This window comes from Henckelia pumila, chromosome 3 (assembly GCF_033568475.1).
Source record: "Henckelia pumila isolate YLH828 chromosome 3, ASM3356847v2, whole genome shotgun sequence".
NCBI classification, from domain to species: domain Eukaryota; kingdom Viridiplantae; phylum Streptophyta; class Magnoliopsida; order Lamiales; family Gesneriaceae; genus Henckelia; species Henckelia pumila.
Window position 1 is genome coordinate 68,633,010 of NC_133122.1, and position 72,089 is coordinate 68,705,098.

Below are 72,089 nucleotides of genomic sequence, written 5' to 3' on the forward strand. Positions count from 1 at the left end.
GCACACACATCAATGCTAGCGTACTCCTGACCAAATCCCTCTACCCGTCCTCCTGCAAAGACATCCGGAGAAGTGATCCGTGCTCGCTAACCAGCTATGCTCTGCATCAGTGCCTGTCAGCCGTCCTCTTCTGCTCATGATCTACCATCAGCTTTCTTCTTATAACTATCTCATGTTTTTGGACATGAAGTTTCCCGTTTGCCTACCAAACGCATCGATACATGCATACCGGCAAAACCATGTTCTGCATGAGTTTAATGACCTTACGCTCAAAACCAGTCATGCCGTAGCCACTCGATGCATTTCTTGGCGAATGTCTATCTGAAAATCTCTCCAACTACGACTGGAGAATCTTCAGAGTAGTGTCATCATGGTAAATATGCAAACATAAAGTATGTCCCAACCAATCCTCTGGCACTACCTCTAGCATCCGGTACTCGATCCAAAGCTAGGATCCACATGAGTAGAAGTCTCAAAAGCTCGGACACGATCCATCGCTCCTGTCCGCACTTGCTGGAATCCCGTAAGCCAAATCTTCATAAATCCTGCCGATGATGATAGTCTTCGAGCAACCTAATTGCCACGTTATCATCTCTTCCATGGTCTCATCAATCCTACAAGGATAACCCAAAAGTCTTATTACTATTTCCCAAGTCTCTTGTATGCATGCTCTGATACCATAAATGTAGCGACCCGACCCGGATCCACTACCTAATCAGAGTTAAGAGCATAATTAAGCATGCATTAAATAAATCGCTGTGGAAGACTTAAATACAAGTAGACCGGCGGAATACAACCGGTTAAACAAATTCGATTATACAACCCAATTGAATAACTTAAATAAAACCTACACCTAATCTTGCTGTCTTCAAGGGTCACTGGCCTCTCCAAGCTCCTGGTGCTCAATCCTGCACCTATACCTGCCCCGTCAAATGGATTGTCCAGATACACAGAAAGGACTGGACGTGAGCTCTAAGCTCAATACGCAAATAAGGATAAACATACAAATATGATGCATGCAAATGACAGGGTATCCATATCAGGAATAACTGTATGCAAACTGCTCAGACTGGCGCCTGAGATATGAGCTCGTCACATCGGGGTAGCTTACCACTGTGTGCAACCACTCACTCCCAAATCTCGGACGCAGACCACAGAGTCCTCTAGGTACCAGTACCTAAGGGCACTCGATATCAAACCACCAAATAGGGCTGAACAACCCTAACTGGCTCATCTCAAAAGATGTACAAATGTATAGGCACAAGATGATATGTACATGCCATATATCAATAACAATAACATGCAAACACATAAATGCAACATATAAGCATGCATATCCGCTGGCAATCTCAGTCAGTACTTACGTACCTTACTACATGCAGTCCTAGTAGTCTCACTCTAAGTTCCAAGCCTATCATCAACTCTACAATGCAAATACCCATGCATCATCTATTAATCTTTAAAAGCCTTAACTAAGCTATTGCATACTCCTAAATAATTTAAGGAGACCATAGCTATACATGCGTCCGTCGTCAGCCCACTGATGGCGACTGTCTCAAAACTTAGGCACAGCTTCGCTTTGCCGTCGGGATCGCTCCGCTACTTCCGGATTCCCAATAGGACGCCTAGAACTCCCTAGATCTGACTAGAAAGGCTAAGAAACGAGAGAGAAGAGAGGAGAGGTGCGAGTTGGAATGAAGCCTCGGATCCCATATTTATAGACGCGGAACGGAACGTCCGTTCCTCCATCGTTGCGTCCATTTGCCATCGTTGCGTTCGTTCGACGAACGTTGCGTCCGATGTCCCATCATGTTCGTAAGCAATGACTTTATCTTGCTGACATCACGGATGACATCAGCTGGCACGAATGTTGCATCCGTTCCCCGGACGTTGCTTCCGTTCTAGGTCACCCTTCGGACCATTTCTGATCATTCTGAATCCATTTCTGATCATTCTGAATCCATTTCTGAAGTTCGTTAATCCAATAAAAATTTCCTTAATCATGTTTTACTAAATCTAAACATGCTCACACGATTAATTACATATTAATCGCTAAATACGGATACGGGTCACTATAATTACTATTATTATTTTATTATTATTATTCCATGACCTAAAATTTAACACCTCAAAATAGTTTTTGGGGTATTACAAGAACAATATGATCAAAGCCTTTTTGAAGTAATCCATTTCCGGCCTATGATTGTGGGTGGTTGCATGTATTTTTTATGTTGCAACATCTTTCACCGTCTACATATTTTTTTTTATTTTTCTATAATTTATACATAGCTTACAAGTGCATACATATGAACACATCTTGCAATCCAGTTATAACAAAAAAATTGGGAGTAGAAGGCATGATTTTTCAGTATTTTCTCTTATGTGAACTTTAACCAACAAATAAATATTTAGTTTTTTCAACTATAGAGAAAAAATCAGATCTAAAATCAGAACCTGCCATGCAAACCCTTCGAAAAAGACATACATCAGCTGATGAATATGTTGGGAGAAATAGGAGGGAGTATAATAATACTTGAATGTGGAAGAACTTGTATTAAAATTATAATAAATTGAACAATACAATAATAGATCTTGTAAAGATAACGAATTCGAAATCAAACCAAGACCTGTAATAAATTACAGTTTCCTTAAAACATATTTGTCTCCTCTTACGGTGCTTCGAGGTTCACTGTAGACGATATTTTCCTAGGATACAATGATTATACTTGCAAAAACTTAGCAAAAAGCCCGATACATGCAAATTGATTAGTACCTCACGACTTGGAGGGGAATAACATAGACAGAAACCAAGAAAGGAAAGTTGAGAGAAGAGAGAAGAAACTTTGATTTCAAAGTTATGAATTTTGAAATGAAATGACATCTATTGATAGGAAAAGAAATTATCCTTCAGTATGTCAAGGGTCAGTGTCCTTTCGATATATCAAAGGTTATTTAACCCTTCAGAAAGGTTATTCACCTTTCAGAAACCCAAAAGATATTTACCTTTAAAAAACCTAAAGGTTATTGACCTTTCAAAAATCTATAGATTATTTACCTTTCAGAAATCCAAAGGTTACTTGCCTTTCAGAATCCCAAGGGTTATTTGACCTTTTATTAATTTTCATTCATTAAAATATAACAATCCCTTACATGAATGAAAATTAAATCTATGAAAATTTCGTGATAAATTTCAATAGTTGAATCTTGCATAGGATAGGTAGGTGTTACCCTTTGAACCTTCCCTTGTGAAAGTACTTTTTATTTACTAGCTGACAGTAGACGTGATGTACTTGAAATGTTCTGCCTTTTGTGTAAATTAAGAAATACTTCACAGATGATTCTCCCTAATAAAGTTTAGTTCTCATGATTGTGTTCCTTTATGGCCTTGAACACTTGTCTGGTTCTGTGAGAGGGTCTAGAATTGAGCATTGCAATTTCTTTGAAGCGGCCCAAATTATCTCTCACATAGATAATTCCATATTATTCCAAGAGTCATTAAAAGCCGTATGCTCATCCTTCAATTTCAATGTTTCATCATAGGAATGGACAAGGGTAACCTCCACAGTGATTCACCTAATCAGTGAAATTAGGTTGTCCCTTTGTACCTAGTTCTTGGATCTCCACTCAGCATATGTTGGGTTTTCTTTCACACCAATTTATTCAATAGGCTTTAGTCCCATTCTCCTAGATGATTTCACAACCAACTCTCTTTTTAACCCTTTTTTTTAGTGGATCTGCAATATTATCATTGAACTTTACATAGTCAAGAGAGATAACTCCAGTCGAGAGTAGTTGTCTTATGGCATTGTATCTACGACGTATATATCTAGACTTACCATTATACATATTTCTTTGTGCCTTTCCAATCACAGATTGGCTATCAAAATGAATACATATATCTGGCACAGGTTTTTCCTATCCAGGAATATCTTCTAAGATTAGACGTAATCATTCAGCCTCTTCAGCACATTTATCAAGTGCTATGAATTCAGATTTCATAGTAGATCTGGATATTACAGTCTCCTTAGAAGATTTCCATGCAATTGCTGCATCTTCTATTGTGAAAACAAATCCACTAATAGATTTTGAGTCTCTCATATCAGATATCCATTTCACATCATTGTATCCTTCAATTAAAGCAGGATATCTGGTATAGTGCAATCCATAATCACGAGTATACCTCAAATATTTCATCAATCTCATGATATTTTTCTAGTGCAGTTCCTGGATTACTCGTGAATCTATTTAGTTTAATGATACATAGGCTATGTCTGGCTTTGTACAGCTCATTCAGTACATCAGACTTCCAATGATTTGAGAATATTCTAATTTAGATACACTCTCACCTCGATTCTTCAATAGATGTTGACTCGTATCTATCGGAGTTTTCGCCAATGCAGAATCATCCTTGTTGAATTTCTCAAGAATTTTGTTCACATAACGAGCTTGACTCAGAACAAGCCCTTTTGATGTTCTTTGGATCTTAATTCCAAGAATCACATCACCTAATCTCATGTCTTTCATATCAAATCTTGAGTTCAACATACTCTTAGTGGATTTAATCATCTTATCATTGCTCCCAATGATAATCATGTCATCTATGTAAAAACATAAAATAACATAACCATTTTCAGTATCTTTAACGTATACACATTTGTCACACTCATTGACCTTAAATCCACTTTCTATCATAGATTTATAGAATTTTTCGTATCATTGCTTTGGTGCTTGTTTTAAGCCATACAAAAACTTCACCAGTTTACAAACCTTGTTTTCTTGTCCAGGCACAGAAAAACCTTCAGGTTGTTCCATGTAAATTTCCTCTTTCAAATCTCCATTTAGAAAGGTTATCTTTACATCCATTTGGTGTACTTCAAGATTCCGCAAGGTGGCAATCACAAGTATCACTCTAATTGAGGTTATTCTCATTACTGGAGAATAAGTATCAAAGTAGTCATGTAGTGACCCGCATCATGATCACCTACTAATATGAAGCTTAAGCATGAATTTAACTTAATCAAATAAATCATCAGAAATAACAGCGGAAATCTTAAACAATAAATAAAATATTGTTATACAACCATATCGAAAAATCCAGTGTATTAACCCAAATACACTATAATCAAAAGACTAGACAAAACCTTATTGGACATCCATCGCCTAAGCCCTCTTGGAACCACCCGCCTCATCCAGCCGCAGACTTGCCCCATGGAATAGGTTATCCAAATACAACAAAGTACGGGACGTGAGCATGAAAAGCTCAGTACGAGAGTATGAGTATATGGTATTATACGTGCATGTATGCAAATGAACTGGGTACCAAGACTCTCAAGTCAAGAAATGCTCATAAACTGGGCCCAGGGTATATAGCACGCTGCACCGTCGCCTTAGGAGGTGGCTCATATACCCAGTGGATAATGGTGGCCTGATACTAGTACATGTGTCCAACCATCAAGGTGACCTGATACAAGAATTACGTATCCAACCATCCACAAACTCGTAGGGTGAGAGCCCTACTACAGGATACCTCTAAGGTAAAGGGTCAATATGCTCATGTATGCAACATACAGTCATGGCATGCTGTATAAAGGAATATAAAACATGCAATCACATAATACACGTAAAAAACATAATACATGCATACTCAATCTGAATATCTCGAATAATACTTCCGTACCTCATATACTAGGCAAGATAGACCAGCACTATGTCCAAGCCTATCGTCCGTACTACAATGAAAAGTACCCATGAATTATAAATTTAATCTAAAAATCTTAACTACGCTATAGCATACTCCCTATTTACTATAAGGATCCAGAGCTATACCCGCATCCATCATTAGCCCGATGATGACGACTACCCCAGAACTTGGGCACCCCTCCGCTGGAACCCCAGAGCACCTAGCCAACCTTTGGACCAAGCCTAGGAAGGCTGGAATCACTCCAAAACACCTAGAACACTCTAAGACAGAGAGAGAGATGTGAGAATTGGTGTGAGAAATCTGATTCTCGTAGGGCCTATTTATTGGTGGAGTTCGGACGGTCCGAACCTTGCATGCGAGACACATCACTGCATGCACACTTCAGACGGTTCGATCCTGCCTTCGGACGCTCCAAACTGTTGCGTGTCCGTTTCACCTTAACACCTCATCAGCTGCATGGTCTAAATGAGTTAGGACGGTTCGATCTGGGTTCGGATGGTCCGATCTCTCCGTAGCCTCCGAATCTTGGTTCAATCCTCCGAAGTAGTTCGGATCCTCCGATCCTGGTTCGGATGGTCCGAACTAACCTTGGTCAAATTTTTATAAATTGTCCAATTAAATCCAAATTAAACTCCTAATTCATGCTTAACTATTTTTACTTAATTAATCTTGTAAAATGGAACCGGGCTACTACATTCTCCCCCTACTTAAGATATTTCATCCTCGAACAATCTTTAGTACTGAATGCAGTAAAATACTGAGTAAAAAACTTTTATTCAAATTGGAAGATTTTAAAATTACAATTGAAATACAATACATCAAAATAACTCTGGATAATCTGTACGCATATGACTCTAAAGTTCCCAAGTGGCCTCCTCAGTGTCGCGGCGCTGCCACTGAACTAGAACAAGAGGAATGGCCTTGTTACGTAAGACTTTATCTTTATGACATATGATACGCAAATGTCTCTCCACATACGTCAAATCTGTTTCCAACTATATCTCAGATGGCTGTAAGATATGAGACTCGTCTGCCACATACCGTCGCAACAGTGAAACATGAAACATGTCGTGGATACTTGACCAATATGACAGTAACGCCAACCTGTAAGCCAGATCTCCAACACTTTCCAAATTCTCAAATGGACCATGTACCTCGGAGATAGCTTACCCTTGAGACCGAATCTCAAAAACCTGCAAATTGGTGAGACTTTAAAAAACACTTTTTCACCCACTTTGAACTGCAAAGGTCTGCGCTTAACATTCGCATAACTAGCTTGCCGATCCTGTGCAGTTTTAATTCTTTTCTGGATCTTTCCAACAATATCAACAGTCTGATGGACTAAATCTGGTCCCTCTACCTGTCGCTCCCTCACTTCTTCCCAGAACAATGGATTACGACACCGTCGCCCGTACAATGCCTTAAACGGAGCCATCCCTATATTGCGATGGTAACTGTTGTTGTACCCGAACTCAATAAATGGCAACTAATCTTGCCAACCTGGACCAAAATCCAAAGAACATGCTCGCAACATGTCTTAAAGAGTACAAATCGTGCGCTCTGACTGCCCATTAGTCTCTGGGTGATAAGCTGTCATGCCCCGCGCCCGGGGTCGGGTGACATCGCCATTGCTTTCAAATAAAATTCGAAAACAACCAGGCTCTTAGTACAGAATTTAACTAAAACCAGTCTATTTCATAGATAAAATCCATAATAAATATTCTGTACAACTCAAAAATCCCAAATTCGGAATAAACTTTGCGGAAATGTCTTACAACTTAAAAATCAGTATAATAACTAAAAAATCTCAAAACTATCTTCATCATCATCTCCAAGACATGACTTGTTCTTGCTCATCTAAGTCGTCATCTCCGTCATCTGGGAGGGAAAAGTAAGGGGTAAGTGTTTTGGAAAACACTCAGCAAGTGGGGGTCGATCGATCATACCAAAAATACATATATATAGATATATTCATTTGAGAAAACTCATACTTGGATTTCAAGCATGTCATATTTCAAAACATATCATCTCATAGCATGTCTCATCATAACATAGCATAAACATCATCATCATAACAAAATCAACATGATTTACATATTTTGGCTAGACACTGAAATTCCTCTCATTAATTGTGGCTAACTGATCAGTCCCCTATATGTAATCCCTCTAAGGGGTGAGATCATAGAACGATTATTATTACCCACCGCATCAGGGCCATAACATAACATGATTTGGAAATTTCCTTTTCACTCTTAATTTGAGTCATAACAGTGCCAAAACATACCTTTAACAAAGTTTCATCAAGAATAATCATTACATAACAAGATTCCAAATATTATCTTAAACGATCGAAATTTTAAAGTATATGTAATATTTTAAAATATAAGCCCACTTACCGATGACGAGCGTGAAAATCAACCGACAAAACTTTGATCAAAAATAAAATACAAGTCTCTCAAAAATTCAGAATTGAATTTTCAAAATTTCCTTGTTGGAATTTTTGAATTTGCATCCTTACACCCACCTTAAAAACTTAATTTCCCTAATCTAATCCTAACTCTCGAGTGGCTCTGACAAAGTGGTAGCTTCAATATTGAAAAGAGACAATAGAAGATGTCAACCTAATTCACGAAAACCAATGAAGAAAACTTGGTAGCTTCACTCAAAACATGGGCAAAATAATTGTGGTTTGCTGCTCTCGAAACTATGGAGAGGAAAAGAGAGAATGAGTGATTTTTCTTAAGCATTGCTCTTATACTTATAGGCACAACAAAATAAGTTTAAAAATATAACAAAATCTTGATATTCCAAGTTTGATTGAAATTTTTATTTCTCGAGATTTGATTCATTCTAAATCTAGATCACTTACCTCATTTGTATACTAATTATCTCAAATTAATAAAATCTAAATATATACTCTATCTCCAAAATTATCTCGGAATATATAATTATACCACGAATTAAAATATAAATTCTAAAAATCCGGGGTTTCACATCCCTCCCACCTTATTGGAACTTTCGTCCTCGAAACTTGATTAGTTTTAATGTCTAATAACATAAGACTAAACTATTTCACCAATAATTTTCAAACTTACATACCAAAAATCATAAAGTCCAAATGTCAAACTTAAATATCAAAATCATGACTTCAATGATTCTATATATCACGTACTCTAAGTATTAGTCCCAAAAATCAATCTAACTTAAACCAAAAATTCACCAACAAAATAAATCTTAAATTTTATATTGCATATGCAATATAAATACTACACCCAAGTGGTTCCTTCCCATCAAGATCATAAATTCTAAATTCTAATTCCCATCAAGACCATGAACCTGGTTTTGCTCTGATACCATTTCTGTCACGCCCGCGCCCGGGGTCGGGTGACATCACCGTTGCTTTCAAATAAAATTCAAAAACAACCAGGCTCTTAGTACAGAATTTAACTAAAACCAGTCTATTTCATAGATAAAATCCATAATAAATATTCTGTACAACTCAAAAATCCCAAATTTGGAATAAACTTTGCGGAAACGTCTTACAACTTAAAAATCAGTATAATAACTAAAAAATCTCAAAACTATCTTCATCATCATCTCCAAGACATGACTTGTTCTTGCTCATCTAAGTCGTCATCTTCGTCATCTGGGAGGGAAAAGTAAGGGGTGAGTGTTTTGGAAAACACTCAGCAAGTGGGGGCCGATCGATCATACCAAAAATACATATATATATATATATATATATAGATATATTCATTTGAGAAAACTCATACTTGGATTTCAAGCATGTCATATTTCAAAACATATCATCTCATAGCATGTATCATCATAACACAGCATAAACATCATCATCATAACAAAATCAACATGATTTACATATTTTGGCCAGACACTGAAATTTCTCTCATTAATCGTGGCTAACTGATTAGTCCCCTATATGTAATCCCTCTAAGGGGTGAGGTCATAGAACGGTTCTTATTACCCACCGCATTAGGGCCATAACATAACATGGTTTAGAAATTTCCTTTCCACTCTTAATTTGAGTCATAACAGTGCCAAAACATACCTTTAACAAAGTTTCATCAAGAATAATCATTACATAACAAGATTCCAAAGATTATCATGAACGATAGAAATTTTAAAGCATACGTAATATTTTAAAACATAAGCCCACTTACCGATGACGCGCGTGAAAATCAACCGACAAAACTTTGATCGGAAATAAAATACAAGTCTCTCAAAAATTCAAAATTGAATTTTCGAAATTTCCTTGTTGGAATTTTCGAATTTGCATCCTTACACCCACCTTAAAAACTTAATTTCCCTAATCTAATCCTAACTCTCGAGTGGCTCTGACAAAGTGGTAACTTTGATATTGAAAAGAGACAATAGAAGATGGAAACCTAATTCACGAAAACCAATGAAGAAAACTTGGTAGCTTCACTCAAAACATGGGCAAAATAATTGTGGTTTGCTGCTCTCGAAACTATGGAGAGGAAAAGAGAGAATGAGTGATTTTTCTTAAGCATTGCTCTTATACTTATAGGCACAACAAAATAAGTTTAAAAATAGAACAAAATCTTGATATTCCAAGTTTGATTGAAATTTCCATTTCTCGAGATTTGATTCCTTCTAAATCTAGATCACTTACCTTATTTGTATACTAATTATCTCAAATTAATAAAATCTGAATATATACTCTATCTCCAAAATTATCTCGGAATATATCTCGGAATATTGTTTATTTGAAGTGTTTTCAGACATATAATTAAAGACCAAGCGATAGTGAGACGCTTTCGAGGTCGTAGTGAAATAGTGCCTAAGTTTTGGGACCTTCGATATCAACAGACTGACGACAGATGTAGGTATCGTCCGAGATCCCTAGTAGTTATTGGAAGTAGATATTAAATTAGTTAAGGTTTTTAGACCAGTTATAGTGATATGATAATCATTTGAATGTAAGCTTGGATTATAGACCCTTGTACACTCGTCATGTCTAGTAGAGGTACGTAAGTAGTAACTAAAATATCTAACAAGTATGCAGGCTTATATGTTTCATTTATGTGTCATGATACATGTTTTACTGGTTTTACACATTTTGCATGTGCATATATCATGTTGAGTCTGTATTTTCTTCGAGATAGTCATTCTTGTAGGGTCATTCATCCCTACACCCTTGATATATGATTTGACACCGGGAGCTACTGTGATGACGGGGATCTATGCTATGGTAATCTAGACAAGTGTGTGAGATGCCCAAAGGATTAGACCCCAGATGATGCTACCCACTCATTCCATCTAGTATGAGCAGGATTGATCTAGTTGACCTAGTTACCTAGTCACATCACTTGCATGCATCATATGGTTTGTATACTCATACTTTACGTACTGAAAATTAGTCACTCATATGTGAGAACATCTCATTTTCTGAATAGATGATGCATGACTTACTTCCTAATGGCTTTCCTGAATTTTGCAATCACTGCAATATATTCGTAATATGGATTGTAGAATAAAAAAATCAATCCATCAAATCATATGACTAATATTAAACATATATGACTCATAACTAATGAGATTTGAACTAGAAATATCTCATATATATTTTTAATTTAATATTATAATCTTAAAATGAGCATCTATATTACTCATGTGTATGAAATGATCACGCACTACACGAATTATCAGTGAGCTTTAAAAATGAAAACTATATAATTAAAGTGTTTGAGATTATATTACATTATCATATTGTTCGATTGAACCACTTATCCAAGCAGAGTATTGTTCCTTATGAAACAATTTGAGACGACTAAATCATCTCCCACTTTTCATGAAGATCAACACTGGTAGCGCTTAGTCGTATCGCGCCCAAATTAACCCAACTCAGATTAACTAAACAAACATGTAGTAGCGAGAGTAGGGATCATTCCCACGTGGAAGGTGGAATTTATTTGTGTTCTTAAAAATACTGAAAATAAATAAAAAAGGGTTTGAGTTTTGAAATTAACTACTAAAAATTTAAAGCGATTTAAAATTAGCTTTTATCACTAGCATGCAAGATTAGGAATATGAGAAATCAATAAATTAACAAGCCTTGATATCGGTCGACTACACACTTGAAATTATTCATTCGATCATCGATTATCTAAAAATAATTAATTTTAATTGAATATTCATCATTGAAAATTTAATTCATGTTTCCCTTTAATCTTAGTTAACTAGATACAAGCGTTCTAAATTAACCCTTACCAATGAATCAACCAAATACAAGCGATTAGATTTAAATCCAAGGCAACATGCAAATTAGTAAAACTGATGAATCTAGACAACACAAGCACAAGCGGTTGTATTTAATCTAGTCAATTATTGTTCCTATAATTTAATAAACTCACAAGCGGACGATTATTCATTGCAGTTGCTACAAAAATTAGTTGATTCAAATAATTACGGATTTGAATTCTAATTTTGCAGTAGATTGTATAGCGAAATCCTAGGGTGATCAATCCGAAAATCTCACATACAAGCATGAAATAATCCAAAACAACTTTTGATACTCAATAATAATCAAACACTAAAAATTTGAATCTCACAAATAAATAAATTCAAGGGCTTGTCTTCCTCAACCATGTTCTAAAGTCTAGCCACAAATATTCATGAAAATTCGCAAGAAAAATTAAAAGAAGAGAAGAAATCTAAGAGAAAAATATAATAAAACCTAGCCGTCAAGGAATACTTGGTGTTCTACCCTTCAAGGTCTGATAATAATCTCAGAAAAACGAAATAAAGACCTAATAAAAGACTATAGTCCTTAAAAATAGAGTTTTCTAAATTAAAAATTCTTTTCCGAACTATGCGGCTCGCTCGATCGATTGAACTTAGCAGATCGAGCGAGCAAAACTCTGTCCCAAAATCTGCTTTTCTTTTTCTGACCGCTCGATCGGTGGAGTTTAGCAGATCGAGCGGCCAAACTTCTGTTTTCAATTCTTCCTGTCTTCATCCCTCTCGCTCGATCGGTTAAGTTCTGCAGATCGACCTAGAAAACTTTTGTCCAATTTTCCTACAAAATGTTATATCCTACACAATAAACCCGGTAGCATGTTATGAAGACACGATGCATGAAATATGAATAAAATACGTAATTAAAACACATAAATAAATACAAAACATCAACAAAATGATATTAAAATATGCAACACAAACATGACTATCAAACACATCAATAAGTGTCTTTTGCTAATGACGGATAGTTCATATTTCTTAATAGTATAATCAATGTTCTTATACCCTAATGATGTAAAATTTTATTCCTCCACACCTTATAATTAGAACATTGAATTTCAAAAATTTCATAATAAATATGAAATTAATTAATATGACAAAATTTTGCAAAATAAATAAATAAAATATACATGCTAAAGTTACCAAATGAAGCAATAAATCATATGTCATGTTTTACACACGTAAATCATTATATAAATAAGAATCACTGACATTAAAATAGCACGTGGGCTTAATTGTCAATTCAATTAGATTCATAGGACTTAATGATATAACTATTGAATTATATTTCATTATTAATCTCTGTCTAGTTCTATTGGTAAATTAAGAAAATAAATCATATCATAATCACTTATACTTAACATAATAAAATTTCCCGTCAGATAAATTTCATTATGCCAATATAATTAATCACAATTTATGTCCCTTGTGACCAAATGAGATCCAAATAATATATGTATAATTTTAAGTCAATCGAAAATATTGTGGCTACTCTTAAATTAATTAAAATATTACGATCAAAAGAACATTAAATTATTTATGCATAAATAATTATCCTTTATTATTATTATCAAATATTTTATCAAAATTAACCTAACACGATAACATTATGAATAACTTTATGTAATTTCTTCAAAACTAAATGTGACTCAACCAATTAATATATAATTTTAATCCAAGTAAAGATGTTGTGGCAACTATTTAACAAATTAAACTTATACGAATCATTAAGACGTTAAATTACTCATGTATAAATATTTATGTTTAAATAATTTATCGTATAATTGTCCTTTATGTGATCTCAATCTACTTAGCTTGTGTTTGATTTGGGTGATAGTGGTTGTTAAAGTTAAAATTCATGGGTTTAACCCATGTTTGGATCGGTTTTCGATAAACCTATTTACTCTTTCCGAGAAAGGACAGACTTTGTACTAAATCTGTATAATTAAACCTATCAAAAATCATTGACTAATAATCCACATTTTAATATCACCCTTTTATTCTCAAAATAACATTTTCCCTGCCCAAAACAAAAACTAAGTCTGCCACTTTCTTCTCCATTGTTCAGAAGCATGCACCTAAAGAAGGTTTTTTCTGAATTATCTCCTTCTCCTCGCAATTCTCCTAGCTATATACAGGATCACGAGTAGCTCGTATGTCGGAGAATCCCCGACACCACAATAGCTTCGAATCGGATTCAAAGCAGCTTCAGATCCGTCTGTTTCGTATTTCCAACCCATACTTAGCGATTCAACTGGTAACTACTCGTTCGGTTTCCTCATAACTAAAAAACCATCTCACTCTATCTGTAATCCACAATAGGGCTCCATATCAAACAAATATTTATTTGGATAAATAAAATTTGCAATTTCATCGTCTAATTGAAAAATAAAGTCATTGTTTCTTACCTTAATAAGCCTCGACTTAAGGTTTATCGGCTTGAGTAGAGTTGAAATCGGAGATTATATAGATTCTAATTTCACGCTAACCTTTCTTCAACCAACGAATCATGGTCTGGAATCTTCATCTATAGTCATGGCCTCTCTTAGAGACTTACGATTTGTGTCTTCCGCAAATTAAGGTTGAAACGATATTAGAGAGTATTTTTATTACCTTGTTTTTTAAAAAATAAATTTGTGGGGTATTTTGGTCATACTAACCCTATTCACTTAATCATAGACATAAAAATCAGTTCAAACATAATAATATTTTATCACACATATTACACATCCTCATCTATCATTATTTTAATCATATATTTTCTTATCATTCAATAATCTCATCATTCATATCAAACGCAATCTTACAATGTATTTATCTCTCAAATGTATCCTCAAATATTGGGATTGCTCTCATTCTAGCTAATTTCTTCAAGTAAACTGTCCATGCTTTTAATACCCATCAAAAGCTCTTGTTAGATATTCAAGATATTGTATTTATAGCCTCCAAGAGTGAAATAGTCGTTAGACATAAAAATATGGCCGTTGGGAAATTTATGTATTGTTGAGCGAGACTGAAATTGAAGCGAAACTGAAACTAATGCGAAATTGTACTTGGTGAGAAACTGGAACTGTAGCAGTTGGGCAAATCAGTTTAGCAAATCAGTTTAGCAAAACTAGGTTGCAAAACGGGATCTAGTTGGGCATGATTCGTTGATATTTGAGCAAAGAAATTATGCTCTGCAGAATTTCAATGCCGAACCAAAGAATTCAATGCAGTTTATCAGATCTTTATGCTCCGATTCAGACTTTGACTTGTAAATATGATTTGTAGAACATTGTCTTATCTTCTTGAAACATACTAAATCATTCCATTTGGATAACTGAGATGCAAGATATGGCCAAAATACCAGAACTTCCCAAGCTCAACTGATGTCCAGTCTTGATATTCGGTTGACGTAAATATGTTAGAAAAAAATAAAGGTTTTGTTATCATAAAAATCAAGATTGATTTGTTTCAAAACCCAACAGTTATCATCCAGATAAATCTGCACTAATAAAGTATGATCACCTTTCACAAATTTGAACAGAGTTTTGTCAATAGTCCCAATTATGAAGTCACGAGAAATGAGAAATTGTGATAGAGTATCATATCATACTCGATGAGCTTGTTTAAATCCATAGAGTACTGCTTTATCAAGCTTGAACACATAATCTAGATAGGTATGTCAATGAAAGCCAGGGGTTGTTCAACATAAATTTTCTTGTGTAATAAAACATTCAAGAAAGTACCTTTAGCATCCATATGAAATACTTTGAAACCTTTGTAAGCAGCATAAGAAAGAAATATTCTAATACTCTATAGTCTAGCTACTGGTACAAATGTTTCATCAAAGTCTATGCATTGTTCTAGTCTGTATCCCTAAGCAACTAATCTGACCTTATTTCTAACTATAGTTCCATATTAATTAAGTCTATTTCTAAAAGCCCATCTAGTGTGTAGTATCCTTAATCTTAATTAAGCTAATATACTGCCTAATCATGTTTAAAGGGTTCTCAATCAAGTTTAAGGAGTTGTAAATCGGATTCAAAACGATAAAAAATGGTTCTGAGAATTTCAAGTTGGGACAGTTCGTGAAGCTCCGAAGAGTAGTTCAGAAGCACCACACTAGTTTGGAAGCTATTGTTATTGATCGGAAGTACCAAGAAGTTCGAAAGAACCGAAATAGAGATCGGAAGCTCTGATCTTCAGTCCGTTAGACAGTATATGGGTTTTGATTGGTGATTGAACTTGAGAAATTTTGGAAGCTCCGAACTGCATTGACAGTAGTGTGTTGCCCAATCTGAGACACTCGTTTGGTATAAAGAGTTTGGAAGGACGATCGGAAGTTCCAAAGTGCGTTCGAAAGCTCTGAACGAGGGATCGAACGTTCCGATCGATGTCTATATATAGGGGTCAAGAGCCTTACTTTCTTCACACATTTCACACAATTCTCTCTCGTTCTTAGCTAGTTTTGAGGGTTTTCGGGAGTCGTATTCGAGGGCTAGGCGGTGACAAAGTGCTACCGGGATCGTAGCAGTATTGTTCCTTGATTTTATGGAATTTGTCATTAAATGGCTGACTACGGACGCATGTATATCACTAGACTCTGATTAGATTCAGTAAGTAGCTATTAGTCAAGTTAAGGCTTTTAGTAGACGTTTAGTGAGACGATGATTGTCTGTTTATAGGCTTGAACTAGAGAGCCAGTATCGATAGTCTTCTTATTCTGAGGTACAGACGTACTATCCAACATATCCTGGTTGAGTATGCAATTTCTATGTTTGCATGATTTATATGGCGACGGCCCAGTGTGCTACATATCATGGCACCATTTTTTGTGCAAGAGTTTCTGCCGTGATAGGTTTTCGGTACCCGTTCATTTGCATTTAGCATTCATAGCATGCGTATACTCATACTTTCGTACTGAGCATTGTTAGCTCACATCCTCGGTTTTGGTTCTGGACACCCCATTCTACGGATCAAGACTTAGTTTGGACGGACCGGGAGGTAGCGGTCATTGAACTGCAGCAGGGTGGATTGTATTGTACCAAGTTTTCATTTGTGGAATTTAGTATTACTTTTGATGGGGATGTATAACATGTATCGATATTTTTTTTGGGGCCGATTGTATTCTTGTCGGTAGTTTTAATTGAAGTATTTAAGTTTCCGCTAGTTTAATTGACTTTTGTGTTAAAGCTATTTTGCATGCTTAAGCATTGTTTAGTTTGTGATTCCGGGATGGGTCACTACATAGTTCCTATAACAGACTTATCTGAAGGTCTAGGTACTCAGTGCAGACTTTATTACGTTCAAACTAGTTTAATTCTTCCTACATAACATACATACAATTAATATCAGCCAAAGCCTCATCTAGTTTCTAAGGTTCTAACTGAGAAATAAATGCAGCATGCAAGTTCCTTAATCATCCGAAATCTGGTTCTCAAAGGTGCAGATGGATTACCTATCACCAGATTTGGAGTATGATTCCTGGCCCACTTGTAATTAGGGCCAAGATGATCTGCAATGTCATGCTGAGCAAGATTTTTGGTCTGATCAAAATTAGGATCTTTCTCTTCATTTTGTGAAAGTGAAACTTCAATTTCTTGTTCCTGATCATTCTCAAACTGGACTGGTTCAACTGGATTTTTTGGTTCACATGGTACTTATGTGTTTATTCTGATCTGGATATCCTCGTCATCATCTATGTCTAGTTTTGAATCTTCCAAGTTGTTGCTTAAATCATTGATACTTGAGGATTCATTAGAAATAGTTGTTTAATCAAATACACATGAATAGATCTTCAACCGTGAGAGTTTTAGTATTAAACACACAATAAGCTTTACTTCTAGATGAGTATCCAAGGAACAAACCATAATATGATCTTGCATCGAGTGAAGTTGGATGGTTCTTACCATTATTGTGAATGAAACATATGCATCCAATAATTTGAAGTATGAAACTACTGGGACTTTTCCATACCAGATATCATAAGGATTCTTGTCATGATTCTTATTAATCATCGATCTGTTCTGAGTATAACGTTTACTGCTTCAGCCCAAAATCTTTTAGAAATTCTAGAATCGGCAAGCATTTTTCTAACAACCTCTTTAAGAGTTATATTCCTTCTCTTAGCTACACCATTATACTGAGGTGTTCTGGCTGTAGAGAACTCATATCTGATTCCATGTATTTCTAAATATGAAGACAAATTTTGATATGAAAACTCAGTGCCTCTGTCACTCATTGTCTTTTCAATCTTTTGAGATTTTTCATTTTGAAAACGAGAAAAGTTTTGATCAATTGAGTGGCAGTTTGATCTTTGGATTTGATAAAAAAATCACCCAAGTGAATCTTGAAAGTCATCAACAATGACTAAGATGTACTTAATTTTCCCTAATCTCATTACAATTATCGGACCAAAAAGATCTATATGAGGAACTCGATTCTAATCATCTAATCTCGAATAATAAAATCTTAAACATCAACTAAACCGAAGTTGAAATAGAAATTAATAAAAAAAATTTAAAAAAAAAATTTGCGGGCGCACCAAAAGGACAGCGCGGCCGCGTGATGGGTTCACATAAATGCCAACCTCTACGCCCAAGGGTGGCGCGGGCGCGCTCCTCCAGTAGAGCGGGCGTTCTGCCCCTTCAACCTGCACATGAAAAAAATCCCAAAAACCGAATCTAAAGCTCGGGAATGTGCAAAAACCATAGCCCAAATTAACATTAACATGCATTGATACACCAATCTATCAAAATACAATACATGAAGTTCTAGAGTTGTCAACTGCTCAAAAGGGTAGAACATGCATCAGTTCTAGCTATTACAATTTAAAATACAAAACAAGTTCGAACAATACAAACAACTCTAAAACCAAGTTCTCACTTCTATCATCGCAATCCTAATCTAGTCATGCTGCCTCTGACTCGAACCTAATCCACATGTTACCAAGCACACATACAAAGACAAGACAACAGTCGGATAAATCTGGTGAAAATATTATTCAAAGTAAAAGAAATATAACAAGAAATATCATCTAATATATCAAAACATGATATATCAACAACCAGACATGCAATTCCACGTAGTATATGAAGGATATACATGTTAGGACACTCCCAACAAGTCCTTGTATGCTCAAGATCAAGCAAAGGCAGCGGAAGAAACAAAAACTTTCAGAAATGTTTTCTGTATTCATAGTTGAAGCTTACTTGAACATGTGTATGGTTTGTGCAACTCATAAACTTAAAAGAGAAGAGATTAAGCTTATACCTACAAGTGACAATCACTTGTGATGGACACCAACTTACTCTCAAAATAATAAGCTCTTGAAGTGGCTCCTAATCCTCAAGAAAAACAGCAACACAATCTGAAATTTTCTGCACTAGAATTTCCAGCAGCTATGCTGAGTTGTTTGGTTTTGTTCTTTGCTTGATTCACTAGGGTTATGCTTCAAATCAAGTCCACTACTAGATGAGAGGCTCCTCTATTGATTTGCACTAGAAAATCAATAGATTTTAGCAAGGAGAAATGAGAACAAGTTGAACCAAGCAAGAACAAAATTCTGCACTTTCAAATTTAAAAGGTTCAAGAAGGTTATAGCTTGGAATCCTATGTATTTCGTGAATGACATTGTATATGCATCACATGCACTCAATCAATCACTCAAATACACTTCAATACACCACCTACTATCATTCATGAGTTGTTAATGGAATGGGGCAAGTTTGTCTCCAAATTGTCCAAAAACAATGACACATGCATGTGTTGTATAGTTACCTTAGGTGAAAGAATCTTTTGATTTTTAACATCACATGTTAAATGGTAATTCTTATATGTGTATTGGGTTGTCATTCCAAAAATTTTTTTGGGCCAATGTCATACAAGGTCCAAGAACAAAAAATAAATGGATTGAACATTTCAAATCCATTAACCTTTTAATTGGGCTTGAACCATTTATGTCCAATGGTAGCATGGTTCGTTAAATAAATCGAACGATTCAATTAATATAAATGTTCTCAAATTTTCAATACTTGAAAATATTGAACGTTTGATCCAATCAAACTTTGATTCGTTAAATCCAACCATTGAATTTAACTATCTCAACGGGATCCTCAGATCTTAGTAATTGTGTGACCCTCAATGGTTCAGGGATACAACTAGCCGTGGACTCACAACCTTTGTGATTTGGAATAACATTTATTCTTTATATGGGAATACTCTATTTCCCTATTCAATGCATCAACCATTGATCATTGAATATCGGAACCATTTCGATTAATCCCATCGAATCATGGTAAGAGCGTCTAGCAACATCGCCCTATGATCCCCTAGGTATCACTGATAGTGTCTGCAAGAACCTTTGATTATAATTAGCGTACAGTACGATCCCTTCATCTCATATATCCCAATCGAATCGACAACCATTGGTATATCGAGAGTTGCCTATGATTCAATAGTTATATGATATCATTTTGATAATGCACAATGATATCGTATATGCAACTAGAGAAACAATTTCCCTAAAGCATATATCATGCTCTGGCCAGAGACTAAATACTTTATCATTTCCTTAGATCATATAGGATATCCACATTTCGCAAATGTGTGGTGAATCTCCGACTACAACCACTGACTCTCATGTATGTTATAGCTACATCCAACCATGCCACTGTGGTGCTCTCTCGGAGCCAGTAAGCTGATCAAAGCGTATTATTAGTACATAGAGCCTAGTGTTGTCCCGGGTCATAAGGACTAATGGTGTACAACCATAATCAGGACTTCATCCAGTCGAAAACTGATAACCACTTGGAAAGTCCTAAAAGGGTAGTTCTATGAACACATCCTATGTGTCACCATCTGTATGCTTCGGACATCCTATGTCCATTAACAATGAAACGTGGTACTCCACATCACAGATGATAGTCTCAATCTCAAGCGACCCTTATCCTTCTTTTGGGCGGCTTAATCGACTATGAACTATGTTTAGAATATACAGTGGAATAAAGATGTGTTTCATGACTACCATCCAATGATGTCTCATCTTTCATGCACTGTAGTATATTCAAGGTCTTTATCAATGCAGCTTGCATGGGTATAGAAATAAATATTGCCATATAAATAGAAAATAAATTGAATTAAATAAAGATTTTTTTTTTTTTACATAGAGTTAATAATGTCCTGCCAACAGTTGGCCTTATGGGCACCCTATCTAACAATCTCTCACTTGCCCTAATGCCAACTACTCATTAGTTTTAAACCCATTGCTTCGCGATGCTTTTCAAACAATGGTCCTGGCAGGGGCTTAGTAAGCGGATCGGCAACGTTATCTGTAGAGGCTACCCTCTCGACATTGATGTCTCCTCTTCCCACAATTTCCCATATTATGTGGAACTTCCTCAGAATATGTTTGGATTTGTGATGAGATCTGGGTTCCTTTGCTTGTGCAACGGCACCAGTGTTGTCGCAGTAAACCGGGACTGGATCAACAACACAAGGAATGACGCCCAACTCTTGAACAAAATTCCTCATCCAAACTGCCTCCTTTGCTGCATCCGATGCTGCTATGTATTCTGCCTCAGTAGTGGAATCCGCCACGGTGTCTTGCTTGGAACTCTTCCAAGAGACAGCGCCACCATTGAGAATAAATACAAAACCAGAGGTTGATTTCGAATCATCCACATCTGTTTGGAAGCTAGAGTCAGTATAACCTTCCAATTTTAATTCTCCTCCCCCGTATACCATGAACATATTCTTAGTCCTTCTTAAGTATTTAAGAATATCTTTCACAGCTTTCCAATGCATTGGACCAGGGTTTGCCTGATATCTACTCGTGACACTCAGAGCAAATGCAACATCAGGCCTTGTTGAAATCATACCATACATAATACTACTAATGGCTGATGCGTACGGTACGCATGTCATCATCTCTATCTCCTCGTCATTTTTAGGGCACATCGACTTAGATAGAGAAACTCCATGGCACATTGGTAGATTGCCTCTCTTGGATTCCTCCATAGAGAACCTACTTAGTATGGTATCAATATAGGTGGCTTGGGTCATACCCAATATCCTCTTTGATCTATCCCTATAGATCTGTATGCCCAATATATAGGATGCTTCACCCATATCTTTCATCAAGAATTTACTGGATAACCACACTTTAGTTGATTGCAACATTCCTACATCATTCCTAATGAGTAGAATGTCATCAACATAAAGTACTAAAAATGTCACTGCATTCCCGTTAACCTTTTTATACACACATGGTTCTTCAGGATTTTTAACAAAACCAAACTCTTTGATTGTGTCATCAAATCTTAAGTTCCAACTTCTAGATGCCTGTTTGAGACCATAAATAGATCTTTGAAGTTTGCATACCTTATGATCACTTCCTATAGTTGTGAAGCCTTCAGGTTGAGACATGTAAATCTCTTCCTTAATGTTGCCATTAAGAAATTCCGTCTTCACATCCATCTGCCATATTTCATAGTCATACCATGCTGCTATGGCAAGTAGTATCCTAATGGACTTGAACATTGCTACTGGTGAAAAAGTTTCCTCATAGTCAATGCCTGGTCTTTGAGTAAACCCTTTTGCCACCAAGCGAGCTTTGAAGGTTTGCACCTTCCTATCCGCTCCAAGTTTCCTTTTGTAAATCCATTTGCAACCTATAGGAACGATTCCATCAGGAGGATCTACTAAAGTCCAAACTTGGTTGGAATGCATCGAGTCAAACTCTGATTTCATAGCTTCAAGCCATTGGGATGCATCGACATCAGAAATAGCTTCCTTGAAAGTTCTTGGATCACATCCAACTTCAGGTCCAACCTGATCATCTTCAAGAAGAAGACCATATCTATTAGGTAGTCTTGAAGTCCTTTCGGATCTTCTAGGTATGTTTATCTCAGGTATTGGCTGCTGGGGTGTAAGATTTTCAGTGGGTTGTGCTTGAACCTCTTCAAGCTCTACTATATTGCCCTTTCTATCTAATAGAAATTCCTTCTCCAGGAAGGTGGCATTCCTAGAAACAAACACCTTTGTTTCTTTAGGATAATAGAAATAATATCCAATAGAATTCTTTGGATACCCAATGAAGTAGCATAAAATGGATCGACTATCCAATTTATTCCCCACTTCCTGCTTTACATAAGCAGGATACCCCCATACCTTTAGGTATGAATATTTAGGAACCTTTCCTTTCCATATTTCATATGGTGTCTTATTCACTGCTTTAGTATGTACATTGTTCAATAACATCACAGCTGTTTCAAGTGCATAGCCCCAAAATAAAGAAGGTAACTCAGTGAAACTCATCATTGATCGGACCATGTCCATCAATGTTCTATTTCGCCGTTCTGCAACACCATTAAGTTGTGGTGTCCCAGGAGTAGTCAACTGAGAAATAATCCCATTATCTTTTAGATAGTCTAGAAACTCAGTACTCAAATATTGTGAGACCTCGTTTCTAAACAACTAATATCAGACAACAAGCGATATGTAATCAAGAACCCAATATATAATTTTTTTTTTAAAGGAGGCTCGCGCGCCCGCGCTGACATCAGCGCGCCCGCGCCTACGCCCCGCAAATCCCAGCGCGCCCGCGCTCATACCTCGCAAAGAGGCCGCGCGCCCGCGCCGTCCCCTCGCCCAGAAAAGTTAAGGCACTGTAATAAACTCATTCAAAACCTAAACACTTGCATTAAGAGTATTTGACATTCCAATAACAATACAAGAAAGGTTTAGGGAAGAGCAACATTCAATTCGATAGCACCTACATCGTTTCTTGCTTACAAAACATATACGATAAGTTCGAATGACTAAACATGATCGCAAAACATAACTAGGTTGACATGCTGATTCGACTTCTAAACGAGTCTCACTTCTATCTCTTGCTCTGGACGCTAACCAGGTCTATGCTGACTTGATCCTGCCCTTCCTGTTTCCAAGTACACATACAAAACAAAGCAACAGCCGGATAACCGGTGAGAATGATAATCCCAGTAAAAGCAACATATCAAGTAATGAATATACAACATGCTATCAAACCACATATTCAAGTCGAAGTTAATGATATGCATGTCTTTAAAACCAGGATATCGATTCTGATAAACACGGGAGTATTGCTCTGCTTTTGGGATCCCGAGGATGAGATCACGTAACGACTCACCGACTCTCCCAATCGAGGTGGTGCCACGTATCCCACTCCTCTAGACATTGAGCAACCATAATGAGTATGCTAGCACTAGGCGAAATACTACAACCTAGGCCACTCAATCATAGTTCCCAAACATCTAACAAAAAGGGCGGTTCTGCCCGCTGAAATCAAAGTAGGCTCAAGATGAATGCATAACAGAAACATAAACATAAGCCACATAACAAAAACTCAATCAATCAACAAATACAAGTTCCACATGCTAGAACAAGTATCAATGCAATATGTGATTTAAAAAGGGGAAACTCGAGAACCAACAGTCCCGAGTATGCTATCCCGCTACGATGACTGCTTTTACCTTTCAATGCAGTAGTTCCAACTCTGGATAAGCTACAACAAAAGGTTTAATCAACAACTAAACAATCCAACAACAAAGGCAACGGTTCAAGGTAATCTCTTTACCGTTCTTTGTCCAATTCTCAACGACCAAATGCTGCTAACACAGGGCTTGAAAACTCCAAACGAATCTGTTCAGATACAATCAAAGATCAATTACCATGATCGACTTACAAGCCAAGTTCAACAACTTCAAAAACGGTTCAAATCTCCAAAACTCAAACCGACGGCATAACGGCTATAACTAAACAAATCGACAACGCAGACAGCGGTTCAATAGCTATATAACCTCATAAAAATTCTAAGACAACCAAAACAAAGCAAACCCATCAATCTCAAAATCCACATTTTCGCAAATGGCTTCCAAAAATCATAACAAATCCGAACGTCGCTCTAATTCAAAACCGACAGATAATAAACGATCAGAACTCTGTAGAGAACAACATACTCGAATCTCAAACAATTCTAACAACATCCAAAAACTAGAATGTATCCGATCGTAGAAAAACTTACGATATAACGGAGCTCTCGCTGCAGTGATCGCTAAACTGCCTTCAGAAATAAATTCCAACGGCCGGATCGTGCTCGGACTGGAATCCCAAAGCTTGGAAAAGCTTGGAGGCGTGAGAATGGAGGGAGACGGCTTGGAGGGGATGAAGAAGACTTTGTCAACCAATTTCTAAGAGTAGATAATATATAAAATCCACAATTTTCATTTTAGTCCCTGAAAAATCCAATTTTTGCAAAAAGGACCCTGATCAAAATCAAGTCGGCTCGGGAACTCTGTAATCTCTGATTAACTCAAATAAATTCAATTAAGATAAAAACGGGGCTTTACAATTCTCCCCCACTAAGAAGAGATTTCGTCCTCGAAATCAACGAGAACCACAACTCATAAGCTAGAATAAAGAACTAAAGACAGTAAGAAGAACTCACGTCAACTGAATAACTCTGGAAAACGCTGTCTCATGTCAGATTCTGTCTCCCAAGTCGCTTCCTCGACTCCGTGACGGCTCCACTGAACTTTCACTAACGGGATCGACTTGGTTCTGAGTTGTTTCTCCTTCCGATCAAGGATCTGAATCGGTCGCTCAAAGTAGCTCAGAGTCTCGTCTAACTCGGCTTCGTCAGGCTGAAGGATATGAGAAATATATGGTTGATACTTTCGCAGCATAGAGACGTGAAAAACGTCGTGAATACCAGATAAAGACGGAGGAAGTGCAAGTCTGTAGGCAAGATCGCCTATCTTCTCGAGAATCTCGTACGGCCCGATGAATCTCGGAGATAACTTCCCTCTCTTACCGAATCTGACAGTGCCTCTGAAAGGTGAAATCTTCAGAAAGACTCGGTCTCCCTGATCAAAACTCAGAGGTCTACGCCTGACATTCGCATACTTTGCCTGTCTATCTTGAGCTGTCTTCATTCTGGTCTGAAAGATCTTAACCTGCTCTGCCATATCTTTAAGCATATCCGGTCCCAAATCTGGTGACTCGGATAAATCATCCCAAAACAGTGGAGATCGGCACTTCTTGCCGTACAAAGCCTCAAAAGGCGCCTTACCGATACTCGCTTGGAAGCTGTTGTTGTAAGAAAACTCGACAAGAGGCAAAGAATCCTGCCAACTAGTGCCAAATTCTAGCACTACCGCTCGCAGCATATCCTCTAACGTCTGGATAGTCCGCTTTGACTGTCCATCGGTCTGAGGATGATAAGCTGTACTCAGATGCAATCGAGTACCAAGTGCCCCCTGAAGACTGTGCCAGAAGTGAGAAGTGAATCTAGGATCTCTGTCTGAAACGATCGACTTCGGCACACCATGCAGTCTCACAACATTGCTAACATACAACTCAGCCATCTGATCATGACTATACGTCATCCTGTACGGAATAAAACACGCAGACTTCGTCAATCGGTCGATCACTACCCAAATGGCATCGCATCCTCGAACGGATCGTGGTAGCTTCGTGATGAAATCCATGGAAATGTGATCCCACTTCCATTCAGGAACAGATAAATTGTGCAACAGACCTCCTGGTCGCTTCCGTTCTGCTTTCACCTGTTGACAATTCAAACACCGAGATACAAACCTCGCTACGTCGCTCTTCATTCTCTTCCACCAAAACTGGTTCTTCAGATCGTTGTACATATTACGACCTCCTGGATGAATACTGAACCGACTGCAATGAGCCTCTCGGAGAATACGCTGTCTCAACTCCGGAACATCAGGCACAACAAGACGGTTATTCACAAACAAGACTTCATCTCTAACCTGGAATTCAGACTGATGCCCAGATCTGACTTTCTCTACTGAAACCTGAATGCTCGGCTCAGACTTCTGTGCTTCTCTGATTGTAATAAACAACTCCGGTTCGGCTTGAATAGCAAACATTCTGATAGTCTCCCTATCTGTTTCAAACTCTAAACCAGAAGTGCAACAATCATCGATCAACTGAGAAACACCAATAGTAGAAAGAGATAAAGAACAAAGCTTTCGGCTCAACGCATCTGCAACTGCATTCGACTTCCCCGGATAATACTTGATCTCACAGTCGAAATCTTTCAACAGATCTAACCAACTTCTCTGTCTCATATTCAGCTCTGCCTGAGAAAATAAGTACTTAAGACTCTTATGATCAGAAAAGATCTCGAAGGACTCACCATAAAGATAGTGACACCAGATCTTCAAAGCAAAGACGATCGCAGCTAGTTCAAGATCATGAACCGGATAACGAGTCTCGTGCGGTTTCAGCTGCCTCGATGCATACGCCACCACATGCTTATGCTGCATAAGAACACAATCCAAACCTCGGTTAGAAGCATCACAATAGACTGTGAAACCTCCAGTACCCTTCGGAATAGAAAGAATTGGAGCACTGGTCAGTCTCCTCTTCAGATCAACAAAGCTAGCCTCACAATCTGGAGTCCAAACAAAAGGCGCATTCTTCTGAGTCAGCTGGGTAATTGGCTTGGCAATAGACGAGAAACCCTTGATAAAACGACGGTAATAACCAGCTAAACCCATGAAGCTTCGAATCTCCGGCACTGAAGTAGGTCTAGGCCAATTCATAACCGCTTCAATCTTGCTGGGATCAACAGAAATCCCATCTTCAGAAATAATATGACCGAGAAAGACAACTCGATCTAACAAGAATTCACACTTGGACAACTTGGCAAACAACTGCTCAACTCGCAAAATCTGCAAGACGATTCTCAAGTGCTCTGCATGGTCAGTACGGTTCTTCGAGTATATAAGAATATCATCGATAAAGATAATGACGAACTCATCTAAATAACGCTGAAAGATACGGTTCATCAAACCCATAAAAACCGCTGAGGCGTTAGTCAAACCAAACGGCATGACTATAAACTCGAAATGACCATACCTCGTCCTGAATGCGGTCTTAGGAACGTCTTGCTCTCACACTCTCAACTGGTGATAACCTGACCTCAGATCAATCTTAGAGTAGACAGAAGAACCCTGCAGCTGGTCAAACAAGTCATCTATTCGGGGTAAAGGATACCTGTTCTTAACTGTAGCCTGATTCAATTGGCGGTAGTCAATACAGAGCCGCATAGAACCATCCTTCTTCCGAACAAAAAGCACCGGAGCACCCCAAGGCGATACACTAGGCCTGATGTATCCCTTGGCAATCAAATCCTCAAGCTTCTCCTTCAACTCTCTCAATTCAATAAGTGTCATACGATAAGGAGATTTTGAAATAGGTTGAGTACCTGGCACTAAGTCAATGCTGAATTCAACCCCTCGAATGGGTGGCAATCCAGGAACATCTTTCGGAAACACATCAGCAAAATCTCTAACCACTGGTAAATCTACCAAAGCTGGGCTAGATTTCAGTACATCAACTGCATACACCAAAAATCCTTCTGCACCTTTCTGTAACAAACGAGTCATAGATAATACTGAAATCAAAGGAATTCTAGATCGAGAACCCTTACCAAAGAATTTCCACTCGTCTGCCATTTCAGGTCTGAACCTGACAACTTTCAGAAAACAATCAACTGTTGCCCTGTACTTGGTCAAAGCATCTATACCGACAATACAAATAAAATCTGACAACCCAAGCACAATACAGTCGAATTCTAACAAATTTCCCTCAAAACAAAGTTCACAGTTCCTGACTAGTCTGACAGAAACAATTCCTCCACCCAAAGGTGAAGTAACAGCTACTACTGTAGGCAACAATTCAGTTGGCAAAGCATGCAATAACACAAATTTCTCAGAGATAAAGAAATGGGAAGCACCTGTATCTATCAAGACATGAGCAGAATGACCGAAAATCGAACAGTTACCTGCTATGACTTCGTCAGGTGCTGCCTGAGCCTGATCCTCTGTCAATGCAAAGACTCGTGCTTGCTGTCTCGGAGGCTGATTTGCACTAGAGCTACATCCCTGTCTGTTCTGCTGTTGCTGAGGTTGGAAAGAGTGCACTGCAGACGACTGCCTCTCCGGCTGAGCTGCAGGTCTAGACGAACTCCCACTCTGAGCTCTATCTCTATTACGTTGAGGGCACACCTTAGAGAAGTGTCCCGGTTGCTGACATGTGTTACAATTGCCGAAGACTCCCACACACTGATCCGGTGAGTGTCTTCCTCCACACTTGCTGCAGTACAAGGATGATGACCCAGAACTCAGTCCTAAACAGAATTGCTTCGAACCACTGGAACTGGACGAACTGTTTCCTTGCCTCTTGAACTGTTTACCTCTTGCTTTGTACTGATCCTTTCTGTTTCCCCCACTGCTACCACCTTCATACCTCTGCTGCTGGTTCTGATGTTGAGGTGGCTGATTCTGGTACTGAGATGGTTGGTTTTGATACTGCCTCTGTTGTTGTGGTGCCCCCTGATTACCTCTTTGCCTCCACAAGCCTGCTTCTGCTCCCTTTGCGTAATTCATGGCATCCGCAAAGTTGCTAGGCCTGTTGGTGTTAACCAACGTGAAGACATCGGGGTTCAACCCGTTGATGAACTGATCTGCCTTAGCTTCTTCATCTCCGGCAATTAGCGGTGCAAAATGCAACAGACTATCGAACTTAGCCACGTACTCTTCAATGTTCAGATTCCCTTGCTTCAGATTTGCAAACTCTGCTCCCTTATCCTTACGATACGAGATAAGGAAAAACCGCTTATAAAACTCAGATTTAAAAAGAGTCCAAGTAACCTCTGTACCTCTACTCTCAAATGCTTTCTTTGTCATGATCCACCAGCTCTTAGCACCACCATGCAGCTGATGAATTACTAACCTGATTCGGCGGTCATCTGTGAAGTCAATGGAATCAAACAACTGATCCATATCATCCAACCAACTCTCACAGTCAACTGGATTTTCTGAACCCATCAACAATGGCGGATTGAACGACTGAAACCTCTTCAGCAAGGTTTCCATAGGAGTCGCTGAAGCATCCAACTGATCAACCTCAGTGCTAGCTTGCTCAGTCGCAGGGATAACTGGCGGTGTGTTTCTGTTTATCACTCGACGAGGACCCATCTGATAATCAAAGGTTAGGACACGAGATATCTCAATCGCTACAATCAGTGCCCTTACAACCGCTTGGAATACTGGATACCAGTCGGTAACAGAAACAGTTATATCTCAAGTAGATCATGCTTTATAAATTAAATCACATAACCATGTAATTCAATAATTCTCAATAATAAAGCATGCTCGCATGGAATTAAGTACATAGTTAAAATAATTCAAACACATGCGAGGAGCCAATACACGCAGACTCGATCTACCCGCTCACTCTAGTTCGACCAAGAATCTTAACTCTCTGATACCACTTAATGTGAGACCTCGTTTCTAAACAACTAATATCAGACAACAAGCGATAAGTAATCAAGAACCCAATATAAAATTTTTTTTTTAAAGGAGGCTCGCGCGCCTGCGCCTACGCCCCGCAATTCCCAGTGCGCCCGCGCTCATACCTCGCAAAGAGGCCGCGCTCCCGCGCCAACAACCGCGCGCCCGCGCCGTCCCCTCGCCCTGAAAATTTAAGGCACTGTAATAAACTCAATCAAAACCTAAACACTTGCATTAAGAGTATTTGACATTCCAATAACAATACAAGAAAGGTTTAGGGAAGAGCAACATTCAATTCGATAGCACCTACATCGTTTCTTGCTTACAAAACATATACGAGAAGTTCAAATGACTAAACATGATCGCAAAACATAACTAGGTTGACATGCTGATTCGACTTCTAAACGAGTCTCACTTCTATCTCTTGCTCTGGACACTAACCAGGTCTATGCTGACTTGATCCTGCCCTTCCTGTTGCCAAGTACACATACAAAACAAAGCAACATCCGGATAACCGGTGAGAATGATAATCCCAGTAAAAGCAACATATCAAGTAATGAATATACAACATGCTATCAAACCACATATTCAAGTCGAAGTTAATGATATGCATGTCTTTAAAACCAGGATATCGATTCTGATAAACACGGGAGTATTGCTCTGCTTTTGGGATCCCGAGGATGAGATCACATAACGACTCACCGACTCTCCCAATCGAGGTGGTGCCACGTATCCCACTCCTCTAGACTTTGAGCAACCATAATGAGTATGCTAGCACTAGGCGAAATACTACAACCTAGGCCACTCAATCATAGTTCCCAAACGTCTAACAAAAAGGGCGGTTCTGCCCGCTGAAATCAAAGTAGGCTCAAGATGAATGCATAACAGAAACATAAACATAAGCCACATAACAAAAACTCAATCAATCAACAAATACAAGTTCCACATGCTAGAACAAGTATCAATGCAATATGTGATTTAAAAAGGGGAAACTCGAGAACCAACAGTCCCGAGTATGCTATCTCGCTACGATGACTGCTTTTACCTTTCAATGCAGTAGTTCCAACTCTGGATAAGCTACAACAAAAGGTTTAATCAACAACTAAACAATCCAACAACAAAGGCAACGGTTCAAGGTAATCTCTTTACCGTTCTTCGTCCAATTCTCGATGACCAAATGCTGCTAACACAGGGCTTGACAACTCCAAACGAATCTGTTCAGATACAATCAAAGATCAATTACCATGATCGACTTACAAGCCAAGTTCAACAACTTCAAAAACGGTTCAAATCTCCAAAACTCAAACCGACGGCATAACGGCTATAACTGAACAAACCGACAACGCAGACAGCAGTTCAATAGCGATATAACCTCATAAAAATTCTAAGACAACCAAAACAAAGCAAACCCATCAATCTCAAAATCCACATTTTCGCAAATGGCTTCCAAAAATCATAACAAATCCGAACGTCGCTCTAATTCAAAACCGACAGATAATAAACGATCAGAACTCTGTAGAGAACAACATACTCGAATCTTAAACAATTCTAACAACATCCAAAAACTAGAATGTATCCGATCGTAGAAAAACTTACGATATAACGGAGCTCTCGCTGCAGTGATCGCTAAACTGCCTTTAGAAATAAATTCCAACGACCGGATCGTGCTCGGACTGGAATCCCAAAGCTTGGAAAAGCTTGGAGGCGTGAGAATGGAGGGAGACGGCTTGGAGGGGATGAAGAAGACTTTGTCAACCAATTTCTAAGAGTAGATAATATATAAAATCCACAATTTGCGTTTTAGTCCCTGAAAAATCCAATTTTTGCAAAAAGGACCCTGATCAAAATCAAGTCGGCTCGGGAACTCTGTAATCTCTGATTAACTCAAATAAATTCAATTAAGATAAAAACGGGGTTTTACAAATATTCTCCACCTCGATCAGATCGAAGAGTTTTAATATTTTTACCAAGTTTCTTCTCTACTTCATTTCTGAATTCTTTGAACTTTTCAAATGATTCAGACTTGTATTTCATCAAATACACATATCCATACCTTGAGTAATCATCGGTAAAAGTAATGAAGTAAGTATGTCCATACTTAGTTCCAATACTAAGTGGACCACACACATTTGTATGAATCAAATCCAATAGATCACATGCACGTTCAACTTTACCATTAAATGGTAACTTAGTCATTTTTCCTTTCAGACATGATTCACAAGTTTGTAAGGAGTTTATATTTGACATGTCATACATGCCAACTCCCACTAGCTTTGACATCCTGGCTGGGGAAATATGACCTAGTCTAGCATGCCATAAGTGTGCTGGGTTGAGACTATCAACCTTTTGTTTTGATGTCGTTGATTCATGTAATTGCATATTATTTATTGGGATATCTTTAACTATCAAGTTATAAAGATTATTTTCTAATTCCCCATTTGCAATCAAATATTCATTTTTGTAAATATTGCAAAACCCTTTTGCAAATGTACAAACAAATCCATCTCTATCTAACATAGGTGTGAGACCTCGATTCCAAACAACTAATCTCGGGATTAAACAACAATAAGGCATACAATAACCAAAGGTTAAAAGCAATAAGATTTTTTTTTTTTGAAATAGTGCCTCGCTCGATCGGTAAGATCTTACCGATCGAGCGAGCCAAAAACCCAAAAGGTTCTGCCCGAGAAAACCAGCCCTCGCTCGATCCGTAAGATCTTGCGGATCCAGCGAGCCACAAAATTTCCAAAACAGAACTGCATCAAAATGCCCTCACTCGATCCGCAAGATCTTGCGGATCGAGCGGTGACAGAAACAGAGCAAAACAGCAGAAATCATGCTAGAACTTGAGTCCAAACCAACAACATTTTATCATGCATTACAATCACAAGTTCTCCAACTAATACATGAAATTCTAGGGTTACACAACCGCTCAAAAGTATTGGATTTGTAACGACAAACTTTCAACACAGCTCGCATAATCAATACAATAACCTAACGAAGTTCGATATCTAAACATGTTTAAATACAACTAGGTAGACATGCTGACACGACTTCTAAACCGAGTCTCACTACTAGCTCTCCCTCTTGTTGCTAACCAGGCCTTCGCTGACTTGGTCTGTAGTGACCCTTACCCGGATCACCTACTAAACAGAACTTAGGCATGCAATTAACTTAATAAAACAGATATCAGAATAAAACTGCGGAATCCATAAACAAAATATACAATCCCAAGAAAAGGAATCTGTAATTTATCCAATAATATACAACCAAATCGAATAGCTGTATAAACCCAAACAACAGTAGTAAAACCTAAACGAAGCTCCAGCTGGCCAACCACTGACTAGCCCCTCCTGGATCCACCCTCCTCGTCCAATCGCAAACCTGCCCCATGGAATAGGGTGTCCAGAAAATACAGAGTACGAGACGTGAGCATAAAACTATCAGTGCGAGAGTATGAGTATACATGCATGCAAAGTGAACTCCCTAAAGACTCGAGGTCAAGGATCAGATAACAGAGACAGACCGGGCCCTGGTATGTAGCACGCTGTGCCGTCGCTTCAGGAGGTGGCTCCCATACCGAGATAACCGTGGATACGCCGGACCCAAATCGATGGAAGTCCATCCACAACAGGATAGGGTACAACCCTACTAACAGACATCTCGAAAGAGATACAGCAAGATGCAAATGAATGCAGCATAATATCATGGCATATAAATCATGCAGTCACATAATACATGCATACTCAGTCAGGATATCTCGAACAGTACTTTCGTACCTCAAAACAGAGCAAGCTCTACCACTCTAGGTCCACGCCTATAGTCTGCTCTACACTGCCAAATGATACTACTATCATTAAAGTTCTCTAAAAGCCTTAACTAAGCTATTGCATACTCCCAAATATTTATAGAAAGCAAAAGCTATACCTTCGTCCGTCGTTAGCCCTTTGATGTCGATGCCTCCAGAACTTGGGCACAACTCCGCTACGACTACCGAACGCCTCGCTGACCTCCGGACCAAGCTTAAGAAGACTAGAACAGCTCCAAAAGGACTAGAATGGAAAGGAGAACTCGGAATTGGCAAATGAAAGTGAAGCCTCGGCCTTCTATTTATAGACAACGATCGGAACTCCCGATCCTTGATCGGAACGTCCGAACCTCGATCGGAACGTCCGATCCTGCCATCGGAGCTTCCGAAGATCCTGATCTGCCACGTGTCAAAATATCACTTGTTGACTCCGGATAGGGGTGATCGGAGCTTCCGGTCCTGATCGGAGCTTCCGATCCAACCACACGTCATGCCTGACGTAATAACATCGGTGCCTCCGATCGCTCATCGGAGCTTCCGATCCAGTTCGGAGCTTCCGATCATGCCTTCGGAGCTTCCGATCCGTCCAATACCCAATTCAATTAATTAGCATTAATCCTTTAATTACTCAATTAGGGTACGGGCTACTACATTCTCCCCCACTTAAGATATTTCGTCCTCGAAATCAAATCTTAAGTATCGAATGCAAATACAGGAATCAGAAACATTCTTTATTCAAATCAAACGTTTACAGAGTTGCAACTGAATACAACCAAAAGAATGAAATCAAAACAACTCAGGATGGTCTTTACGCATCCTGTCCTCAAGCTCCCAAGTAGCTTCCTCAGTGCCTCGGCACTGCCACCGAACTAAAACCAAAGGAATGACTTTGTTCCGTAAAACCTTATCCTTATAATCCAGGATACGAAGAGGTTTCTAAACATAAGTCAAATCCTTGTCTACCTGAACCTCAGACCGCTGCAGAATATGAGATTCATCCGCCACATACCGTCGCAACAGAGATACGTGGAACACGTCGTGAATACTGGACAGATGCGGTGGCAAAGCTAGTCGATAAGCCAAATCGCCAATGCTCTCCAAGATCTCAAATGGACCGATAAATCTGGGAGACAACTTGCCCTTAAGGCCAAATCTGAGAATCTTGCGGAAAGGTGACACTCTCAGAAACACTTTCTCCCCGACCTCGAACTGCAAGGGCCTATGCTTGATATTAGCATAACTGACCTGACGATCCTGTGCAGTCTTAATCCGTTTCTTGATCTGATCAACAATGTCTATCGCCTGCTGGATAAACTCCGGTCCCTCAGCCTGTCTCTCCCCCACTTCTTCCCAGAAGAGTGGAGTACGACAACGTCGCCCATACAACGCCTCAAAAGGTGCCATCCCAATACTAGTATGATAGCTGTTGTTGTAAGCGAACTCGATGAACGGCAAATGATCCTGCCAGGCTGAACCAAAATCCATGACGCACGCTCTAAGCATATCCTCTAACGTACGGATAGTGCGCTCTGACTGACCATCAGTCTCCGGATGATAGGCTGTACTCAAACTGAGAGTAGTACCCATCGCACGCTGAACACTCTCCCAGAATCTAGAAGTAAACCTGGGGTCCCGATCACTGACAATTCTCACAGGCACTCCATGAAGTCGGACAATCTCCTGAATGTACATCCGTGCCATGCGATCCACAGAATACTCTCGGCTATAGGCAATGAAATGCGCTGACTTGGTGAGTCGGTCCACCACAACCCAGATAGCATCACAGTTCCTCGGGGATACCGGCAAATGGGTCACAAAGTCCATAGTGATAAACTCCCATTTCCATTCAGGAATAGGCAGACTGTGAAGCAATCCTCCAGGTCGTCGGTGCTCTGCCTTGATCTGTTGACACACCAAACATCTCGAAACAAACTGATAAACACTGCGTTTCATTCCCTTCCACCAGAAACGAGTACGGAGATCCTTGTACATCTTGTTGTTCCCAGGATGAATACTCAACTTAGTGCGATGTGCCTGAGACAAAATCTCCTCTCGCAACTCTTCATCCTGTGGAATCACAAGCCTACCAGACAAACACAGAAAGCCATCTGACTGATAATGAAATCCAGAAGAGCTACCCTCGTTAGCTAGACGAGCTAAACGCTGGGTCTTCGAATCAGACATCTGAGCATCTCGGATCCGCGAATACAAGGCTGGCTCAGATAATATCGCAAACATCTGGATACTCTGCATACCTTTCTTGTGCTTGAAGGTATAACCTGAAGTACAATAGTCACTGATCGCACTAGACATCGAACAAGTCTGAAGTGCGGATAATCGCACCTTGCGACTCAAAGCATCAGCGGTGAGATTAGCAGCTCCCGAATGGTACTTAATCTCGCAATCATAGTCCTTAAGCAAATCCATCCAACGTCTCTGCCTCATGTTCAACTCCGCCTGAGTGAACAAATACTTGAGACTCTTATGGTCGGTGAAGATCTCAAATTTCTCGCCATACAGATAATGACGCCAGATCTTCAAAGCGAACACAATGGCTGCCAATTCCAAATCATGGACTGGGTAGTTGTCCTCGTGAAGCTTCAGCTGTCTAGAAGCTTATGCGATCACATGCCCATTCTGAGTCAGGACACAGCCTAACCCTTGAAGAGAAGCATCCGTGTAAACTACATACCCTCCAGATCCTAACGGTAATGCCAACACCGGCGCAGAAGTCAACCGCTGTCGAAGCTCACGGAAATTCTCCTCGCACTCGGAGGACCACTCGAAATCCACACCCTTGCGGGTAAGCTGCGTCAACGGTCGAGCTAACTGAGAGAAGTTCAGAATGAAGCGACGATAATACCCTGCTAGACCCAGAAAACTACGGATCTCAGCAACTGTCATCGGACGCGACCAATTAAGTACCGCTTCAATCTTGCTTGGATCAACAGAAATCCCTTCCCTGGATATGATATGGCCAAGAAAGACCACTCTATCCATCCAGAACTCACACTTGCTCAGCTTGGCGTACAACTGCTCATCTCGAAGAGTCTGTAATACCAACCGCAAGTGAGAAACATGCTCTTCCGTATTACGTGAATACACCAAGATGTCATCAATGAAGACCACGACAAACTTGTCCAAGTACTCCCTGAAGACACGGTTCATCAAATCCATGAATATAGCCGGCGCATTAGTCAAACCAAATGGCATCACTAGGAACTCGTAATGCCCATAGCGAGTACGGAATGCAGTCTTGGCTACGTCCTGACCACGGACTCTCAACTGATGATACTTGGATCTCAAGTCAATCTTGGAGTAAACTGACGTGCCCTGCAACTGATCAAACAAGTCATCAATACGAGGCAACGGATACTTGTTCTTCACAGTGACTCGATTCAGCTGCCGATAGTCAATGCACAGCCGCATCGACCCATCCTTTTTCTTCACGAAGAGAACAGGAGCTCCCCAAGGAGACACACTAGGACGAATGTACCCCTTGTCCTAAAGATCCTGTAGCTGATTCTTCAACTCACGCATCTCTGACGGAGCCAGACGATACGGTGCTCTAGAAATAGGCGAAGTACCCGGCATCAACTCTATGCCAAACTCGACTTCCCTAGCAGGAGGAAAACCCGGAATCTCATCAGGAAACACATCTGGAAATTCATCCACAACCGGAATGCTCTCTATCCCAATACTCTCAGCGGACAAATCAACTGCATAGATAAGGTAGCCTTCCCCTCCGGACTCTAGAGATCGACAGGCTCTCAAAGCTGATACCAAATGCATCGGGGGTCGCGCTCCCTCACCATAGAAAAACCAGCTCTCACTCCCCTCCGGATGAAAGCGTACAAATATCTGATAGCAGTCCACTGATGCTCGATAGGTAGTCAACAAATCTATTCCCAGAATGCAATCAAAGTCGTCCATCGCCAGGACCATGAGATTCGCTAACAGAATGTTCCCTTCGAACTCTAAAGGGCAACCCATCACTAGACGCTTAGCCAAAGCAGATTGGCCCGTCGGAGTAGAAACAGACATCACTACGTCTAGTGCAATGCATGTTAACTTATGCCTCTTAACAAAACGTGCAGAAATGAAGGAATGAGATGCACCAGTGTCAATAAGTACAAGAGCAGGTATACCATAAAGCAGAAATGTACCTGCGATGACTTTCTCATTCTCCTCCACAGCCTGATCATGTCTTAGGGCAAACACTTGGCCAGAAGCTTGTGGCCTCAAATGAGAACTCCCAGCAGACTGTCCCTGCGACCTCTGCTGTACGGTGGCCTGAGAACCCGATCCTGAACCAGAACCAGAACCGCCTCCCCCAGACAGTGGACAATCCCTCCGGATGTGACCAGTCTCTCCACAACGGAAACAAGCTCCAGAAGCTCTACGGCACTTGTCGGATGGATGGTTCTTCCCACAGTGATCACACTTGTCCTTCTTACCGTAACGGACAACACCTCCAGAACCAGAGGACGAAGAAGTAGATCCAGACTTCTTGAAAGTTTGGGCACGGGGACCCAAAGAACTAGCAGGTCTCGACGGAGAGAAAGACTTGTTCCGCCGAATGCTGTCCTCCGCCTGGTGACAACGGCTCACCAAACCCTCGTAGGACATGTCGTCGCCAACCGCCACACGGTCATGGATCTCAGGGTTAAGGCCGTGAAGGAACAAATTATACTTCATCTCTGAGCTATCAGCAATCTCGGGACAATAGGATAGCAGATCAAAGAACCTCTGCTGATACTCATCGATAGACATGGCTCCCTGTCGCAGACTCAGTAGCTCGCCTGCCTTTGACTGACGGAGTGCAGGAGGAAAATACCGCTTTTGGAAAGCTGTGCGGAACTCGGCCCAGGTGGCCACTCCTCTCGCCGCAACAAAAGGTGCAGAAGTAAACCTCCACCACCTGCGCGCACGCCCATCCAGAAGATAGCCAAGGGTCTCCACCTTTTGCTCCTCGGTGCATTGGAAAGTCTGAAAAGTCGTCTCCATGCGGTCTAACCAGTTCTCCGCATCCTCCGGAGACTCACCTCCAACTAAGGGCTTAGGACCATAGCTAAGAATCGACGCACAGTGAAACGCTCGTCGTCATGATGACGATGACGCCGTTCTCGACGAGGCTCCCGGTCGGCATCACCCCAACGCCCACCAACACTGCCATGAGAACTCCGGTCGTCACGATTTGACATCTAGAAAAACACCTCAAGATGAGACTAAATCCCAAGAATTCTTTTGCATGCTCTGATACCATAAATGTAGTGACCCTTACCTGGATCACCTACTAAACAGAACTTAGGCATGCAATTAACTTAATAAAACAGATATCAGAATAAAACTGTGGAATCCATAAACAAAATATACAATCCCAAGAAAAGGAATCTGTAATTTATCCAATAATATACAACCAAATCGAATAGCTGTATAAACCCAAACAACAGTAGTAAAACCTAAGCGAAGCTCCAGCTGGCCAACCACTGACTAGCCCCTCCTGGATCCACCCTCCTCGTCCAATCGCAAACCTGCCCCATGGAATAGGGTGTCCAGAAAATACAGAGTACGAGACGTGAGCATAAAACGCTCAGTGCGAGAGTATGAGTATACATGCATGCAAAGTGAACTCCCTAAAGACTCGAGGTCAAGGATCAGATAACAGAGACAGACCGGGCCCTGGTATGTAGCACGTTGTGCCGTCGCTTCAGGAGGTGGCTCCCATACCGAGATAACCGTGGATACGCCGGACCCAAATCGATGGAAGTCCATCCACAACAGGATAGGGTACAACCCTACTAACAGACATCTCGAAAGAGATACAGCAAGATGCAAATGAATGCAGCCATAATATCATGGCATATAAATCATGCAGTCACATAATACATGCATACTCAGTCAGGATATCTCGAACAGTACTTTCGTACCTCAAAACAGAGCAAGCTCTACCACTCTAGGTCCACGCCTATAGTCTGCTCTACACTGCCAAATGATACTACTATCATTAAAGTGCTCTAAAAGCCTTAACTAAGCTATTGCATACTCCCAAATATTTATAGGAAGCAAAATCTATACCTTCGTCCGTCGTTAGCCCTTTGATGTCGATGCCTCCAGAACTTGGGCACAACTCCGCTACGACTACCGAACGCCTCGCTGACCTCCGGACCAAGCCTAAGAAGACTAGAACAGCTCCAAAAGGACTAGAATGGAAAGGAGAACTCGGAATTGGAAAATGAAAGTGAAGCCTCAGCCTTCTATTTATAGACAACGATCGGAACTCCCGATCCTTGATCGGAACGTTCGAACCTCGATCGGAACGCCCGATCCTGCCATCAGAGCTTCCGAAGATCCTGATCTGCCACGTGTCAAAATATCACTTGTTGACTCCGGATAGGGGTGATCGGAGCTTCCGATCCAACCACACGTCATGCCTGACGTAATAACATCGGTGCCTCCGATCGCTCATCGGAGCTTCCGATCCTGTTCGGAGCTTTCGATCATGCCTTTGGAGCTTTCGATCCGTTCGATACCCAATTCAATTAATTAGCATTAATCCTTTAATTACTCAATTAGGGTACGGGCTACTACATGGTCCTGCCCCACCTGTTGCCAAGTACACATACAAAACAAAGCAACAGCTGGATAAACCGGTGAGAATGACATTCCCAGTAAAAATAACATAACAAGTAATGGATATACAACATGCTATCAAAACAACATATTCAAGTCGAAGCTAATGATATGCATGTCTTTAAAACCAGGATATCAATTCTGATAAACAAGGGAGTACTGCTCTGCTTTTGGGATCCCGAGGATGAGATCACGTAACGACTCACCGACTCTCCCAATCGAGGTGGTGCCACGTATCCCACTCCTCTAGACTTTGAGCAACCATAACGAGTATGCTAGCACTAGGCGAAATACTACAACCCAGGCCACTCAATCATAGTTCCCAAACGTCTAAACAAAAAGGGCGGTTCTGCCCGCTGAAATCAAAGTAGGCTCAAAATGAATGCATAACAGAAACATAAACATAAGCCACATAACAAAACTCAATCAATCAACGAGATACAAGTTCCACATGCTAGAACAAGTATCGATGCAATATGTGATTGAAAAAGGGAAACTCGAGAACCAACAGTCTCGAGTATGCTATCTCGCTACGATGACTGCTTTTACCTTTCAATGCAGTAGTTCCAACTTCTGGAAAGCTACAACAAAAGATTGTATCAAAGTCTAACCAATCTAAACAACAACAAGGCTCAAGGTAATTCTCTATACCATTCTTCGTCCAAAACTCTGAAACGAACAATTGCTGTTAACCTTGAGTTTGACAAGCTCCAAATGAATCTGTTCAGATACAAATAAATTATCAATAACCGTGATCAACTTACAAGCCAAGATCACAACTCAAAGACGGTTCGAAATCCCCAAAACTCAAACCGACGGCATAACGGCTATAAACTGAACAAATCGGAAACGCAGACAGCAGTTCAATATCGATATAATCTCATAACAATGCTAATACCACAACAACAAGGCAATCCCAACAAATCTCAAAACTCAAACTTTCGAAAATGGCTTCCAGAAATCATAACAATTCCGAACGTCACTCTATTTCAAAACCGACAGATAATAAACGATCAGAACACTGTAGAGAACAACATACTCGAATCTATAATGATTCTAACAACATCCAAAAACTAGAATGTATCTGATCGTAGAAAAACTTATGATAGAACGAAGCTCTCGCAGCAGTGATCGCTAATCTGCCTTCAGAAATAATTTCCAACGGACGGATCGAGCTCGGACTGAAATCCCAAAGCTTGGAATAAGAAGGGGGCGGCTCTAATGGAGGAGGCGTGCAATGAGGAAGAAGGAGAAGATTTTTCCAATCAAATCCAAGTGTAGATAATATATAAAAATCAATATTTGCATTTTAGTCCCTAAAATTTCCAAAATTTGCAAAAAGGACCCTGATCAAAATCAAACCGGCTTGAGAACTCTGTAATCTTTGATTAACTCAAATAAACTCATTTAAGATAAAAACGGGGCGTTACAATTCTCCCCCACTAAGAAGAGATTTCGTCCTCGAAATCAAAGAGAACCACAACTCATAAGATAGAATAAAGAACTAAAGACAGTAAGAAGAACTCACGTCATCCGAATAACTCCAAAAATCGCTGTCTCATGTCAGACTCTGTCTCCCAAGTCGCTTCCTCGACTCCGTGACGGCTCCACTGCACTTTTACCAACGGAATCAACTTGGTTCTGAGTTGCTGTTCTTTCCGATCAAGAATCTGAATCGGTCGTTCAAAATAGCTCAGAGTCTCGTCTAACTCGGCTTCATCAGGCTGAAGGATATGAGAAGGATCTGGATGATACTTTCACAGCATAGAGACGTGAAAAACGTCGTGAATACCAGATAAAGACGGAGGAAGTGCAAGTCTGTAGTCAAGATCACCTATCTTCTCGAGGATCTCGTACGGCCCGATGAATCTAGGAGATAACTTTCCTCTCTTTACGAATCTGACAGTGCCTCTGAAAGGAGAAATCTTAAGGAATACACGGTCTCCCTGCTCAAAACTCAGAGGTCTACGTCTGACGTTCGCATACTTCGCCTGTCTATCCTGAGCTGACTTCATTCTAGACTGAATGACCTTAACTTGCTCTGCCATATCTCTATGCAAATCCGGTCCCAAATCTGGTGACTCGGACAAGTCGTCCCAAAACAACGAAGATCGGCATTTCTTATCGTACAATGCCTCAAAAGGCGTCATACCGATACTCGCTTGGAAGCTGTTGTTGTAAGAAAACTCAACAAGAGGCAAAGAGTCCTGCCAACTAGTGCCAAAGTCTAGCACTACCGCTCGCAGCATATCCTCTAACATCTGGATAGTCCGCTCTGACTGTCCATCCGTCTGAGGATGATAAGCTATACTCAGATGCAATCGAGTACCAAGTGCCTCATGAAAACTATGCCAAAAGTGCGAAGTGAATCTAGGATCTCTGTCTGAAACGATCGACTTCGGCACACCATGCAATCTCACAGTATTTCTAACATACAACTCAGACATCTGATCATGACGATATGTCATCCTGTACGGAATAAAACAAGCAAAATTCGTCAATCGGTCGATCACTACCCAAATAGCATCGCATACTCGAACGGATCATGGTAGCTTCGTGACAAAATCCATAGAAATGTGATCCCATTTCCATTCAGGAACAGATAGACTGTGCAAAAGACCTCCTGGTCGCTTCCGCTCTGCTTTTACTTGCTGGCAGTTCAAACACCGAGATACAAACCTCGCGATGTCGCTCTTCATTCTCTTCCGCCAAAACTGAATCTTCAGATCGTTGTACATCTTACGACCTCCAGGATGAATACTAAACCGACTGCAATGAGCCTCTCGGAGAATACGCTGTCTCAATTCCGAAATATCAGGCACAACAACACGGTTATTCACAAACAAAACATCATTTCTAACCTGGAATTCAGACTGATGTCCCGATCTGACTTTCTCTACTGAAACCTGAATGCTCGGCTAAGACTTCTGTGCTTCTATGATTGCAACAAACAACTCCGGCTCGGCTTGAATAGCAAACACTCTGATAGTCTCCCTATCTGTTTCAAACCCAAAACCAGAAGTGCAACATTCATCGATCAACTGAGAAATACCAATAGTAGAAAGAGATAAAGAACATAGCTTTCGGCTCAAAGCATCTACAACTGCATTTGACTTTCCCGGATAATACTTGATTTCACAGTCAAAATCCTTCAACAGATCTAACCATCTTCTCTGTCTCATATTCAGCTCTACCTGTGAAAACAAGTACTTAAGGCTCTTATGGTCAGAAAAGATCTCGAAAGACTCACCATAAAGATAGTGACGCCAGATCTTCAGAGAAAAGACGATCGCAGCTAGTTCAAGATCATGAACCGGATAACGAGTCTCATGCGGTTTTAGCTGCCTCGATGCATATGCTATCACATGCTTATGCTGCATAAGAACACAACCCAAGCCTCGGTTAGAAGCATCACAATAGACTGTGAAACCTCCAGTACCCTTCGGAATAGAAAGAATCGGAGCACTGGTCAGTCTTCTCTTCAGATCAACAAAGTTAGACTCACAATCTGGAGTCCAAACAAAAGGTGCATTCTTCTGAGTCAGCTGGGTGATTGGCTTGGCAATAGACGAGAAACCCTTGATGAAACGACAGTAATAACCAGCTAAACCCATGAAGCTTCGGATCTCAGGTACTGATCTAGGTCTAGGCCAATTCATAACCGCTTCAATCTTGCTGGGATCGACAGAAATCCCATCTCCTGAAAAAATATGACCGAGGAAAACAACTCGATCCAACCAGAATTCGCATTTCGACAGCTTGGCAAACAACTGTTCCACTCGTAAGATCTGCAAGATAATCCTCAAGTGCTCTGCATGGTCAGTACGGTTCTTCGAGTAGATAAGAATATCATCGATAAAGATAATGACGAACTCATCTAAATAATGCTGAAAGATGCGGTTCATCAAACCCATAAAAACTGCTGGAGCGTTAGTCAAACCGAACGGCATGACTATAAACTCAAAATGACCATACCTCGTTCTGAATGCGGTCTTAGGCACATCTTCCTCTCGCACTCTTAACTGGTGATAACCTGACCTCAGATCGATCTTCGAATAGACAGTAGAACCCTGCAGTTGATAAAAAAAGGTCATCTATTCGGGGTAAAGGATACCTGTTCTTAACTGTAGCCTGATTCAATTGGCGGTAGTCAATACAGAGCCGCATAGAACCATCCTTCTTCCGCACAAATAGAACAGGAGCACCCCAAGGCGATACACTAGGTCTGATGTATCCCTTGGCAATCAAATCCTCAAGCTGCTCCTTCAACTCTCTCAATTCAAGAAGTGCCATACGATAAGGAGCTTTAGAAATAGGTTGAGTACCTGGCACTAAGTCAATACTGAATTCGACTTCTCGAATAGGCGACAATCCAGGAACATCTTCCGGGAATACATCCGCAAATTCTCTAACCACCGGTAAATCTACCAACGCTGGGATAGATTTCAGTACATCCACTGCATACACCAAAAATACTTCTGCACCTCTCTGTAGCAAACGAGTCATAGATAACACTGAAATTAAAGGAATTCTAGATCGAGAACCCTTACCAAAGAATTTCCACTCGTCTGCCATTTCAGGTCTGAACCTGACAACTTTATGGAAACAATCGACTGTCTCCCTGTACTTGGTTAAAGCATCTATACCGACAATACAATCAAAATCTGACAGTCCAAGTACAATACAGTCGAATTCTAACAAATTTCCTTCAAAACACAGTTCAAAGTTCCTGACTAATCTGACAGAAACAATTCCTCCACCCAAAGGTGAAGTAACAGCTACTACTGTAGGCAACAACTCAGTAGGCAAAGCATGCAATAACACAAATTTCTCAGAGATAAAGGAATGGAAAGCACCTGTATCTATCAAGACATGAGCAGAATAACCAAAAATCGAACAGTTACCTGCTATAACATTGTCAGGTGCTGCTTGAGCCTGATCCTCTGTCAGAGCAAAGACTCGTGCTTGCTGTCTCGGAGGCTGATTTGCACTGGTAATACCTCCCTATCTGTTCTGCTGCTGCTGAGGTTGGAAAGAGTGAACTGCAGAAGACTGCCTCTCAGGCTGAGCTGTAGGTCTAGACGAACTCCCACTCTGAGCTCTATCTCTGTTACGCTGTGGGCACACTTTAGAGAAGTGTCCCGGTTGCTGACAGGTGTTACAATTGCCAAAGACTCCCACACACTGATCCGGTGAGTGTCTTCCTCCACACTTGCTGCAGTACAAGGATGATGATCCAGAGCTCTGTCCTGAACCAAACTGTTGGGAACCACTGGAACTAGACGAACTGTTCCCCTGCCTTTTGAACTGTTTACCTCTTGCCTTGTACTGATCCTTTCTGTTTCCCCCACTGCTACCACCTTCATACCTCTGCTGCTGGTACTGATGCTGAGATGGTTGATTCTGATACTGAGACGGTTGGTTCTGATACTGCCTCTGCTGCTGAGGTGCCACCTGATTACCTCTTTTCCTCCACAAGCCTGCTTCTGCTCCGTTTGCGTGATTCATGGCATCCGCAAAGTTGTTAGGCCTGTTGGTGTTAACCAACGTGAAGACGTCGGGGTTCAACCCATTTATGAACTGATCTGCCTTAGCTTCTTCATCTCCGGCAATTAGTGGTGCAAAACGCAACAGACTATCAAACTTGGCAACGTACTCTTCGATGTTCAGATTCCCTTGCTTCAGATTTGCAAACTCTGCTCCCTTATCCTTACGATACGAGATAGGGAAAAACCGCTTATAAAACTCAGATTTAAAAAGAGTCTAAGTAACTTCCGTACCTCTACTCTCAAATGCTTTCTTTGTCATGATCCACCAGCTCTTAGCACCACCACGCAGCTGATGAATTACTAACCTGATTCGGCGGTCATCGGTGTAGTCAATGGAATCAAACAACTGATCAATATCATCCAACCAACTTTCACAGTCAACTGGATTTTCTGAACACATCAACAACGGCGGATTGAACGACTGAAACCTCTTCAGCAAGGTTTCCATAGGCGTTGCTGAAGCATCCAACTGATCAACTTCAGTGCTAGCTTGCTCAGTCGCAGGGATAACTAGCGGTGTGTTTCTGTTTATCACTCGATGAGGACCCATCTGATAATAAAAGGTTAGGACACGAGATATCTCAATCGCTACAATCAGTGCCCTTACAATCGCTTGGAATACCGGATACCAGTCGATAACAGAAACAGTTATATCTCAAGTAGATCATGCTTTATAAATTAAATCACATAACCATGAAATTCAATAATTCTCAATAATAAAGCATGCTCGCATGGAATTAAGTACACAGTTAAAATAATTCAAACACATGCGAGGATCCAATACACGCAGACTCGATCTACCCCGCTCACTCTAGTTCGACCAAGAATCTTAAGTCTCTGATACCACTTAATGTGAGACCTCGATTCCAAACAACTAATCTCGGGATTAAACAACAATAAGGCATACAATAACCAAAGGTTAAAAGCAATAAGATTTTTTTTTTTTGAAATAGTGCCTCGCTCAATCGGTAAGATCTTACCGATCGAGCGAGCCAAAAACCCAAAAGGTTCTGCCCGAGAAAACCAGCCCTCACTCGATCCGTAAGATCTTGCGGATCGAGCGAGCCACAAAATTTTCAAAACAGAACTGCATCAAAATGCCCTCGCTCGATCCGCAATATCTTGCGGATCGAGCGGTGACAGAAACAGAGCAAAACAACAGAAATCATGCTAGAACTTGAGTCCAAAACCAACAACATTTTATCATGCATTACAATCACAAGTTCTCCAACTAATACATGAAATTCTAGGGTTACACAACCGCTCAAAAGTATTGGATTTGTAACGACAAACTTTTAACACAGCTCGCATAATCAATACAATAACCTAACGAAGTTCGATATCTAAACATGTTCAAATACAACTAGGTAGACATGCTGACACGACTTCTAAACCGAGTCTCACTACTAGCTCTCCCTCTTGTTGCTAACCAGGCCTTCGCTGACTTGGTCCTGCCCCACCTGTTGCCAAGTACACATACAAAACAAAGCAAGAGCCGGATAAACCGGTGAGAATGACATTCCCAGTAAAAAAAACATAACAAGTAATGGATATACAACATGCTATCAAAACAACATATTCAAGTTGAAGCGAATGATATGCATGTCTTTAAAACCAGGATATCAATTCTGATAAACAAGGGAGTACTGCTCTGCTTTTGGGATCCCAAGGATGAGATCACGTAACGACTCACCGACTCTCCCAATCGAGGTGGTGCCACGTATCCCACTCCTCTATACTTTGAGCAACCATAACGAGTATGCTAGCACTAGGCGAAATACTACAACCCAGACCACTCAATCATAGTTCCCAAACGTCTAAACAAAAAGGGCGGTTTTGCCCGCTGAAATCAAAGTAGGCTCAAGATGAATGCATAACAAAAACATAAACATAAGCCACATAACAAAACTCAATCAATCAACGAGATATAAGTTCCACATGCTAGAACAAGTATCGATGCAATATGTGATTTAAAAAGGGAAACTCGAGAACCAATAGTCCCGAGTATGCTATCCCGCTACGATGACTGCTTTTACCTTTCAATGCAGTAGTTCCAACTTCTGGAAAGTTACAACAAAAGATTGCATCAAAGTCTAACCAATCTAAACAACAACAAGGCTCAAGGTAATTCTCTATACCGTTCTTCGTCCAAAACTCTGAAACGAACAATTGTTGTTAACCTTGAGTTTGACAAGCTCCAAACGAATCTGTTCAGATACAAATAAATGATCAATAACCATGATCAACTTACAAGCCAAGATCACAACTCAAAGACGGTTCGAAATCCCCAAAACTCAAACCGACGGCATAACGGCTATAAACTGAACAAATCGGAAACGCAGACAGCAGTTCAATACCGATATAATCTCATAACAATGCTAATACCACAACAACAAGGCAATCCCAACAAATCTCAAAACTCAAACTTTCGAAAATGGCTTCCAGAAATCATAACAATTCCGAACGTTGCTCAATTTCAAAACCGACAGATAATAAACGATCAGAACACTGTAGAGAACAACATACTCGAATCTAGAATGATTCTAACAACATCCAAAAACTAGAATGTATCTGATCGTAGAAAAACTTACGATAGAACGAAGGTCTCGCAACAGTGATCGCTAATCTGCCTTCAGAAATAATTTCCAACGGACGGATCGAGCTCGGACTGAAATCCCAAAGCTTGGAATGAGAAGGGGGCGGCTCTAATGGAGGAGGCGTGCAATGAGGAAGAAGGAGAAGATTTTTCCAATCAAATCTAAGTGTAGATAATATATAAAAATCAATATTTGCGTTTTAGTCCCTGAAATTTCCAAAATTTGCAAAAAGGACCCTGATCAAAATCAAACCGGCTCGAGAACTCTGTAATCTCTGATTAACTCAAATAAATTCATTTAAGATAAAAACGGGGCGTTACAATAGGAATGGATATAATGTTTTTCACAAGATCAGGAACATACAAAACATCTTTAAGATACAACTTAAAGTTATTATTCAACACTAAATAAACATCCCCTTTAGCTTTTGGAGCAACTCTTGCTCCATTGCTCATCCTCAAGAAAGTCTCACTTTCCCTGAGTCGCTTGCTCCTTGTCGTCACCTGCAAATCATTGCATAGATGAGAACCACAACCGGTATCCAATACCCAAGAAGAAGTATTAATTGAGACATTTATTTCAATGTAGAACATACCCTTTTTAGAACGTTTCTGAGCGAGGTAATCCCTGCAATTGCGCATCCAATGCCCAGGTTGTTTGCAGTGAAAACAGACATCGTCTTTCTTGTCGGTTTTTGGAGCGTTCAACTGACGCTTCTTGTTTGGTTTGTTTTTTGTGGTTGGAGCAGAACGCTTCTTGCCCTTTCCTTTAGTCCATTTCTTCGCACGAGACGAAGAGCCAACTAGGAGAACTGGTTTCTCCTTTTTCATGGTTGCTTCATATGAAGTAAGCATATCGACCAACTCTTCAAGGGTGGCCTCAATCTTATTCATGTTGAAGTTTACCACAAACCCATCAAATGAATCTGGTAAAGACAATAGCAGGACGTCAACTAAAAGCTCATGGGTAAGTAACATGTCTAGGCTTACCAACCGCTCAATGTACCCAATCATGCGGACACCATGCTCATGAACTGAAGTCCCTTCTCGCATACGTGTAGTCATGAGTGATTTTACGGTTGTGAACCTTTCAGCTCTTGTTTGTGCACCATACAACTCTTGTAGGTGTAAGTGAATTCTAGCAGCACTCACAGCTTCCTCAAATCGCCTTTGTAATTCATTTGACATCGAAGCCAACATATAGCACTTTGCTTTAAGATCATGGTCCCATCACGTCTCAAGCTTCTTCAGCTCTTCAGGGCTGATATCCTTAGCTGCCTCTTTTGGAGGTGCTTTTGTTAGTACATATGTTAACTTCTCTGACGCGAGTATGATTTTAAGGTTTCTTAGCCAATCGAAGTAATTTGGTCCAGTAAGTTTGTTTGTATCGAGGATAGCAGATAATGGATTGCGATGAGCCATATTCGAAATTTTAACTGAAAATGGAAACAGATAAAATGTTACTGATTATTTAATCAATTTAATAAGACATAAAATATGGTCTTTTATTTAATATGAATTACCCTCCCACTGTTTTGACATTTTCACCACCCTTTAATGAAAATGAGAAATCGTATTTCCTCAGTGAGAACATGAAGTCCAATTGGCTAATTTTGATCCCTGAATAATATCAGCCGATCTCAATTCCCAAAGGTAGTTTCCAATTACATCCAATGTAACCTTCATGTTATTTGCCTCATGATTATATATGAGCCCAATAATATGACGCCTCATATAAATTTCATGTCAAACCAACCCATCAATGTCGAGCTACAATGGACGGTCCCATAAGATCCCCCAATAATATGAGCCGAAGTCATGGGAGTTCCAATTAACTCACATCACGTATGTCAGTTGAGATCACAACTTTCCGATGTCCAGATCTCCCCAATAATATGAGCCAGACCTGACCATGGATAGCGTTCATCATGCAACCACTGTTGATGGAAGGCAGGAATTATTAAACAATTTAATTTTCCCTTTAACAGTCTTGATATTAATTTTGAATCGTATTCAAAATAAGGGATTTTAATTTTGAAATTTATCTCATCTTTTGAACATTTCAAAATCGTGCCATGTTTGTAGTATGTTTGCCGGATTCATACAAATTTGTTATTGTATAACATACATACTAATTTACTATATATATCGCATATATATATCTTAAATATTTAGGATGATCGATCACCGAGAGCTATGTCGATCCTTGTTTTACCGAGACAAGGATCTAGGTCATACCCTAGGTAATGCAAGTATGCAATGCAATCCTATTACATTGTTTAATTTATTTTACATATCTTCGGTCTTCAATCTTGATCATCATTTCCATCACCTTCGAGCTCCCACTATTTCTAATGTCTTACATTAAAAATCCATGGCACATAAAGGGATACAACACAAAGGGTGGGGATTGAGCCATAGAACAAGCTCATTATGCAATGATAATTGATTATTACAAAAATCGAATGAAAAATAAATCCTAGCATTCACCCAGCACATTGGTCATGGCTCTCGATCATCCACAGAATAATAATATTATCATATATTATTACCGAATAATTAAATCAAATTTAATTATATGAATCAAGTATAATATCACTCATGTGAAACCATTTCACAAAAAATTTTGCACAAACTATTATTTTTAATCAAATCTAATTTGATTAACCATCACATATCAAATCAAAAATTAATTAAAAATTTTAATTAATTTCAAATTGATTTATATGTGATTAATTTTGAAAAATCATATTTTCCAAACATTTGATGTCAAGTTCCACGGGCATAAACATTTTAGCCCAAACCGGATGTCATACGATCGTATCATTTTATCCATTGCTTCAATGACTTGTTGAACCATTCAAAAATAATTATCTACCAAATACACCATCAAAAGAACAATAATATATCAACCAAGCATAAACAAGGCAACAACTATTTTTTAAAAAATTTGGAAAAAATTCAGTAACTTTAATTTGCTTGTTGTTGTGTATTGGCTTGTTGTATTTCATTATTTTCTTTTGCATATCTATCAACCAACCCATTATAGTGTAAACACCACTCTTTGACATTAGATCTACCATAGATTAGAGTTGTTCATGAATTATGAAGTTCACAACCTCATTCATTTCTTAACAACTCAAATATTCAGCAAATGACATTCATGTGCTTCTATGGCATTTCATTTCGTTTGATTGACTTTCAATCCAAATGGATCTGTTGGTTGAACACTCAAGTGTTCCATAAACATGTTAAATGGTGTTTTAGCATGTGGAGAGTCAATCCAACACACCCACATAACCATAAAACCGAAATCAAGTGCAAGGAAGTGCACAGATTTTTCTGCACAACAAAAACAGATTTTTGCTTGAAAGTTTAGGTTGTTTTCATGACTCCTCCATGACCTAGGCTTGCTTCTTAACTTCTTAAAAGCATGTTAGGTGGTATAAAAAGTCATCAAAGTGGTCCTTAGGTGTCCAACACCATAAAACCGAAATCAAAAAGGAAAAACATGACAGTGGGTTGATTTTGACAGCAGAATTTCAGAATGCATGCTTGTGCAAGTGAGTGATGTTTAGCTTGATTCCACAAACCATACACCAAGGGATCCTTATAGCTCTGATACCACTGAAGGATATACATGTTAGGACACTCCCAACAAGTCCTTGTATGCTCAAGATCAAGCAAAGGCAGCGGAAGAAACAAAAACTTTAAGAAACATTTTCTGTATTCATAGTTGAAGATTACTTGAACATGTGTATGGTTTGTGCAACTCATAAACTTAAAAGAGAAGAGATTAAGCTTATACCTACAAGTGACAATCACTTGTGATGGACACCAACTTACTCTCAAAAGAATAAGCTCTTGAAGTGGCTCCTAATCCTCAAGCAAAACAGCAACACAATCTGAAATTTTCTGCACTAGAATTTCCAGCAGCTATGCTGAGTTGTTTGGTTTCGTTCTTTGCTTGATTCACTAGGGTTATGCTTCAAATAAAGTCCACTACTAGATGAGAGGCTCCTCTATTGATTTTCACTAGAAAATCAATAGATTTTAGCAAGGAGAAATGAGAACAAGTTGAACCAAGCAAGAACAAAATTCTGCACTTTCAAATTTAAAAGGTTCAAGAAGGTTATAGCTTGGAATCCTATGTATTTCGTGAATGGCATTGTATATGCATCACATGCACTCAATCAATCACTCAAATACACTTCAATACACCACCTACTATCATTCATGAGTTGTTAATGGGATGGGGCAAGTTTGTCTCCAAATGGTCCAAAAACAATGACACATGCATGTGTTGTATAGTTACCTTAGGTGAAAGAATCTTTTGATTTTTAACATCACATGTTAAATGGTAATTCTTATATGTGTATTGGGTTGTCATTCCAAAATTGTTTTTGGGCCAATGTCATACAAGGTCCAAGAACAAAAAATAAATGGATTGAACATTTCAAATCCATTAACCTTTTAATTGGGCTTGAACCATTTATGTCCAATGGTAGCATGGTTTGTTAAATAAATCGAACGATTCGAATAATATAAATGTTCTCAAATTTTCAATACTTGAAAATATTGAACGTTTGATCCAATCAAACTTCGATTCGTTAAATCCAACCATTGAATTTAACTATCTCAACGGGATCCTCAGATCTTAGTAATTGTGTGACCCTCAATGGTTCAGGGATACAACTAGCCGTGGACTCACAATCTTTGTGATTTGGAATAACATTTATTCTTTATATGGGAATACCCTATTTCCCTATTCAATGCATCAACCATTGATCATTGAATATCGGAACCATTCCGATTAAGCCCATCGAATCATGGTAAGAGCGTCTAGAAACATTGCCCCATGATCCCCTAGGTATCACTGATAGTGCCTGCAAGAACCTTTGATTATAATTAGCGTACAGTACGGTCCCTTCATCTCATATATCCCAATCGAATCGGCAACCATTGGTATATCGAGAGTTGCCTATGATTCAATAGTTATATGATATCATTTTGGATAATGCACAATGATATCGTATATGCAACTAGAGAAACAATTTCCCTAAAGCATATATCATGCTCTGGCCAGAGACTAAATACTTTATCATTTCCTTAGATCATATAGGATATCCACATTTCGCAAATGTGTGGTGAATCTCCGACTACAACCACTGACTCTCATGTATGTTATAGCTACATCCAACCATGCCACTGTGGTGCTCTCTCGGAGCCAGTAAGCTGATCAAAGCGTATTATTAGTACATAGAGCCTAGTGTTGTCCCGGGTCATAAGGACTAATGGTGTACAACCATAATCAGGACTTCATCCAGTCGAAAACTGATAACCACTTGGAAAGTCCTAAAAGGGTAGTTCTATGAACACATCCTATGTGTCACCATCTGTATGCTTCGGACATCCTATGTCCATTAACAATGAAACGTGGTACTCCACATCACAGATGATAGTCTCAATCTCAAGCGACCCTTATCCTTCTTTTGGGCGGCTTAATCGACTATGAACTATGTTTAGAATATACAGTGGAATAAAGATGTGTTTCATGACTACCATCCAATGATGTCTCATCTTTCATGCACTATAGTATATTCAAGGTCTTTATCAATGCAGCTTGCATGGGTATAAAAATAAGGATTGCCATATAAATAGAAAATAAATTGAATTAAATAAAGATTGTTTTTTTTTTTTTTACATAGAGTTAATAATGTCCTGCCAACAGTTGGCCTTATGGGCACCCTCTCTAACAGTATATCAACAACATGAATAACAATAACTCAATTAAAATGCAATAAAATGCAATGCATGTCATCAGAGTTCAAGATTATCTAATCATATAATCAAAGGGAATTTCTTCTTTAATTGGGATCCCGAGGTCAAGTGATAGGCCTGTTGTTGAGCCACCAAACTTAAATTCCTACTCCCAAATAAAATGTGTAATGGCGAGCAGATCGAATCCACGGGAAACGGAAATTTATCTCTTTCAAGTGAAAACAGTTAAAAAGGGGGGGTTTTGGTATGCAGTAGAAATAAAAATGAAAATAAGCGAGAATTAAATAAATGAGATGAACAATTAAATAGATATGAAATTCAATAATTTACCAAACTTTGATTCAAGGAATTTCCGTATTCCAATTATATCACTGGTCATCGGCTAAAAAATAATTTATTCATGCATCTTCTAGAAATTAACCTTGAAATCATAGGAATAGCCACTAAGATTTTTATGTTTTCCTAATTTAATTGACCAAACCCAGCATCCAGTCAAATCTTATCAATAACCAACTGAGCACGATAGCGTTCCATATTGATTTAAAATATCTTTACGATTTGTGAAAACAGTTAATCATAAAATCTAACAATCGAGATAGCTGCAATTGTTAAATCTAGTTTCGTTGATTTATTTAGATTAAATATGTTATGATAGCACAACACACCTAATCTATCGCTACTCAAGTACCAATCGTTAATGACAATTACGGATCACTGAATTCATGGATAGCATTCGAAAGACGTAAAATCAATTAATTTGTCACATTAATCGACCTACAACTTTCATGAAAATAAATCATAAATCAACAAATACTAGAAACAAATAAGAACATCAATTTAATCTCAAACCTCACAGTGATAAATTGAAATACAAGAAAATATCCCTTGAATCAGAAATAAAAAACTTAGTCAAGCATAGTTGGCTTCATAATCTCTTAAAAATACAAAAGATCAAACCTAAAAATTATGAAAAATAAAGATGAAGAAAACTCCTCTGTCTCTGGCCGTGCAGAACGTGCAGATGCACACAAGCAGAAATCTGTAGAATTCTCCCTAAATCTCAAACTAACGTGTAAAAAGGAAAAAAGATAAAGTCTAAAATTAAAAACAAAAGGATAAAGCCTAACTAAAAAATAATGTGGAGATATTGTTTTGAATAAAAAATCTCCAACTATCTTTATTTATCTAAAAATCTTCTCTTCAAAAAAATCATCCATATCTTAAATGTCATATTTATAATTCCTCAAATATGGTATTTTCTTCTCAAATTCTGAAATATTCTATTTCCACCAGACAGTAACATCGTAGTAACACAACGCACCCACGCCTTGCTTCAGGACCTCTTCTAGTTTGCTCAATTTCTCAAACTTTCATCTTGGCAACTCCAAATGTGATAGAATTCAACTTTTAGCCCAAAATTTTGACCAAGATCATCAAACTTCTTCAAACTACAAAACTTGACAAAAACGCACCAATTTACATATGCAAAAGATAAAAACTCGAGAAATATGATACTAAAAATATAAATATTATGAGTCTATCAAATTCTCCCACACCTAAACCATGCTTGTCCTCAAGCATATAATAGTTCAATCTATCATCCCAACTCATCATCATCCTTTCTCTTCCTCAACCAATCCCAAAAATTCATGAATTTCATGCATCAAAACAAGCCAAAAGAAGAAATTCTCACACACCAACATCATAGGCAATCAACTCAATCAATTGTATTGAAATTAAAATACATAGGGTCCAACAACTCCTCACAGGATTCACTCATTGAACTCAACAATATTTTTTTTGGTGTATATATATATATATATATATATATAAACACTCATGTCAAAACATAGAAGATTTTTAACCATAAGCTTGCAAATATATCACGCATTTTCCACCAAATGAATAAATTAAAATGCATGATCAAAGGGCTTAAAGAGGGTTGTAACGGAGTAAGGGGTAAGGTAGGATAAAAGGATAAAATGACTCATAGAATTGAAGTCATCATATAAAACCTTTTACAAGCACAACTCCACCCAATTATTCATCTGCAGTCCACGAAAATCTTGACATCCAATAAAATCATTCATCCCTCTTCATTTTTCTTTCATTCTCTTCTCTTTTCCTTTTGAATTTTTTTTATTTCCCGTATTTTCTATTTCTTTTTTTTCAGTTTTTTTCGGGAATTTGAAATGTAGAAGAGAATTATAAGACTCGGAGCATAAGTAAGTAAGTCTTCAAAAAAACATTTTCTGCCTTCAATTCAAATAGTGACCTATGTGAAAAGTTTACATGATTTTTCAATTCAAGGTTCAAAAAATGGGATAACCAATAAACAAAAGATTTTCATGGCTTGTAGTGTGGTTATTCTTTAAAGAAAAGGATCATGCTCAAAATTGGCTCACTAAGGGTATATACATAAAGGTAGGCTCAAAGCAGAGGCATATGAAAAATAGTTTTAATCTAGGGCCCTTAATTTTTTAACAATGCATTCAATCCACCAAAGAGGTTAATGGGGACATTTATAACAATGCAAGTTCTAAAAAAATCAACAATGAATGACAAACAAACAATCAAGAAAACGGAGCATGATTTAGTGACGGCTCATTGGCTCAAATCTCACCAAATAAGATGGCTATGTGTGTTAGACTCATACATTTGTCATTTCAACCAATTACAAGAGCAACTACCCACAATGCAGCAAAGAGAATATATAAAAAAAATTAATTTTTTTCAAAAAGGATCAGTGTCGAAAGTATCCAGGACTCAAAAGAGAGAAACAATAATCATGAACTAAATATCTCTTGGAAAGAAACTCATAAAATAGAATTAAAAGAATGAAAAATAACAATAATTAATAACCGATAAAAATGACACAAACTCCTGAAACCTCCCACACCTAAATCAAGCATTGTCCTCAATGACATAAATATATGCTCGGATAAAACCATAAAATCTTAAGGACGGTTAGAAAACTCCCCTGACAATTTTGAGCATCGACCAAACATCTTTCTTTTGGAAGGAAGTAGAAACCGAGTTCCGCTGGTGTGGCTGTGGAGATGACGACGATAGTCTCAGGTGACTGGACGGTGGTCTGGTGATTGTTCGGCGCGAGGACCGAACAGATAAAACGGCAGCGACGATCTTGCTGTACAAGATGGAGGGAGAGGGACATCAACTCCGTGGTTGTCTGAAGATGAGAAGCAGCAGTAGGCCGGCTGCATGGATGTGCAGATGGAGTAGGAACAGCAGCGGTCGTGAAGGAGAAAAAGGAGGCGCTTGCGACGGTGGATTGGAGAAGTGGTGCAGACAGGCGGCGCTAAAGAAGATGAAAGTGATGAGCAATGACGACGACCGTAACAACGACGATGGGAAGTGAGAAACAGAAATGACCGTATTCTAGAGAAGAAGTGAAGATGGAAGCAGCGACGGTGTTGTGAAGAAAGCCGACAGCACTGGTGTCGATGGTGATCATGAGGTCACGACCGGTTATGGTGAAGATGGAGAATAGAGACGGCGGCGGCGGCCTGTGAAGATGAAGATGGCGGAGAGGGCATGCGACTTGTGGTGTGAAGAGAGAGAAGCAAGCAACGGAGACTGGTTCAAAGGCAAGCAGCGGCCGGCTTGGAGAGGATGATGGTGTACGCAGGTGGCGGGCGGTGCAGATGAGAGACAAAAGACAGAGGTGTTTGGTGATGGTGAAAAAACAAAAGTTCTGACGCTTTTTTGGAGGAAGGAGAAGAAGCGGCCCTAGAGGATAAAAGAAAAATATTTACACGATAAATCCTTATTTTAATCATTATTATTGTAAAAAATATTTAAAAAAATCTAAAACAAATTCTTAGCTTTTTTTTTCAAAACAGAAAATGATTTTTCATAAGGCATGGGCACGCCTTGTAGAAAATCATTTTCTGAAAATTTTAATGTTTTTAGAAGAAAAATTGATATTTTTTTTTCACAGAAAATGAATGTTCATAGGACGTGGGCACGCCCTATAGAAAAACATTTTCTGATTTTTTTTTCAAAAGAAAGAATAAATAATAATAAAAAAAACGTTGGGTTGCCTCCCAAAAGCGCAATTTTTTTAGTGTCTTTATGCTCGACGTTACCAATCCCATCAAGTCGTGGAATAATGAGGAATTGTTAACTCAATCTCCATGTACGACACACTTTCATCTTCACGAAACACCTTCAGTCGATGTCCATTCACTTTGAAAATTTTCTCTGTATCCAAACTCTTAATTTCTACTAAATCATAAGGGAACACGTGAGTAACAACAAATGGACCAATCCATTGAGAACGAAGCTTACCTGACAAGAATTTCAACCGAAAATTAAAGAGTAGAACTTTTTGGCCAACAGTAAATTGCTTCCTCAGGATAGAGTTATCATGAAACAACTTCGTTTTCACTTTATAAATCCTTGAGTTCTCATAACCTTCCAAACGTAGTTCCTCTAACTCTTGCAGGTTCAGTTTCCTAGTCTCTCCTACCTCATCCAAGTTCATATTACAGTGCTTCACCGCCCAATATGTTTCATGCTCAATCTCAACCTCCTAGTTGTCTTCTCGATTTTCGGAATATACTCTAGTTCACCTGTACGAGAAGAACGAGGCATAAAAAGGAATAAAAAATAATTAAATAGAAAAACTCGAATGAAATAAATATTAACACTGTTCCCCGGCAACGGCGCCAAAGTTTGATAGGCATGTCGTCGAGCCACCAAACTTAAATTCTTACTCCCAAATAAAATGAGTGTAATGGCGAGCATAGTCGAATCCACAGGGAACGGAAATTTATCTCTTTCAAGTGAAAATAGTTAAAAAGGGGGGGTTTTGGTATGCAGTAGAAATAAAAATAAAAATAAGCGAGAATTAAATAAATGAGATGAACAATTAAATAGATATGAAATTCAATAATTTACCAAACTTTGATTCAAGGAATTTCCGTATACCAATTATATCACTGGTCATCATCTAACAAATAATTTATTCATGCAGTTTCTAGCAATTAACCTTAAAATCATAGGGATAGCCACTAAGATTTTTATGTTTTCCTAATTTAATTGACCAAACCCAGCATCTAGTCAAAACTTGTCAGTAACCAACTGGAAACGATAGCGTTCCATATTGATTAAAAATAGCTTTTCGATTTGTGAAAATAGTAAATCCTAAAATCTAGCAATCGAGATAGCTGCAATTGTTAAATCTAGTTTCGTTGATTTATTAAGATTAAATATGTTATGATAGCACAACACACCTAATCGATCGCTACTCAAGTACCAATCGTTCATGACAATTACGGATCACTGAATTCATGGATAGCATTCAAAAGACGTAAAATCAATTAATTTGTCACATTAATCGACCTACAACTTTCATGAAAATAAATCATAAATAAACAAATACTAGAAAAAAACAAGAACATTAATTTAATCTCAAACCTCACAGTGATAAATTGAAATACAAGAAAATATCCCTTGAATCAAAAATAAAAAACTTAGCCAAGCATAGTTGGCTTCATAATATCCTAAAAATACAAAAGATCAAACCTAAAAATTATGAAAAATAAAGATGAAGAAAACTCCTCTGTCTCTGGCCATGCAAAACGTGCAGATGCACACAAGCAGAAATCTGTAGAATTCTCCCTAAATATCAAACTAACGTGTAAAACTTGTAAAAAGGGAAAAAGATAAAGTCTAAAATAAAAAACAAAAATATAAAGCCTAACTAAAAAATTATGTGGAGATATTGTTTTGAATAAAAAATCTCCAACTATCTTTATTTATCTAAAAATATTCTCTTCAAAAAAATCTTCCATAACTTAAATGTCATATTTATAATTCCTCAAATATGGTATTTTCTTCTCAAATTCTGAAATATTCTATTCCCTCCAAACAGTAACATCATAGTAACACAGCGCGCCCACGCCTTGCTTTAGGACCTCTTCTAGTTTTCTTAATTTCTCAAACTTTCCTCTTGAAAACTCCAAATGTGATAGAATTCAACTTTTTAGACCAAATTTTTGATCAAGATCATCAAACTTCCTCCAACTACAAAACATGACAAAAACGCACCAATTAACATATGCGAAAGATAAAAACCCAGGAAATAAGATACTAAAAATATAAATATTATGAGCCTATCAAATTCCTCCACACCTAAACCATGCTTGTCCTCAAGCATATAATATATAGTTCAATCTATCATCCCAACTCATCATCCTCATTTCTCTTCCTCAACCAATCCCAAAAATTCATTCATTTCATGCATCAAAACAAGCCAAAAGATGAAATTCTCACACACCAACATCATAGGCAATCAACTCAATCAATTGTATTGAAATTAAAATACATAGGTTCCAACAACTTCTCACGGGATTCACTCATTGCACTCAACAATATTGTTTTTGGTGTATATATATATATATATATAAACGCTCATGTCAAAACATAGAAGATTTTTAACCATAAGCTTGCAAATATATCACGCCTTTTCCACCAAATGAATGAATTAAAATGCATGATCAAAGGGCTTAAAGAGGGTTGTAACAGAGGTAGGTGTAAGGTAGGATAAAAGGATAAAAATGACTCATAGAATTGAATTAATCATATAAAACCTTTCACAAACACAACTCCACCCAATTATTCATCTACAGTCCACGAAAATCTTGACATCCAATAAAATCATTCATCCCTCTTCATTTTTCTTTCATTCTCTTCTCTTTTCCTTTTGACTTATTTTTTTTCGGGAATTTGAAATGTAGAAGAGAATTATAAGACTCGGAGCATAAGTAAGTAAGTCTCCAAAAAAATGTTTTCTGCCTTTGATTCAAATAGTGACCTATATGAAAAGTTTACATGATTTTTCAATTCAAGGTTTAAAAAATGGGATAACCAATAAATAAAGGATTTTCATGGCTTGTAGTGTGGTTATTCTTCAAAGAAAAGGATCATGCTCAAAATTGGCTCACTAAAGGTATATGCATATAGGTAGGTTCAAAGCAGAGGCATATGAAAAATAGTTTTAATCTAGGGCCCTTAATTTTTGAACAATGCATTCAATCCACCAAAGGGGTTAATGGGGACATGTATAACAATGCAAGTTCTAAAAAAATCAACAATGAATGACAAACACACAATCAAGAAAACAGAGCATGATTTAGTGACGGCTCATTGACTCAAATCTCACCAAAGAAAATGGCTATGTGTGTTAGACCCATACATTTGTAATTTCAACCAATTATCAAGAGAAACTACCCACAATGCAACAAAGACAATATATAAAAAAAATTAATTTTTTTTCAAAAAGGATCAGTGTCGAAAGTATCCAGGACTCAGAAGAGAGAAACAATAATCATGAACTAAATATCTCTTGGAAAGAAACTCATAAAATAGAATTAAAAGAATGAAAAATAACAATAATTAATAACCGATAAAATGACACAAACTCCTGAAACCTCCCACACCTAAATCAAGCATTGTCATCAATGACATAAATATATGCTTGAATAAAAACATAAAAGCTTAAGGACGGTTAGAAAACTCCCCTGACAATTTTGAGCATCGACCAAACATCTTTCTTTTGGAAGGAAGTAGAAACCGAGTTCCGCTGGTGTGGCTGTGGAGATGACGGCGATGGTCTCAGGTGACTGGACGGTGGTCTGGTGATTGTTCGGCGCGAGGACCGAACAGATAAAACGGCAGCGAAGATCTTGCTGTACAAGATGGAGGGAGAGGGACATCAGCTCGGTGGTTGTCTGAAGATGAGAAGCAGCAGCAGGCCGCCTGTATGGATGTGCAGATGGAGTAGGAACAGCAACGACCGTGAAGGAGAAAAAGGAGGCGCTTGCGATGGTGGATTGGAGAAGTGGCGCAGACAGGTGGCGCTAAATAAGATGAAAGTGATGAGCGACGACGGCGACCGTAACAACGACGATGAGAAGTGAGAAACAAAAATGGTCGTATTCTAAAGAAGAAGTGAAGATGGAAGCGGCGACGATGTTGTGAGGAATGCCGACGGCACTGGTGTCGATGGTGATCATGAGGCCACGACCGGTGATGGTAAATATGGAGAATAGAGACGGCGGCGGTGGCTTGTGAAGATGAAGATGGCGAAGACGGCATGCGGCTTGTGGTGTGAAGAGAGAGAAGCAAGAAACGGTGACTGGTTCAAAGGCAGGCAGCGGCCGGCTTGGACAGGATGGTGGTGTACGCAGGTGGCGGGCGGTGCAGATGAGAGACAAAAGGCGGAGGTGTTCGGTGATGGTGAAAAAACAAAAGCATTGTCGCTTGTTTGGAGGAAGGAGAAGAAGCGGCCCTAGAGGATAAAAGAAAAAGATTTACACGATAAATCCTTATTTTAATCATTATTATTGTAACTAATATTTAAAAAAATCTAAAACAAATTCTTAGCTTTTTTTTTTCAAAACAGAAAATGATTTTTTATAGGGCATGGGCACGCCTTGTAGAAAATCATTTTCTGAAAATTTTAATGTTTTTAGAAGAAAAATTGATTTTTTTTTCACAGAAAATGATTTTTCATAGGACGTGGGCACGCCGCCCTATAGAAAAACATTTTTTGATTTTTTTTCAAAATAAAGAATAAAAAAGAATAAAGAATAATAAAAAACGTTGGGTTGCCTCCCAAAAGGGCAATTTTTTTAGTGTCTTTATGCTCGACGTTACCAATCCCATCAAGTCGTGGAATAATGAGGAATTGTTAACTCAATCTCCATGTACGACACACTTTCATCTTCACGAAACACCTTCAGTCGATGTCCATTCAATTTGAAACTTTTCTCTGTATCCAAACTCTTAATTTCTACTGAATCATAACAGAACACGTAAGTAACAACAAATGGACCAATCCATTGAGAACGAAGCTTACCTGACATGAATTTCAACCAAAAATTAAAGAGTAGAACTTTTTGGACAACAGTAAATTGCTTCCTCAAGATAGAGTTATCATGAAACAACTTCGTTTTCACTTTATAAATCCTTGAGTTCTCATAACCTTCCAAACGTAGTTCCTCTAACTCTTGCAGGTGCAGTTTCCTAGTCTCTCCTGCCTCATCCAAATTCATATTACAGTGACCGCCCAATATGTTTTATGCTCAATCTCAACCTCCATGTTGTCTTCTCGATTTCCGGAATATACTCTAGTTCACCTGTACGAGAAGAACGAGGAATAAAAAGGAATAAAAAATAATTAAATAGAAAAACTCAAAAGAAATAAATATTAACACTGTTCCCCGACAACGGCGCCAAAATTTGATAGGCCTGTCGTTACGCCACCAAACTTAAATTCCTACTCCCAAATAAAATCAGTGTAATGGCGAGCATGGTCGAATCCACAGGTAACAGAAATTTATCTCTTTCAAGTGAAAATAGTTAAAAAAAGGGGGTTTTGGTATGCAATAGAAATAAAAATAAAAATAAGCGAGAATTAAATAAATGAGATGAACAATTAAATAGATATGAAATTCAATACTTTACCGAACTTTGATTCAAGGAATTTCCGTATTCCAATTATATCACTGGTCATCAGCTAACAAATAATTTATTCATGCAGTTTCTAGCAATTAACCTTAAAATCATAGGGATAGCCACTAAGATTTTTATGTTTTCCTAATTTAATTGACCAAACCCAGCATCCAGTCAAAACTTTTCAGTAACCAACTGGAAACGATAGCGTTTCATATTGATTAAAAATAGCTTTTCGATTTGTGAAAACAGTTAATCCTAAAATCTAGCAATCGAGATAGCTGCAATTGTTAAATCTAGTTTCGTTGATTTATTTAGATTAAATATGTTATGATAGCACAACACACCTAATCTATCGCTACTCAAGTACCAATCGTTCATGACAATTACGGATCACTGAATTCATGGATAGCATTCAAAAGACGTAAAATAATTTAATTTATCACATTAATCGACCTACAACTTTCATGAAAATAAATCATAAATAAACAAATACTAGAAACAAACAAGAACATCAATTTAATCTCAAACCTCATAGTGATAAATTGAAATACAAGAAAATATCCCTTGAATCAAAAATAAAAAACTTAGCCAAGCATAGTTGGCTTCATAATCTCCTAAAAATACAAAAGATCAAACCTATAAATTATGAAAAATAAAGATGAAGAAAACTCCTCTGTCTCTGGCCGTGCAAAATGTGTAGATGCACACAAGCAAAAATCTGTAGAATTCTCCCTAAATCTCAAACTAACGTGTAAAACTTGTATAAAGGGAAAAAGATAAAGTCTAAAATTAAAAACAAAAAGATAAAGCCTAACTAAAAAATAATGTGGAGATATTGTTTTGAATAAAAAATCTCCAACTATCTTTATTTATCTAATAATCTTCTCTTCAAAAAAAATCTTCCATAACTTAAATGTCATATTTATAATTTTTCAAATATGTTATTTTCTTCTCCAATTCTAAAATATTCTATTCCCACCAAACAGTAACATCGTAGTAACATAGCGAGCCCACGCGTTGCTTCAGGACCTCTTCTAGTTTGCTCAATTTCTCAAACTTTCCTCTTGGCAACTCCAAATGTGATAGAATTCAACTTTTTAGCCCAAATTTTTGACCAAGATCATCAAAATTCCTCCAACTACAAAACATGAAAAAAACGCAAAAATTAACATATGCAAAATATAAAAACCCGAGAAATATGATACTAAAAATATAAATATTATGAGCCTATCAAATTCCCCCACACCTAAACCATGCTTGTCCTCAAGCATATAATAGTTCAATCTATCATCCCAACTCATCATCCTCTTTTCTCTTCCTCAATCAATCCCAAAAATTCATGCATTTCATGCATCAAAACAAGCCAAAAGAAGAAATTCTCACACACCAATATCATAGGCAATCAACTCAATCAATTTTATTGAAATTAAAATACATAGGGTCCAACAACTCCTCACGGGATTCACTCATTTCACTCAACAATATTGTTTTTGGTGTGTGTGTATATATATATATATATATATATATATAAACGATCATGTCAAAACATAGAAGATTTTTAACCATAAGCTTGCAAATATATCACGCCTTTTCCACCAAATGAATGAATTAAAATGCATGATCAAAGGGCTTAAAAAGGGTTGTAACGGAGCTAGGGGTAAGGTAGGATAAAAGGATAAAATGACTCATAAAATTAAAGTCATCATATAAAACCTTTCACAAACACAACTCCACCCAATTATTCATCTACAGTCCACGAAGATCTTGACATCCAATAAAATCATTCATCCCTCTTCATTTTTCTTTCATTCTCTTGTCTTTTCCTTTCGACTTTTTTTTTATTTCCCGTATTTTTTTATTTCTTTTTTTTTCATATTTTTTTCGGGAATTTGAAATGTAGAAGAGAATTATAAGACTCGGAGCATAAGTAAGTAAGTCTCCAAAAACAAATTTCTGCCTTTGATTCAAATAGTGACCTATGTGAAAAGTTTACATGATTTTTCAATTCAAGGTTCAAAAAATGGGATAACCAATAAATAAAGGATTTTCATGGCTTGTAGTGTGGTTATTCTTCAAAGAAAAGGATCATGCTCAAAATTGGCTCACTAATGGTATATAAAGGTAGGCTCAAAGCAGGGGCATATGAAAAATAGTTTTAATCTAGGGCCCTTAATTTTTGAACAATGCATTCAATCCACCAAAGGGGTTAATGGGGACATGTATAACAATGCAAGTTCTAAAAAAATCAACAATGAATGACAAACACACAATCAAGAAAACAGAGCATGATTTAGTGACGGCTCATTGGCTCAAATCTCACCAAAGAAGATGGCTATGTGTGTTAGACCCATACATTTGTCATTTCAACCAATTATCAAGAGCAACTACCCACAATGCAGCCAAGAGAATATATAAATTTTTTTTTCCAAAAAGGATTAGTGTCGAAAGTATCCAGGACTCAGAAGAGAGAAACAATAATCATGAACTAAATATCTCTTGAAAAGAAACTCATAAAATAGAATTAAAAGAATGAAAAATAACAATAATTAATAACCGATAAAAATGACACAAACTTCTGAAACCTCCCACACCTAAATCAAGAATTGTCCTCAATGACATAAATATATGCTCGGATAAAACCATAAAAGCTTAAGGACGGTTAGAAAACTCCCCTGACAATTTTAAGCATCGACCAAACATCTTTCTTTTGGAAGGAAGTAGAAACCGAGTTCCGCTGGTGTGGCTGTTGAGATGACGGCGATGGTCTCAGGTGACTGGACTGTGGTTTGGTGATTGTTCGGCGTGAGGAACGAATAGATAAAATGGCAACGACGATCTTGCTGTACAAGATGGAGGGAGAGGGACAGCAGCTCGGTGGTTGTCTGAAGGAGAAAAAGGAGGAACTTGCGACGGTGGATTGGAGAAGTGGCGCAGACAGGCGGCGCTAAAGAAGATGAAATTGATGAGCGATGATGGGGACCGAAACAACGACGATGGGAAGTGAGAAACAGAAATGGCCGTATTCTAGAGAAGAAGTGAAAATGGAAGTGGCGACGGTGTTGTGAGGAAAGCCGACGGCACTGGTGTCGATGGTGATCATGAGGCCACGACCGGTGATGGTGAAGATGGAGAATAGAGACGGCGGCAGTGGCCTGTGAAGATGAAGATGGCGGAGACGGCAGGTGACTTGTGGTGTGAAGAGAGAGAAGCAAGCAACGGTGACTGGTTCAAAGGCAGGCAGCGGTCGGCTTGGAGAGGATGGTGGTGTATGCAGGTGGCGGGCGGTGCAGATGAGAGACAAAAGGCGGAGGTGTTCGGTGATGGTGAAAAAACAAAAGCGTTGTCGCTTGTTTGGAGGAAGGATAAGAAGTGGCCCTAGAGGATAAAAGAAAAATATTTACACGATAAATCCTTATTTTAGTCATTATTATTGTAACTAATATTTAAAAAAATCTAAAACAAATTCTTAGCTTTTTTTTTTCAGAACAGAAAATGATTTTTCATAGGGCATGGGCACGCCTTGTAGAAAATCATTTTCTGAAAATTTTAATGTTTTTAGAAGAAAATTTGATTTTTTTTTCACAGAAAATGATTTTTCATAGGACGTGGGCGCGCCCTATAGAAAATCATTTTCTGATTTTTTTTCAAAAGAAAGAATAATAAATAATAAAAAAAAATGTTGGGTTGCCTCTCAAAAGCGCAATTTTTTTAGTGTCTTTATGCTCGACATTACCAATCCCATCAAGTCGTGGAATAATGAGGAATTGTTAACTCAATCTCCATGTACGACACACTTTCATCTTCACGAAACACCTTCAGTCGATGTCCATTCACTTTGAAACTTTTCTCTGTATCAAAACTCTTAATTTCTACTGAATCATAAGGGAACACGTGAGTAACAACAAATGGACCAATCCATTGAGAACGAAGCTTACCTGACATGAATTTCAACCAAAAATTAAAGAGCAGAACTTTTTGGCCAATAGTAAATTGCTTCCTCAAGATAGAGTTATCATGAAACAACTTCGTTTTCACTTTATAAATCCTTGAGTTCTCATAACCTTCCAAACGTAGTTCCTCTATGTAGTGACCCTTACCCGGATCACCTACTAAACAGAACTTAGGCATGCAATTAACTTAATTAAATAGAAATCAGAATACAACTACGAAAACCATAAACATTTATACAATCCCAAGAAAAGGAATCTGTAAATATCCCCTTGGCAGTTCTTGCAAATGAGTTAGGGACCAAGGTCTATAGACTGGCGCCTTCTAAAGCTCTAAAAGCCTTAAAAAATGTTCTCTCTAGCTTTTTTTTCTCCCAAAATTGCCCCCCAACTTTCCTAAAATAGCAGCTGCCGTCGCCGCCATGTCGCCGCCGGTTCCCGGCCGGCCCGACCCACCACCGAATGCGCCTCGTCGAGACGAAGCTACGCTCAAAATTTCAGGCCAATCGGACATCGTTTGGCCGGCCAAATCGTCACCTGAAGTTTCGGCTCCGTCGTCTTCTCCGACCAGCTTCACGGCCAGCCATTTTTCCGGCGCTCCCACCCATGCATTTGAATCGCCTTTTCCTCCTGATCATTTTCCGACCTTCCCCGCTCCTCCTTCTTCCCTGTGCTCGTCGGAATCAGCCTCTGAATGCTCGCAATCAATGTTCACGCCGAGCCCGGTTTTTGTTTCTCCATTTCCGGCGAGCTCAGGCCTCTATTTCTCAAACCAAGCCCCGATCTGGAACCCTCATCCATTTTCGTTCCAGATGAACCAAGCCCCGTTCCTTATTTCTCATCCATCGGAGCTCAATATCAGATCTACGTTTCGCCCCTCCGAAACCCTAGCCCCGTCGGTGTTGATTCCCGATTACTCCACCATGGCTCGGTCTTTTTCCAATTCCTTTTCTCAGCAACCTCCCCTGGATTTTTCCGACATTTCCCATCGTTCAATTCCGGTATCCTTGCCGCCAATCGGAAACCCCCAATTTCAAAGCTTTCGGCCGAGTCACGCACCGAGTCACGTCTTTCTTACCCCTCCGTCGTCCGAGTCTGCACACATGGACCTCAAATTCGTGTTCTCCACCACCTCGCCGGCCCTCGATGGTTCGCCGGCCGTTGACTCGCGAGTCAACTCGCTCGAGTCATTTGGTCGCACTCAATGTGTCAACTCAGTCAATCAATGCGTGGTCAACCCAGTCCAAATTGCTGACTGCGCGGTCAAAATTGGAAATCTGAATGGTCAAATTGTTGAGTTGGTCAACCCAGTCCAAATTGTTGACATTCCGGTCAACGAAGTCAAAATTGGTGATCCTTCAGTCAACTTGGTCAAAATTGTTGACCCTACAGTCAAAATTGGTGATATTGACCTTCAAATGGTTGACTTGGACCCTCAAGTCCAAATTGGTGATGCTCAAGTCAAAATTGTTGACCAGCCAGTCAACTCTAGCTCCAAAATTGCTGATTCGGTCCCTGTTTCTTTTCGGGATGCTTTAGCGCCTCCATATCCTCGAGCTTCGAGGAAGAGCTTTGCAGATGTGATCAATTCGATGGAGGATCTTCCGGAGCCGACTTTTCGGGATGGAAAACCGGGTATTCAATTCCCGGATGAGGTAATTTCATCCCTTATTGAGCCTTTTAAGTTTGCCTTGGTGGGCAAAATTACGGGGAATCGGTCCACTGCTCCCAATAGCATGATTTCAACTACTTTTTCTCAAATGGGTTTTAAGACTTCTTTTACTCTGAAATTCCTCCCTCGGGGATATTTGGTCATCACTCTTTCTTGTGAAGAGGATTTTGCTCGTCTTTGGATGAGGGGAGGGATTTTTGTGGGAGCAGTTGGGATCCGTTTTTCGAAATGGACCCCTGAATTCAAATTCGAGGCGGAATCGCCCCATTGCCTCTGTCTGGGTCAGGTTTCCTGAGCTCCCATTGCACTTATATAACAAGAAGAGCCTGTATGCCATCGCCAGAATTCTCGGGAATCCAATCAAATTGGATGAGCATACGGCTGAGAGATCGAGAGGGGCCTTTGCCCGAGTTTGTGTCGAAATGAACGTGCTTGAGGAGCGAATTAAGCACGTTTGGGTTGGATGGGGTGAACATACCCAAGAGATTGAGGTAGTTTATGAGAGGGTCCCCTCCTTCTGCACTGATTGCAAGATGTTGGGTCACTCTACCTCTGTGTGCTATTTCCACGGGAAGAACCCAAGACCTCCTCGCCCTAAGCCTTCTGTTGGGAAGGAAAAGGTAGTGACCGGGAACCCTCCTCCGCAGCCTCAGGATGCGGGTCCCTCAGTGGCCACAGAAGTCTCTGCTCCTTTTGCCCCTGGGGCAGGCACTTGGACTTCTAAGAAGAGAAGGCGTAACCAGCAGCGGCGGCCACCTCCTCAGGCTGTCCCGCGTAATCAGAATGCCTTCCAAGTTCTTGAGTCTTTACCTGAGGAGCCTGATCTTTGTCGCTCTGAGTTGAGGACTGAGGCTCCTTTCGAGTCTACTGAGCAGAGTCCAGATCTCCATGTGGATGGAGATGTTGTTAAGGACATTGCTTCTGGGTCCAGTGATACTGCGATGGGAGGAGATGCTGGTGCTCCTGACCCGCAGTCTGTTGTCGCTCCCCATGAGGGATCTGACCCCTGCTTGGCCCTTTCTTGGGCTCATCAGGTGGAGGAAGAGGTTGGTGCCTCTTCAGTGGTTGGTGAGATGGAGCTTGGTTTTCCGCAGGTTGTTCTTGTGCCTGCCTTTGAGTCTACTGATACTTGTACTTTGAATCACAGTAGCCACTCCATCCCCTCGCTTCCTGGGACTCCTGTGGAGTCCTCCGCCCCGTCCTTTGAGGGGCTTGTCTCTCAGCATGGTACTATTTGTCAGGACATTGATCCGATCACTGAGTTTGTCAGCGAGGACGACTCAAGTTCCTTCTGTGGGACTGAATCGTGTGATGGGAGAGATTTTGGGAGATATGATGAGGATTTTGATTTCTCTATGTCACCCTCCAAGAGAACTCTTCGTTCTGACACGAAGCGACAGCAGACTCACCAGGAGTCTAGAAAGAAGACGGGGCCTTACTCCACCCGTTCCAAATGCAGTGCCTAATTTGGAACATCCGAGGACTCAGGAGCTCTGAGTCCCAGGAAAGGCTTCATGCCTTGGTGAAAGAGAAGCGTGTCAAGATCTTGGCTATCTTGGAGCCGATGATTGCACTTGACCAGCGCTTCATGACCCATCGCCTTGGTTTCCAGAGAGTTCTGTCGAATGTCTCTGGTCATATTTGGGTTTTTTTGGCGGACGATGTGAAGGCGGAGTGTGTCCTTGATCACGCTCAGTTCCTCCATCTTCGCGTGTCGACTCCCTTTTTGCCAACCCATGTTTTTTGCTCTTTCGTGTATGCCAAGTGTGACTACATTTTACGGCGCGACTTGTGGGCTTCTTTGCTGCAGGTCAAGCCTGTTGGTGGTCCTTGGCTTGTCGGGGGGGATTTTAATGTCGTGAGGGATGCCTCCGAGTGTCTTGGCTCTTCTGGTGGGAGGCAGCTCCCCATAGACGAGTTTAATCATTTTGTTTTGGAGTCTGCGCTGGTTGACGCTGGTTTTGAGGGCTCTTCGTTCACCTGGACGAATAAGTCCATTTGGAAGCGTCTTGACAAAGTTTTTGTTTCTGTGGATTGGGGTGACCATTTCAACTCTATCAGGGTTGAACACCTCAGTCGCACGGTTTCGGAACATTGTCCTCTTTTGGTGTCTGCTCCTGTCTTTGCTCGGGGGCCGAGCTCATTTCGGTTCCAGAGCATGTGGACTCGGCACCCGGGGTTCCTTCAAACTATCAGGCTGAACTGGAACATGCCCTGCTCTTTGCAAGGCATGCCCAGGCTCTTTGCCAAGCTGAAACGGTTGAAGGGCCACCTCAAGTGG